This window comes from Quercus robur, chromosome 10, assembly GCF_932294415.1.
Source record: "Quercus robur chromosome 10, dhQueRobu3.1, whole genome shotgun sequence".
NCBI lineage: Eukaryota > Viridiplantae > Streptophyta > Magnoliopsida > Fagales > Fagaceae > Quercus > Quercus robur.
The window spans coordinates 11,019,385-11,091,473 of NC_065543.1; the positions used below are offsets into that span (position 1 = coordinate 11,019,385).

A 72,089-nucleotide genomic window follows, 5' to 3' on the forward strand; every position below is an offset into this window, starting at 1 on the left:
AGGGGAGAGTGATCGGTGGCGATTTGATCAGGCGACGATTTGATCAGGCGGCGTGTGGTTTGATGTTGATCGATGACGAGAGATTGGTGGCGATTGGCAATCGTGGAAGCTAGAGGAATGAGATGAGAGAAAGAGAGAACTGAGAGTCAGAGGGGATAGAGAGAAGAAAAGAGGGTGAGAGAGAGAAAAAAAAACTAAAATATGATATGTAAATGCTACAGTAGCTGTGCATATATACACGGTTACTGTAGCAATTGTGCATAAATGCACAATTTTGCCCCAACTAATGTGGGTGTTTTTTGAACCAAAATGTGTAAAAAGACTATTTTTTCCTATTTTACACAAGTTTACACAACCTGATGTAATTGCTCTTAGAGAAACTATTGAACCATCACTTTGTAATCATACTCTCTAAAATTGAGATGATTGTGTTTACTACTTATGCTGTTGAAGATGCTTGAATAATTGTCACCACTGTGCATAAACCTCAAATTCTATCCTACAAAAAAATATTTAAATTGATTCAACGTCATGAAATGATGTACTAATATTTTAATAATTCATCTAATAATGATGTGCTAACCACATCCACTGACACTAGACAATCTGATGAAGTCATGCAGACCCACTTGCTTTTCTTTATTACCTGTTTTGTCTTTATCAACTTGTTCGTATAATTGTCGGCAAGCAGATGAGAACAAATTCTGAAGTTTTGTCACAAAGGTCTTCTATGTCTTCCTTTTCCTCCACTTTTAACCATTAAGGTTGCGTTTGGATTGGGATGAAAACTTCTGCGTCTGCGTTTACGTTTTGATATATATATATATATTTTTTAATTTTTTTCACGCGTTTTTGAGCGTTTTGAGGGTCGCGGCTACTGTTCATGCACTGTTCAATGAACAGTAGCCACAAACTTTGACTTTTCAAATTTTTTTGGACCAATCACAGCACATCGTGTACTGTTCACGGACCCACAAATTTCACTTTTCAGTAACTTTTTCATTAAAAATGGGTCCCACGATACTATTCACACATTTAAAAATTATTTCGCTACAGTGTTTTTCAGTTTTCAGTTTCAGTTTTCAGTTTTCAGCTGTATCCAAACGGACCCTAAAGCTTTGCAAGAAAGCAATAATAGTTTCCATTCATCCATTTTCTCTCTTTCTCAACCAAAGGCTGCAATGACTTCCGCCACCAAAGAAGTAGCCATAGAGCTTCTTCCTTTGATTCGGGTCTACAAGGACAGCTCAGTGGAACGCCTCAAAGGCACACCGATTGTTCCACCATCACCTGATCAAGATCCAGAAACTGGAGTTTCATCCAAAGACGTAACCATTTCAGAGGACCCTTCCATCTCAGCTCGCCTTTACCTTCCAAAACTCACTTCCCACAACCAAAACCAAAAGTTCCCCATCTTGGTCTTCTTCCATGGTGGTGGCTTTTGCATTGAATCCGTCTTCTCAAGCCTCTACCACTGCTACCTCGGCAACTTAGTCTCCCAAATCAATGTAGCCGTTGTCTCGGTTGAGTACAGACTTGCACCAGAGCACCCTCTTCCAGCTGCTTATGAAGACTGCTGGGCTGCACTTCAATGGGTTGCCTCTCAATCAGCTGGTAACGATAAAGATCCATGGTTAACCAATAGCGGTGACTTTGAAAGAATTTTTATAGGGGGTGATAGTGCTGGTGGCAATATAGTACATAATATAGCAATGAGAGCTGGGGTTGACAGCTTGCCTTGTGGTGTTAAAGTTTTAGGTGCTTATCTTGTCCATCCTTATTTTTGGAGTTCTAAGCCAATTGGCTCAGAGTCTAAGGAAGTACACGAGAAGAGCTTGCCAAGTTTAGTTTGGAACTTCGTGTATCCCTCGGTAACTGGGGGTGTTGACAATCCAATGATCAATCCAGAAGGGCCAGGTGCACCGAACTTGGCTAGGCTTGGGTGTGATTGGTTGCTTGTGTGTTTGGCTGGGAAGGATTTAATAAGGGACAGAGGTGTTTGGTATGTTGATATGGTAAGGAAGAGTGGGTGGAAAGGCGAAATAGAATTGTTTGAAGTGGAGGGTGAAGACCATGTTTTCCATATCTTCAATATTGAGACTGAGAATGCTAAGGCAATGGCCAAACGCATGGCTTCTTTTATCTTCCAGTTAAAAAAAAAAAAAAAAAAAAAAAAAAAGCTTTGGTACATTAGAAGGAATGCTGCTTGGGACTATAACAGCAAGCAATAATAATCATAATGGTAGTACATGCTTCATCATGATGAGTCCCACTTGCCTCCTTCCATTGTTTTAGTTTAACTTATGCTGTTTGATTGTGATCAATAAGGCAAATTTCGTCAATCAAAGATGGCTTGCGGTAAAGTTGGTTTTTTTTTTTTTTTTTTTTTTTTTTTCATGCTTAATTTTGTGACCATGATTTTTGGGATTTATTCAATATATGTCCTTATGTTCCATATATGCATACGCATCTTTATTTTCTATCAAGAGTTCTTGTATACACTTGTTGAGCTCTTTGGGATAATTTCAGAGCTAAGGCAGACCGCTCTCTCTGTTTTGGAGGTGCTATTTTGTATCATGGGGATATATAAAACTCCGCTTACATGGAGGTTGGTCCGCTAAAATCGGTCTCATTCTATCCTAATCTTGATCAGACCTTATATTGGTTTTGCACAATTTTGCTTATCCTCTTCTCTCAACATCATCTCTCTTATAGTGAGAGATTCTTTGGAACCACTACTCCTTAAGGATGCGATGTAACATTCCCCAACAATGGTATGGTTTAATTCCCTCGACTTCCCCTAGCTTATGTTCCATGGAAAACCACACCATCAAGCTATAAGTTGTGGTGACAACTTCATTTGCTTGAGAGTTATCTTGCCTAGAATGACATTATAGTTTAATGGATGGTCCATGCTGGGTCTTGGCTTATTTTCATATTTTTGGCCCAAGCTCTCTTAAGGGGGTTTCCAGTTTACACATAGAGGACAATATATACAAAAATGAAATTAACACACAAGTTGGGTCTTTATTTTTTTGGGAAAAAAGTTAGGTCTTGTTTGGTCTTAACTCATTAAGGCTTATTTTCTTTTTTCTTTTTTTGGCCCAAGCTCTCCCAAGGGAACTTCTAGCGTACACATAGAGGACCGTATATACAAAAACAAAAAGAACACACAAGTGTGAGAGATAAGGTCTAGTTTTGAGCTTTTCTTCCTCTTATCATGGCCATTGAAATGTGTTAAAGCAGAGAGTCTCAAAGGTGCGTTGGATTTCTTTCAACAAGTTGGTGAAGTTGGGTTTTGTAAAACTCCTTGACGTAACCTTGTATTTTTTAAAGTTGCTTGTGTAAGCCCAAGTTCTGTGATAAAATTTGAGTTGAAGACCATTATACCATGTTCTTTATTGTGGATTGCCCGAAGCACAACTTGTAGATATAGATTTAGTGTGCGTTTGGGAAGTGATGTCGAAGCTGGCTTTGGGATCGGATCCATCTTGTAATATCATGTGGTTCAATTTAGTAATGCCAGGTCGTTTGGGGGAACTATACAGTGTAAGATGCACTTTGATGAGAATGTTAATGACTTAAATGGGAGAGATTATTTGGATGAGCCACATGAAGCTCATTGTCACAAAAAAATATATATAAAAAGAAAATTCTTAGTTTATACCATACTAGCAATGTAAATCCTACATTGCAAACTCAACAAATGTGTACAATTGTACATGTTTGTACACATTTGTTGAGTTTAGATGTAAACTTATAATTATCTTTAAAATGTGGAAATACTTTTATTGTTATAATTCCTTATGTACATTTGGCATTGAAAAATCTAGGCGATTTGGTGTGGTGTGATAATGCATGAGCTACAAAGTTACATTTTTTATGAACCTTTTTTTTTAAAGACCATATACAAAGGGTCGGATCAAATTTTTTGTCTAATCCCAAAGTCTAGAGTTCCCAAGGGGTTGTTGAGTGATTGAGAGATTGAAAGAGAAAGAGCAGAAGTTGAGAGAGTCGCAATATCTTTTTGTTAGAAACCAACTAATGATTTTCCAACAATTGTCTCGTATATGATGAAAGAAGTTTCTCTCCAAACTCTTCATATATTTTTATATTATGTGTAAATCTTAAAAACCTAACCGTTGAATTGCATGCTTATTATATCCTTCATGCTTGTAAAATTTCAAGAAGATCAAAGATCAGTTGTTTTGTCATCAAACAAATGTTAAAATTTCAAGTTTTTGTGATATAAAATTGTGTATAAAAAATAAGTTTATTGATTAAATAGTAAATAATATTCGATTTGAACGAAATTTGATATGAATATTAAGAATATAAGTAACATGAAATTTAATGGTTAGACTTTCAAAAACTGGTATTGGTGCACTATGGATAGATTCAAAAATTGTTGTCTTATGATGTTAGATTTGATTTGTATCTAGGAAAGGTTTCATGGTTATTTGGTTTTGATATGGGTTTGGAAGGGTTGAATCAATGAGGGCTGGCTAGAGAAGGTGAGATTAGATCATATAAGAAAATTTTTCATGCATTTCTAGGATGTGTATTGGGTTATTGAAATGGTTTGTAGAAAGAAAAGCAGTGAAAGATTCATAGAGATTTTAGAATTTCATATTAGGGTGAGGAAGGGGGTTATTTGCATACAAGAATGGAGAAATTTATATGGATGAGGCCTTAGAATTTGAATTTTAGGGGGGAGATAGGATCTCAAAGGATGCATAAGAGTGGAGTTTGGACTTTGGACTTTGGACCAACAAGCTAAGATTGGAGGTGTGTGGTTCTCAATTCTTAGGCGCCAGTAGGAGGTATTTGTAAGAACCAGATCATACATTGGGCAGACAAGCATAATAGAAGAAGAATTGTCTCTAATTACCGACGACATTCAAACTTTGCAAAAAAAAAAAAAAAAAAAAAAAAACTTGTGGTATTTTTGTGCCTAGTTAGTTCAGCATGTAAGTTGGGCTGATAAATATATTTAAAAAACGTGTGGGCATGGGTTCCAAATGGAGAAATAGTTGGTCCATCTAATAAGGCACATCAAACTAGCTTGAATTTTAATTAGTCCAAAATGTCAAAGAAAAAAGTGATATTTTCAAAAATGTTGAACTTTACAGAGAAGAACTCTGATATCGGGGAAAACTCTGAAGGTAGGTCCATAGTTGTGGGTAATAATAGCAATAAAGGATTTCTGTAGTTAAAAAATTTGGCTTCTTCCACTGATTTTGATATAGAGAAGGATGGTTTAGGTATAAGGGAAGGGAGGAGGACTAGCATTGAGATTCTTCAGCATCTGTTATGAATATGAAGATTTTTCTTGAAATATTTGGGGTTTGAATGATCTTTATCAATAGTCTGTTTTAAGCATTTATATGTGTAATTCGAAGGGAGATGTGGTATGCTTTTCAAGAAATGAAAAAAAGTTATGACTAAGGAGCATGCTAGGAGTTTTGTTTTTTCTTGGATAAGGTAGAGGCTTTTATATATTGTACTATTTTGTTAAATGATGGTGTTACTTGGGCTGTTCATCTCATGTTGGATGGTGGGTTGTGAAAAAGATTGATGTGGATATTGGTCAATACTCTGTTTCTTGTCTTTTCAACATAGAGAAAGATACCTTTTACCAGACTATTCCATCCTTTCATCTATCAAAAAAAAAAAAAAAAAAAAGTAAGGGAAAGATTCATTTAGGCTTTTATTGGAGTGTATACTTCAAATAAGGATGGGGATTTATGTGCTATGTGGGAAGAATTTAAATATCTAGAATGAATTTTGAAGCTTGTGAGATGAGGAAGTGCCATTTGAACTAAGATTAATTGGCAAAAAATGATTATTTTAAGAAAATTTGAGTTGAAGACCATTATAACTTGTTCTTTATCGTGGCCCAAAGCACAACCTGTAGATAGAGATTTAGTGTGCATTTAGGAAGCGATGTCGAAGTTGGCTTTGGGGTCTAACCCAACTTGTAATATCATGTGGTTCAATTTAGTAATGCCAGGTGGTTTGGGAAGAACTATACAATGTAAGATGCACTTTGATGAGAATGTCAAAGACTTAAATGGGAGAGATTATTGGGATGAGCCACATGAAACTCGTTGTCACAAAAATGTATATATATATATATATAAAAAAGGAAAATTCTTAGTTTATACTATACTAGCAATGTAAATCCTACATTGTAAACTCAACAAATATGTACAATTGTACACGTTTATTGCGGAGGTGATGGTTGTCACTGAGTTGTTGCACTACATTTAATGTGGAGGTGATTGTTGCTTTACTTGTAAGTTTCCTTTCCCTCTCACCTGCATCTGGGACTATGGCTGACTTCGGTTCTTTATTTTTCAACTATGCTAGCTTCCTCCTCGTCTTCCATGGGGCACCCTTTGTGAAGCCTCCTCGAGTGAAGTGTACTCCTCTGGTTTTCCAGTTTGTCGGATACATTGAGTATCTTAGTTGGGTTGGGCCTTGTCTAATAGTGAATTGGGCCAAAGATCTCTTTGGGCCTGTCTTGGCATGGGTACCTCTCTCGGACCCCTCCTCCCCCCCCCCCCCACAATTACTTATATAATAATATTTAAAAAATATAAATTAATAAATCAAATTAACATTTGTTTATAACATACACATTCAAATTTATTGAACTCAAAAGTAATAATACATGACATATGAGCCACAATAATAATTTTTTTTCCATATTATCCATCATCTTGTGTAATCAAATCCATTTAATTCTATGTTATCATGTTCATCTTGTGAAATTATTTCTTCATTGACACTTTTTTACATCATCATTAGCATTTACTATCTCTCTCTTTTTTTTTTTTAATAATATTTTTTTCTTTATATTTATTTTTGGCATTATTGATTGTTAGACTTATAACAATTAGCAAAATTAAAAATAATAATTTATTCATAGTTAGAAAAGAAATTTGCAAATATGAAAGTGAAATGTCAAGTGTGTAGTTCTAAATTTTTAGGAGAAAAAGAAAAAGAAAAAAACTCATGAGCATATTATTTTATTGGGCTCAACGAAGTAATCTAATAATTATGTTAAAAATAAGTCTAATAACTAGTTGGACTCAAATAAATTCATAAATAAAAACAAAACAAAAAAAATATAAATTTTAAACCACAAAAAAAAAAAAATCAATTCTAACCCGCATGTTTATGTGTCATACAATATGTACAATTTTAGGATACCATACGATTCATATGATACACACCTATTTATTGTACGATTTATGAGCATGGAACCTTTTGTATGCGATACGATACGTATTGTGTATTATACTATACTGACAACTATGATCTTAAGTTTAAACTCTATCACCTATTTTAAAAGTAAAAATTCCATATTTCTCATTTTTACCTTTTGTACTCCCTCATACTCCATATGTGAGGAATGTTGTTGACCCCTGTAAACCCCATGTTACACCCATCTTCCTTATACTATGTATGTAACTAATGTTATTGACCCATGTAGACCCCATGTCCCCCAATGGCACTCACACCACAAACATAAGTATTGTTGTTGAATCACATAAACAAAATTAGTTTTTTTTTTTTTGGTGCTAAACTTCAATGTCATTACTCAAAACTAAGAACACGGAGAGCAATCCCCCTTACAAACAAACTCAAGAGAAAGGGGAAGATTGCTTTTATTAAAACAAAACGATTGGAGGGAGTTGAGTGCAAATCTAGCAGCTGCATGTGCTGCAGAATTGTTGTTTCTCCTAATCCATCTAAACTAGCAAGAAACAAAACAAGAAAGTAAACTTTTTATGTTGCTAATAATAGTACTTATGTTCCAGTCAGGGACATGATCAGGTGATGATAGAGCATTGAAGCACACTTGAGCATCCCTTTCAATAATGACAGTCATCCATTATTCTTGAATTGCTAGGTGGATAGCTGGTAGAATAGCAGCTGCTTTTGCCTGAGATGGTGTGCAAAGATGATGTCTAAAGCCCTAAATAAACAGAACTTCATCCAAGTGGTTCCTAGCTACAATAGCTAAAGCTGATTAGGAGTTGTTTAGTGCCCCGTCCACATTGAGTTTGACCCAGCCAATGGGGGGTAGGGTCCATGTCGAAATGGGTTGCACATAAGGAGTAGGAGTCAAGGCCGAGAAGGTTTTGGAGAGCTCCACATTTTGCTTCGCCTTGTGTATGTTAGCTCTACTTTCCTAGAAGTGGGTTAGGTTTCTCGTCCTCCAGATTTCATCAATAATCAGTATCATTTTAAGTGAAATGGTCCATTGGTCTTGAACTGGGAGTGGAGAGCTAGGGGGAGATATGATGAGATTAACAATGTCTTCATTGGAAACAAAGGAGGAGGGATTAATTTTGATACCCCAGCAGATTGAAGCCCAAAGAGCTCTAGCGAATGGACATTCAAAGAAGAGGTGTACACAAGACTTAACTCTAGAGTTACAAATGATGCAAGTAGGATCAAAATGATCAATTCTTCAGCTTAGATTCACCTTCGTAGGAAGTGCGTCTACTCCAATCCTCCATAACAACATTTTTAATCTCTCAGGTAACCTTGCTTTCCAAAGCTTCTTCTAGAGGTTGTTTTGTTGGTTGTTACCGCTAGATGATCTGAAGGAAAAATCATGAACATATTTGATAGAAAACATACCCTTAGAGTTTGGCACCCAAATGAGCCTGTCTTGCTTGGAATTATAAGGAATTGGAATAGCTAAAATAGCTCTAGCTAAATCGGCAGAGAACAAGTCAGCAATCATATTGGAGTTCCAGGTAGAATGTTGATCTATCAGCTCGAAAGCTTTTAGAGGGTGTTGAGTGATTGTGCTCATTCTAGGTTGAGGCTTGAAGCCCTCTAGCCATGGGACCCACTGATCTGTCCAAACATCAATTGTCCTACCATCACCAAGTTGATAGCATGCTCCTTTTTCGACAAGCTTTTTAGGGCGCTCAATTGCTCTCCATGTGGGCAAAACATTTTTAGGTGGGTTAGCTCGAAGCCAATCATTGCTAACTTTGTACTTTGCATGGAGTAAATCCATACACATGCTTCTCTTCCCTGAACATACCATCTAGGCTAGCTTAGCTAGATGGGCTGAGTTTACTTCCTTGGCTTTTTTGAACCCGAGATCGCCTACATTTTTGGGACGACACATATTGTCCCAAGCCTTCCAGGCTACAAATCTCCCTTCTTTTTCCTTTGGTTTCCACCAAAACCTCCTAATTAAGGAGTCAAGCTTATCACAAATCTTCTCTAGAATATTGAAAGCAAAAAGAGTGAAGTTTGGTATGGTTTGGGTGACCGAATTGATGAGGGTGCACCAACCTGCCCAAGAGAGACATTGGCTTCTCAACCCAGTTAGCTTAGCTTCTAGTTTTTCTTGAAGGAATTTGAAATCCTTTGAGGGGGATCTAGATAGGAACAAGGGTGCTCATAAATAGATAGCTTCCTTTTGAGGCTCTTCATTTGGAGATGGTGTTTATGGCTCTTCTACTTGATGAACATGTATCTTTGGAAAAAAAATATTCCAGATTTGCCTCTATATAGGCTTTGGCCTGACCACTCACAATATTTGTCAAGAAACTTTGCTAAGATTTCTGTATCTTTTTTAGTGGCTTTGGAGAAGAGGACAATATCATCAGCGTACATAACATGTGTCATAATAGGACCTCTAACACTTGCTTTGACACCGCTAATGTTACTTGAACAGAGTTCCTTATCCAGCATTCTCGATAGCACCTCCTGCCCCAAAATGAAAAGGTATGACGACAGAGGATCTCCTTGTCTCAAATCCCTACTAGGTTTGAACTATTCAGATTTGCCTCCATTAACTAGAATTTTGAATGATACTAATGAGATGCAAGCTGAAATCCACCTGATAAAGCCACTGTCAAATTCAAAATTGGTGACCACAGATTGGATAAAACTCCAATTAACTCTGTCGTATGCTTTTTGGAGGTCTAACTTAATGGCCATGAAGCCCGTTTTAACCTTTTTGACCTTGAAGCTGTGGAGTAGTTCATGGACAACAACCTGATTTTTTGTGATCCATAAACCAAATTAGTTAATACAATATCGATACCAATTACTAAACCAGTATTAATGCCCCCAGAAATGTAATGGATATAATACCAACTTGTATTGACTGTACTAGGAATTTTTTAGGTATTTTGGTTGGTATAAGAAAAATAATTAAAAAAATGTATTTTTTTATTAAAAAGATGGGTTATAAAATATATGGATGGTTTTATCAATCGCCATGTAGTAGGTAGATGAATTTCCCTCCAAAATAGTTTGGAGGTAAAATTTTTCCGAAATAAAATATCCAAACATGGGTGAGTAGAAACCCCACCTACTTCTCCTCACTCCCTTTTAGTCTCCTCTCTTTTCATCCAACCAAGAGTGTGTGTGATAGAAGAATTTATAGACCTGTCAGCCTAGATGAAATTTCGTTTGTGAATATTGGAAAATTTCATAATAAGATGATCCTAAATTCCAATAAGCAACTTTGAGTTCACAATTCTTATAACAATATCATAATTTTTAGGAATCAACACAAATTCGCTTGAAATCTTTACTTTCTATGTTGTCGCAGGCTTGCAGCATCATAAGAAAAGAAATTAAAATTCATACTTACCTTGACAAAGTAATTGTAACATCCTTCAATTTTGACATAATATTAAAAATTTTCATATTTAATTATTTTCTGTGCACATCATAAAAGAAGAAATTAAAATTAAAATTTTATGAGAGCTTTAAGAAGTCTAACTGCACATTATCAAATTAAAAATATAATATTATCTTACGAAGCCCATTGTTAATTAGTTTGGATAGGATATTAGACTAAAGAATCTATATGGTGGGTGATTAGTTAGTTAAGCCCAATAGAGAAAAGAAAATTTACATGAATTGGGCTATTATTTATCTGGGTCGATATCTTAACGCTTTATCTATCTATGTGCTTCTTAATTTCTTTCTTCCAAATGGTTCAGCCTCCACTCGGTTAGCATGGCACAGAGGTGAAATATAAAAAAGAGAAATACAGGTGAGAATTCAACCATCGCTTCTTTTACTTTATGGTTTGTCACTTTGTCCCACCATTCAACCAATTTTTTCCTTCTATGATCTTACATTCCCACTCTTGACTCATAGCTTCGGAAAATCCAATTAATTGGTTTAATTGAGAGCCAAGAGATTTGTCATTGGTGAGTTTCCAATGCCTTAAAAAAATATATTCTTTTTGATGAAAAAAATACGTTGTTGTCTCTAATGTTAAAACGCTGTGAATCCAAACTATAGTTTGGAATTCTTCGCGCTTAGGAGAGGCAAAAGTATAAACAAAAAAAAAAAAAAAATTGAAATTCTAAATAAACATTCATTTAATAAATCATCAACAGAGAAAAATACACAAAATTATTGTTTTTTAAGCTATTACAGTGCAATTATTTATGAAAATGGAACATTAGATTTTCCTCAACATTAGTAGTTGGTAATGTTGCACCACTAATTTTAGCTTCTAAATCATTTGAAGCTTTTCTTTTGAAAAAAATCAAAATATAGTAGTTGACTTTTTCATAATCTACAAATAAAATATAATTTGAAATTATTATGTCATTATATAGTCAATAATCTACAATCATTACGCACGATAGACAAACACTATACACACAAGCAGTCAACAAATAACCAAGAAACTCAAAAACTAAGAATTGTACCAATGATTTGGCATGCATTTTTGTTTTTGGTTGCTAAAGAAAATTTGGGAAAATTTGGCAATGTTCCACATTTTTTTTCTTATTTTTAAATTAAGAATTTTATTTTTCAATTTAATGTTGAGGTGACATTTTTTAAACATTACTTTTTAGCCACGTTAGCATCTTGTGTGCCCGCTGTCACACATTGTGTGCCATGTAGACATTTTCCGTTAGAGAGTTAACGGTAGAGACCAAATTGATTACAAGTTGAAAGTAATAGATACCAAATTGACTATGACTCTAAAATATAGAGACTAAAATGTTGTTTTCGCCAAAACTGTCAGATCTGTCCGAACATCCCATGCCCATTGTGTTGTTTTACATAGTTTACAGTTGTTAGTCACTAACCTAGAGCCACCTGACCACCATTTATTATAAAAAAATAAATAAATAACTTTGGCCTTATTAAAGATTGAAAGAGAAAGTTCAAAGATGGAGTTAGAGTCTACCTCTTTCCCTTTGACCTTTTTATTTTTTATTTTCAGATGTGGTGGAGTTTCTCAAATTTTCTTCACAATACTGTCAAAACATTTGATTAAATCTAAGTTAATTAACCAACTAACCAAGCCTTAAAGATTCAGATATGAGAGAGGGATAAAATGTTACCAGGTTTAATTTGGGGCCTCTAGGCAGTGTTGATTGCTGCGGTGGACTACTGCTGGTCGGTGTCATCGGGCGTGGTACACTGGTCTACCTTTGCTTATGCTCCACTACTGTTCTGCTATAGTGCCACTGCCCAACTCCTTAGTTCTAAAGTCTTCTGCCGTAAGTTTTTATTATTTTTTCTTTTTTTAGTGGCTTATAAATCCACTTCTTTTTCTCTTTTGTTATGTATGTGTCTTGTCGTAAGTTGTCTTAGAAATTCCCTTCTAGTTAGAACCGGCTAAGAATTTTTATTTTTTATTTATTGGGCTTAATTTTCATTGATGGATTAATATTTTTTTTATAGCTTTTTAAAATATTAATAATATTATTGAGGCGGTAAAGTATAATTTTATTGAAATAGATTGTTAAAAATAATATATTATATATATTAAAAAATTAAAAAAAAAAAAATATGGGAGCACTGCCCCAGGTCCAACCATAGCTCCATCTCTGTTTGCGGTGGTACTCTATCTGAAGATGTGCCTGGATTGTGAGTGGGACAAGACACTTCAGCAGAGGTAGAATTTTTTGCACATGCAGCACGCACATGGTTCACAAGCATATCTCTGAGTCAACTTCAATGAAATCTCTGATGGCTTTTCTACAACTCCACTTGAAGATGAAGTTACTTTTGAAAGGGAAATGGGAAAGAGTTATGTTGGAGCATCATCTTGCGGTTATACTCTACTCTTTACATCTTAGAGAAACTGTTGAAGCATCATTTTGCAATCATACTCTCTAAAACTGAGATGAATTTGTGTTTACTTATGCCGTTGAAGATGCTTGAATAATTGTTACCACTGTGCATAAACCTCAAATTCTATCCTAAACAAATATTTAAATTGATTCAACGTCATGAAATGATGTACTCTTATTTTAATAATTCATCTAACAATGATGTGCTAACCACATCTACTGACACTAGACAATCTGATGAAGTCATGCAGACCCACTTGCTTTTCTTTATTACCTGTTTTATCTTTTTCTGAAGATGTGCCTGGATTGTGTGTGGGACAAGACACTTTTGCAGACGTTGAGGGCTTGGTCTATTATTTTCAACTCACATTTTTATATTTTAAATAATTTTAAATATTTTTTTAAATATTTTTTTATTTATACGAATTTTAAATAATTATAAACAATTTTTTTTTTTTTAACTACTCTATCAAACCGCTTGAATCTTTTGCACATGCAGGACGCACATGGTTCACGAATCACAAGCATATCTCTGAGTCAACTTCAATGAAATTTCTGATGGCCTCTCTACAACTCCACTTGAAGATGAAGTTACTTTTGAAAGGGAAATGGGAAAGAGAGGATTTTATGTTGGAGCATCATCTTGCGGTTATACTCTACTCTTTACATCTTAGAGAAACTGTTGAAGCATCATTTTGTAATCATACTCTCTAAAATTGAGATGATTTTGTGTTTACCTATGCTGTTGAAGATGCTTGAATGATTGTTAACACTGTGCATAAACCTCAAATTCTATCCTACAAATAAATATTTTAATTGATTCAACGTCATGAAATGATGTACTAATATTTTAATAATTCATCTAACAATGATGTGCTAACCACTTCTACTGACACAAGACAATTTGATGAAGTCATGCAGACCCACTTGATTTTCTTTATTACCTGTTTTGTCTTTATGAACTTGTTCGTATAATTGTCCGCAAGCAGATGAGAACAAATTCTGAAGTTTTGTCACAAAGGTCTTCTATGTCTTCCTCTTCCTCCACTTTTAACCATTAAAGCTTTGCAAGCAAGCAATAATAGTTTCCCTTCATCCATTTTCTCTCTTTCTAACCAAAGGCTGCAATGACTTCCGCCACCAAAGAAGTAGCCATAGAGCTTCTTCCTTTGATCCGGGTCTACAAGGACGGCTCAGTGGAACGCCTCGAAGGCACACCGATTGTTCCACCGTCACCTGATCAAGATCCAGAAACTGGAGTTTCATCCAAAGACGTAACCATTTCAGAGGACCCTTCCATCTCAGCTCGTCTTTACCTTCCAAAACTCACTTCCCACAACCAAAACCAAAAGTTCCCCATCTTGGTCTTCTTCCATGGCGGTGGCTTTTGCATTGAATCCGCCTTCTCAAGCCTCTACCACTGCTACCTCGGCAACTTAGTCTCCCAAATCAATGTAGCCGTTGTCTCGGTTGAGTACAGACTTGCACCAGAGCACCCTCTTCCAGCTGCTTATGAAGACTGCTGGGCTGCACTTCAATGGGTTGCCTCTCAATCAGCTGGTAACGATAAAGATCCATGGTTAACCAATAGCGGTGACTTTGAAAGAATTTTTATAGGGGGTGATAGTGCTGGTGGCAATATAGTACATAATATAGCTATGAGAGCTGGGGTTGAGAGCTTGCCTTGTGGTGTTAAAGTTTTAGGTGCTTATCTTGTCCATCCTTATTTTTGGAGTTCTAAGCCAATTGGCTCAGAGTCTAAGGAAGTACACGAGAAGAGCTTGCCAAGTTTAGTTTGGAACTTTGTGTATCCCTCAGTAACTGGTGGTGTTGACAATCCAATGATCAATCCAGAAGGGCCAGGTGCACCGAGCTTGGCTGGGCTTGGGTGTGATCGGTTGCTTGTGTGTGTGGCTGGGAAGGATTTGTTAAGGGATAGAGGTGTTTGGTATGTTGATATGGTGAGGAAGAGTGGGTGGAAAGGCGAAATAGAATTGTTTGAAGTAGAGGGTGAAGACCATGTTTTCCATATCTTCAATATTGAGACTGAGAATGCTAAGGCTATGGCCAAACGCTTGGCTTCTTTTATCTTCAAGTAAAAAAAAAAAAAAGAAACTTTGGTACATTAGAAGGAATGCTGCTTGGGACTATAACAGCAAGCAATAATAATCATAATGGTAGTAGATACTTCATCATGATATGTACCACTTGCTTCCTTTCATTGTTGTAGTTTAACTTATGCTGTTTGATTGTGATCAATGAGGCAAATTTCTTCAATCAAAGATGGCTTGTGGTGAAGTTGGGTTTTTTTTTTTTTTTTTTTTTCATGCTTAATTTGGTGACCATGATTTTTGGGATTTATTCAATATATGTCCTTATTTTCCATATATGCATACACATCTTTATTTTCTATCAAGAGTTCTTGTATACACTTGTTGAGATCTTTGGCATAATTTCAGAGCTAAGGTAGACCGCTCTCTCTATTTTGGAGGTGGTATTTTGTATCATGGGGATATATAAAACTCCGCTTACATGGAGGATGGTCTACTATAATCGGTCTCATTCTATCCTAATCTTGATCAGACCTTATATTAGTTTTGCACAATTTTGCTTATCCTCTTCTCTCACCATCATCTCTCTTATAGTGAAAGATTCTTTGGAACCACTACTCAAGGATGCGATGTAACATTCCCGACAATGGTATGGTTTAATTCCCTCAACTTCCCCTATCTTATGTTCCATGGAGAACCACACCATCAAGCTATAAGTTGCGGTGATAACTTCATTTGCTTGAGAGTTATCTTGCCTAGATTGACATTATAGTTTAATGGATGGTCCATGTTGGGTCTTGGCTTATTTTTTTATTTTTGGCCCAAGCTCTCTTAAGGGAGTTTCCAGCATACACATAGAGGAAAATATATACAAAAATGAAATTAACGCACAAGTTGGGTCTTTTTTTTTTTTTTTTGTTTTGAGAAAAAAGTTAGGTCTTGTTTGGTCTTGACTCATTAAGGCTTATTTTCTTTTTTCTTTTTTTGGCCCAAGCTCTCCCAAGGGAACTTCTAGCGTACACATAGAGGACCATATATACAAAAACAAAAAGAACACACAAGTGTGAGAGATAAGGTCTAGTTTTGAGCTTTTCTTCCTCTTATCATGGCCATTGAAATGTGCTAAAGCAAAGAGTCTCAAAGGTGCGTTGGATTTCTTTCAACAAGTTGGTGAAGTTGGGTTTTGTAAAGCTCCTTGAGGTAACCTTGTATTTTTTAAAGTTGCTTGTGTAAGCCCAAGTTGTGCGATAAAATTTGAGTTGAAGACCATTATAACATGTTCTTTATTGTGGATTGCCCGAAGCACAACCTGTAGATATAGATTTAGTGTGCGTTTGGGAAGTGATGTCGAAGCTGGCTTTGGGGTTGGACCCATCTTGTAATATCATGTGGTTCAACTGAGTAATGCTAGGTGGTTTTGGGGAACTATACAGTGTAAGATGCACTTTGATGAGAATGTCAAAGACTTAAATGGGAGAGATTATTTGGATGTGCCACATGAAGCTCGTTGTCACAAAAAAGTATATATATAAAAAGAAAATTCTTAGTTTATACCGTACTAGCAATATAAATCCTACATTACAAACTCAACAAATGTGTACAATTGTACACGTTTGTTGAGTTTAGTATAATGTAAACTTGTAATTATCTTAAAATGGTGGAAAAACTTCATTGTTATAATTCCTTATGTACATTTGGCACTGAAAAATCTACGCGACTTGGTGTGGTATGATAATGCATGAGCTACAAAGTTACATTTTTTATGAACCTTTTTTTTAAAGACCATATACAAAGGTTTGGATCAAATTTTATGTCTTATCCCAAAGTCTAGAGTTCCCAAGGGGGTTGTTGAGTGATTAAGAGATTGAAGGAGAAAAAACAGAATTTGAGAGAGTCATAATATCTTTTTGTTAGAAACCAACTAATGATTTTCCAACAATTGTCTCATATATGATGAAAGAAGTTTCTCTCCAAACTCTTCATATATTTTCATATTGAGTGTAAATCTTGAAAACATAACCGTTGAATTGCATGCTTATTATATCCTTCATGCTTGCAAAATTTCAAGAAGATTAAAGATCAGTTGTATTGTTATCAAACAAATGTTAAAATTTCAAGTTTTTGTGATATAAAATTATGTATAAAAAATAAGTTTATTGATCGAATAGTAAATAACATTTGATTTGAATGAAATTTGATATGCATATTAAGAATATAAGTAACATGAAATTTAATGGTTAGATTTTCAAAAACTAGTATTGGTGGGCTATGGATAGATTCAAAAACTGTTGTCTTTGCTTATGATGTTAGATTTGATTTGTATCTAGGAAAGGTTTCATGGTTATTTGGTTTTGATATGGGTTTGGAAGGGTTGAAATCAATGAGGACTGTCTAGAGAAGGTGAGATCAGATAATATAAGACATTTTTTCAAGCATTTCTAGGATGTGTATTGGGTTATTGAAATGGTTTGTAGAAAGAAAAGCAGTGAAAGATTCATAGAGATTTTAGAGTTTCATATTAGGGTGAGGGAGGGGGTTATTTGCATACTAGAATGGAGAAATTTATATGGATGAGGCCTTAGAATTTGAATTTTAGGGCTATTTCTTGGGCAAAATTTTGTGGGGACAAAGATAACAAAGTCAATGAATCCTTGTCAAAATCATGGATGAGATCCTTCCAAAGTAGTCACTAATCCTGTTGGAAGATGACTGGAGATTCTTGGCAATAACATTGGGGGTATGTTGTCTTGAGTTGCTGACACTATAGTATTAACTGGTGGCTTTTGCTGACCAGCAGGGTTATCAATGTGGAGGGTTTATGTCAAGCAGGGGAGATAGGATCTCAAAGGATGCATAAGGGTAGAGTTTAGACTTTGGACCAACAAGCTAAGATTAGGGGTGCATGGTACTCACTTCTCATGCACCAGTAGGAGGTATTTGTAAGAACCAGATCATGCATTGGGTAGACAAGCATGATAGAAGAAGAATTGTCTCTATTTGTAGCTATTGGCACAACAAGGTATTGAGTTAAGGAGGGATATCCAGTGGTTAGTTTTTTTGAAAGAAGATAATTATTCCTTAGTGCTAGGTGATGGTCTAGATTCTTCCCCTCCTTTTTCTTTATCGGTATCTTGATGTTGTGAGGAGAGTAGGATCATATGGGTCTTAGTAATCCTTTGATTGTAGAGCAGACAAAAATGGGGGGCTCTTGGTATATTTGGGGAGTGTGGGGTTTAGTGAGGATTATGATGGGCAACCTGATTGCAATTTTGAGGCAACTTTGGTGAATCTTGATGTCAAAAATTTGTTAGTCGTTTAGTGAGGGTCTAATAGTGGAATATTTGGTTGAGAGGGGAGATGGTTCTTTATGATGATGCTCTATACTTGAACCGCATAAGCTATGAACCACTTATTTGAGTTGACCTAGCGACTCAACTTGAAGGAGTCTTGAGAGGTTAAGGGGCTTGGGGTAATTTTTTTGGGGGGGGGGGGGGTGGGCGGAGGAGGGGTGGGGGGTTTGTGGTAAGGAGTTTGGTTGTGAAGAGTTTTGGTAAGTTCGGTGTGAAGAATTTTAGTAAGTGCTTTTGTGTAAGAATCAACGACTTTGAAGAGCTAGTTGTAAAGATCTTTGCTATTCAAGAAAATAAAAGGAAGTGTAACCTCTGAAGGTAGGTCCAGAGTTTTGGGTAATAATAGCAGTAAAGGATTTCTGTAGTTAAAAAATTTGGCCTCTTCCATTGATTTTGATATAGAGAAGGATGGTTTAGGTAGAAGGGAAGGGAGGAGGACTAGCATTGAAATTCTTCAGCCTCTGTTATGAATATGAAATTTTTTCTTGAAATATCTGGGGTTTGAATGATCTTTGACAATGGTCTGTTTTAAGGATTTATATGTGTAATTCAAAGGGAGATGTGGTATGCTTTTCAAGAAATGAAAAAAAGTTATGACTAATTAAGGAGCTTGCTAGGAGTTTTGTTTTTCTTGGATGGGGTAGAGGCTTTTATTTATTGGACTATTTTGTTAAATGATGGTGTTACTTGGTTGTTCATCTCATGTTGGATGGTGGGTTGTGAAAAAGATTGATGTGGATATTGGTCAATACTCTGTTTCTTGTCTTTTCAACATAGAGAAAGATATCTTTTACCAGACTATTCCATCCTTTCATCTATCAAAAAAAAAAAAAAAAAAAAAAAAGTAAGGGAAAGATTCATTTAGGCTTTTATTGGAGTGTATACTTCAAATGAGGATGGGGATTTATGTGCTATGTGGGATGAATTTAAACATCTAGAATGAATTTTGAAGCTTGTGAGATGAGGAAGTGCCATTTGAACTAAGATTAATTGGCAAAAAATGATTATTTTAAGTGATGTAACCTGGTGTTAGGTTGGAGATTTCAATGTTTTTCTATTTCCTTTAGAAAGGTTGCACTGCAATATATTCTGTTGAAGGATGATGGAATTTTTGGAGTTTATTGCAAACTTAAATCTGGTGGATTTTCTTTTAGAGGGTACTGTATATACTTGGTCAAATAACCAAGACCCTCCATTTTTGTCTTAGATCATTTTCTAGCTTTAGTGTGGTGAGGAATTATTTTCTAATGCGGTACAATGCTAACTTCCTTGATCTACACTTGATCATATTCCTATTTTGTTGAATTGTGGAGTGTTAGAGATGGCGGCTTCTCTCCGTTCATGAGGTGTCTATGTTAGAGACTTCTGTTACTGTCTCAACCCATGACTGCAGCTAAATTTAAGTCTCTTATGCCAAGGTCAATTAATAGGTTGGAGGGTGCAGGGAGAGAAGGCCCCAGCAGTTCAGTAAGGGCATATTTGGAATTTCAATGTACTGGGTTGGGGCAGTACTAGCCTTGGTGTTCACTTCGAGCCCATATATGTTCAATAAATTTTCTCTGAATTTCTGAATTTTCATTTGCGGCACTTTTATTGGTATCATTGTTTACTGGATAGATCTTGTGGGGCACCTTATGTAGTTATGGTGGTTGACTTACATAGGGTAACTATATTAAAATAAAAAATTTGTCTTTATTACAGCTTGATATTCTTATATAAACATATTAGATTGATGCATTAGGCACCCCTTTTTTCTTTTGTTTGCCTACACTGGCTAAAAAATCTTGGGTAGCATAAATTACTAATTAATTATCTTGCTAGGATCTTTGCAGTTGGGAGAGTTCCTCATTCTTAAATTTTTGGAGGGTTATGGTAAAAGTATGCGGTTTTGGCATGAAGGGTTGTTTGGGGATACCTTCCTTATAGATTTATTTCCTGACTTTGACAGTTTTTAGACCCCTTAAACAATTGATTAAACCTAGGTAATTAGCCAAGTTGTTACTTAGTCTAATTAAACAAGTCTAGGTTATCACAATAATAAAGATCAAATCATGCAAAGCAGCGGAAAATAAATAAGACAATGATATGATCACCCAGGAAAACCAAACCGGTAAAAAACCTGGGGAGGATTTAACCTAGCTATCCTCAAGGTAAAAAGCAAATCCACTAGAAAGAATCGAAGTTCATACAATAAGACTTACAAGCCCCCACGCTCGACTTCTTATTGCTACCAACCAGTAGAACTTACTGACATGACCACATGCAAGCTCCGAATCTACGGACTCCTTTTTTCTTTGGCCTTTGCAAAACACAAATACCTCCGTTTGTGACTTTGAGATCCCACTCAAAGGTTTAGCAACACAAACTCTCCTGTTTGTGACTCCAAGACCACCCTTGAAGGTTTAGATCATCAATACCTTTGATGACAAGAGAAGGCAACAACTTCTACAATACCGAATCTTGAGATTCTTCAAGGAATAGCACCGGTAGAAAACATAAGAGAGCTTTTTAGGAACAAAACCCTAAATACAAAAGAGGCACACTCTTTTCTCTCTGAAAAGCCACATAAAAACGTGCTTAGGGTTTCCTTTATATACTGGGAGGAGTAGATTAGAAACCCTAATCCTAAATGGGCTTGAACTGCTGTTTGGGCTTAATTAAAATTCTGCAGATACGGCTTTCGATCGGTCGAGCCTGTATGTTCTTGAAATCTTCTTCCTACAGCTTATATGTTCTTGAATCTTGACTTGAATCACTTTGAGCATTGTCTAATAAAACCTATAGACTATAAGATCTATATCTAGACAAGTTTGTATTCATGATTTGCCAATTGTTCTAAATATTTAGAACCTAACAAACTTATTTGTGATTGTTGTGGATAAGGACGTAACTGTACATTCTTGTTTGGAATTATCTTTGCTAGGATCTTTGCGGGTTGGGAGAGTTCTGTACTCTGTTAAATTTTTGGTGGGTGATGGTAAAAGTATGCAGTTTTGGCATAAGGGTTGTTTAGGGATACCATCCTTATAGATTTGTTTCGTTACTTATTTGTGATTATTGTGGATAAGGACGTAACTGTACATTCTTGTTTGGAATTTAAGGAGGATGGAAAGTTTCATTCTTCGAATCTTAGATTTAGTCATGCATTCTACAATTGAGAAGTTGAGTCGGTGGATTTTTTCTTCGTGCCGAACATGGAGGGGCTGATAGGTTGTGTTGGAAGCAAAGGGGTATTGATCAATTAAATATATATTCATATTATGGGCACTAAGAAGCTTCAATGGTGAAATTCCCTTGGAGGAGTATTTGGCATGGTAAAGTTGCTTGAGATGTCGCTCTGTTTTTGTTTGCACAACAACCTTGGCGAAAATTATTACCAAGGATAATTTGATTAAACAGAATTTCATTTTACTGGATTGGTATTGTTACTTGTTTGTGTAATTGTAGTGGAAAGACTACTAATTGCTTGCTTATTCATTCTACAGTAGCCAAGGACTTGTGGTCTTTTCTTTTTATGTTACTCGGGGTTAAATGGGTGACGTCCTGGCAGGTGGTGTTTTTTTTTTTTTTTTTTTGGCAAGGAATGTTTGGAAGAAATAGAAATGCCGCAATTCAGAGCATGCCCTGCCTTGCTTATGTGGAATGTTTGGACAAAGAGAAACAATTGTACCTTTAATGGCATTGAGATGTCTACCTTTCTACATAGTTTGTATGAGTGTTCCAATGCATTTGGCCATGCTTGTTCTCTTTCTATTGTACATTTCCTTCATAATATCCTGATTGTAATTTTTTAGGAGACTCCTTTGTTTCTCTTATATACTTAGGTTTCTCCTCTTTCAAATAAAATTTTCATATTACTTGTTTAAAAAAAAATAATAATAAAAGAATCTTATGGTGTTCTGTGACATTTGTTGGTATTTCAACTTCTTAAGGTAAAAATCCATGCCTGAAATGAAGTTGTTCCCCCAATTAGGAATAAGAATTTGGAGTTCATATTAACGTTGAAGTTTAACAGTTACAACCGTTAAAACATGTTACTCGTTTTGAGTGAAATGCATTAAATGCTAGGCGAAAAACACATTTTGGTCCCTACATTTTAACCCGATTCCCGTTTTAGTCCCTAAGTTTTTTTTTTACCGCTTTTAGTCCCTCTCCAGAAAAACGGTTCCATTTTGGTCCCTACCGTTACTTCATAAATGGACATTGCTGATGTGGCAAACGGCATTGGTAGTCAATAATAAAATAATGTCTATAGCGCCACTGTTAGTTACTCCCGCCCTTACTAGTCACTTGCCACTCACGTGACGGTCCCTAACCAAACAAAACCCTAAATCAGTCAAATGAGATCTAACAGCAAACTTGCTGAAAATCCCTAATCTCTTACCTTACTCGTTGCTCATCACAAAACCGATCAAAGAACCCACAAATCGGCAAGCACAAAAATCCCACAAATTGGCAAGCTTCAGTGTGTTTGTGCTGAGCAGATTGCGAAGGTTGTATTTCTCTCCAACTCTCTCTCTCTCTCTCTTTAGTTATGTTATGAATGCCATTTTAAGTGCTGGGTAATCGTTTTGGGTTTGAATCTCAGTTGTTGGGTTTTGAGAATTTGGGAATTTTGAGATGTTGTGTTTTGTTATTACTCTGGAATTTCAATCTATCTCTGTTTCTCTCTTGTTGTGTCTCACTTTCACTCTCTCTCTTCCTCTCTCCCTTTATAGCTTTTGTAGTGGACATAATACTGACCGTGATAGTGGAATATTGTTTGGCTATTATGTGTTGCTTTTGTTATTTGCGTCTCCCTTTATAGCTTTTGTTTTACTTTTGTTATCAGGGACCACATTACTGACTGTATTTTTGTTGGCAATTGCATTGTTTGTCTGTATTATGTGTCACTATTGTTTATCAAGGACCACTATATTGACCTTTGATAAACCATGGAATCTTTGTGTTGGTATTTGCACTGATTGTCTGTATTGTGTCTTGCTTTTCAAGAAGTGGCTGGGTCCATGTGATCCTTTTGTCGGTATTATATGCTTTTTTATTTGTTTATTAGCCTAACAAAGTATTATTAATATCTGTTTTCATTTTCATTTTGTTTTCTTCCCGTGACTTGCATGTAGGATGAATGAGCTTTTTACTCTACATGTCCACCATGGTGGGCATTTCATATGGAACCCTCAAGCGTATGTGGGAGGGACAGTTGATATAGTGGATAATTGTGACCCAGATAGGTGGTCAAAAGTAGAGATTAAGAGAATATGTAGGGATTTTGGCTACTCTGAAGTAGATAAGCTATGATATAAAATGCCTGGTGTGGACCCAGAGCGGTCAAATTTCCATCAGGTGGTTGATGATGATGCTGCTATGTTCATGACTGACTTGGTGAAGGGATATGGGGAGATTCATGTCTTTGTGGAGCATCCAGTGCATGAACTAGTTGAGTTACCAGTGGAGGATTTTGATCCCTTAGCTGCTGGAGTACCTGGTAATGAAGTAGAAGGTGTAGGTGTAGAGGTTTTTGCTAGTGACAGAGTGCTTCAAAATGATAATGAAGAGTACAAACCTGATTTTTCACAATTTGGAGGCCATGATAATGCTGAATTTGTTAATGTTGACCATGGTGAGCCACATGAGGTAGATGATGAGGAAGTTTGTGCTAGGAGGGCTGGCAAAGCACCAGTTGTTGATGACCAAGTTGAGGAGAGTAGTGAGGGCAGTGAGGGTAGTGAGGGCAGTGAGGGTAGTGAGGATGAGAGGAGTGACTTAGAAGAAGAGCCAGAACTAGAAGTGCAACCAATGAATATTGGTGAAGATAGTCTTGATAGTTGGGACAATCAAGCTGAAAATGCTGAGGTTGAAGCAGGACAAATGGGTGGTGGTGTCATGAATTCTGACTATGAGAGTGAGGAGTTGCTTAGCCTTGATGAATCATCATCAAGCAGTGAGGGTGGTGATGATTCAAGTGATGATGACATCCCTGTTGCTGAGGTTGACAATTCTATTAGGAGCAGCAAATATCCAATCTTTAGGCCAGTAGCCAAAGCTGAGAACCTTAGGTTTGAAAAGGATATGTTGTTCATCTCAGCTAAACAATTTAAAGATGCTATAACTGATTATGCAGTCCATAGTGGGTGGGGTATAAAATTTGTGAAAAATGACTTGGTGAGAGTGAGAGCCCGATGCCAGCCAAGGTGCAATTTTGTTGCCTACCTTGCAAAGGTGCCAAGGGAGAAGAGTTTTAGATTGAAAACACTGAACATGGAACACACATGCAGCAGAAGCTATAGAAATCCAAGGTGCACAACATCATACATTGGGAAGAAGTTAGTGAAGAGGGTTAGGAGATAGCCTGGCATAAAGCTTAAGGATATTCAGGAGGCTGTGCATGAGAAGTATGTGGTTAACATAAGTACAGGCAAGGCAAGTAGGGCTAGAGAGAGAGCTCAAGATGCTGTTAATGGGATCCACACTGCACAGTTCAACCAACTATGGGAGTACTGTGATGAGTTGAGAAGGTGCAGTCCTGGGAGCACAATATTGATGAAGGTGCATACTTATGAGGATGGTGATTTGGTAGCTGAGCATGGATTGGCAACCGGGCTGCCATATTTTGAAAGAATCTACATCTGCCTTGAAGGTTGCAAGAAGGGCTTCTTGGCAGGGTGCATGCCAATCATTGGTCTAGATGCATGCCATCTGAAGACCAAGACAGGTGGTCAGCTGATGTGTGCTGTTGGCAGAGATCCCAATGATGAATACTTCCCATTCGCATATGCAGTAGTAGAGGCTGAAACAAAGGACAGTTGGACCTGGTTTCTTAATTTATTACTTGCTGACATAGGAGATGACAAGCAATGGGTGTTCATATTTGACCAACAGAAGGTATGATGGTAGCTTTATTGCTTGTTGAATTATTTGTAGTTAATGGTAGCTTCATTGCTTGCTGAATTAAATGATTGTGCTTTGCAGGGGTTGGTGAACACCTTTGTTGACAATTGGCCACAGTACGAGCACAGGATCTGCTGCAGACATTTATACCAAAATTTGAGGAAAAATCATCCTGGTGTCATTATTAGAGACATTTTTTGGAAAGCAGCCAAGGCTACCTATCGGCAAGCATTTGAGAGGGCAATGAATGAGCTAAAGGAGGTGGATGAAGATGCATTCAAATGGCTGCAATCTCAGTCAACAACTATTTGGGCTAGGCACATGTTCAAAAGTGATGGCCAGAGTGACACGGTCTTGAACAACATGTGTGAAAGCTTCAACAGCACGATAGTTAAGTTCAGGAGCAAACTTATAATCACCATGGTATGCATAATTCTCCCTTTCATGTGCATTATGATCCATAGACCTATGCAATTCATGAATGATTAATTCTCCCTTTCTCTCTATGTGCTTGCAGCTTGAATGTATTAGGCTATATCTGATGACTAGATTTCAAGCAAACAGAGAAATGATTATGAAGGTGGAATCTGAGTTGTGTCCTAAGATAAGGAAAAGGCTGTACAAGGAGAAGTTGGCATGCAGCAAGTGGATAGCATGTTGGGTTGGTCGTATGAAGTTTGAAGTGAAGAATGGGCTTGAGAGTTTCATTGTGGACTTGAAAGAGAAGAAATGCAGCTGTAGGAAGTGGGACATAGTTGGCATACCATGTTGCCATGCCATTTCTTGCATATTTTTCAACAGAGAAGATGCTGAAAAGTATGTCAATGCTTGCTACAAAAGGACTACCTACATTGATTGCTATGAACCCATTATAGAGCCCATCAATGGTCAGAATATGTGGGGTCCTAGTGGACTGCCACCTGTGCAACCCCCTATCAAGAGGAGACCTCTTGGCATGCCTAGAAAGAAGAGGGCACTGGAGCCTGATGAACCTAGAAGTCACAGAAAAAAAAAGAGGCCTAGGCATCTCAAAACAATGCAAGTTATGTGGGAAATTAGGACACAACAAGAGGAGCTGCAAGGGAGAAGTAGGAGGGAACTCCTCCTTGCCTGGGAGTGCATCCCAAGCCAGTAGGACCACTAGAAGGGTAAGTATACACTTTGACTTAGATATCCTCATTGTTTTGTTTTTCAGTTGGCAAACTATTAATTGTTATTGTGCTTATGCTTGCAGGCAGCTAAGGATGCTTAGCCAACAGTACACAGGGCACAACCAAGCTCTAATGATGATGTGACCGCAAGTGCACCTCCACCCCCCACTGATAACCAGTCCAATCGAAGACCAAAAAAACAGAGGAAGAGAAGTGCAGTCACTACTGAAACCTTGAATGCAACTGGGAATGCAGCAAGATATATGGCAGCAATGAGATCTGCTAAAAGATAGCAAACTGAAGCAGGACCTTTTTTTTGTTGTTGTGCTATATGTTGAAGCACTCTTCATATATTTATGTAACTGCTAGAACAATTGGCATGTGTTTATGGGTTGACCAAGTCCTTTTTTGTATGAATGTGCTTTGTCCCATATTTTGTAATTATTGTGGTACACCAAAAACTACCATTGGTGTTAAATATTTTGTAATTATTCTCCCATTGTTATGATGATTCAGCTTCCATTATTCATATTTGCTTTGCTGGTTTTTAGCTTTGATTTTTAAAATGCTTAAACTCAAATTTGCTGGTTTTTAGATTTGCTGGGCAGTTTGGTGATTATGCAGATTTGGTGAGCATTGGAGTTTAATGTGCAGGGAGTAGCCACTTTAATGTGTAATGATGTATGATGTATGAATAAATGTGTAATGATGTATGAATAAAGAGCTCCTGGTTTGGTAAGTTATGCAGAAACTATACAAGTTTGGTAAATTATGCAGGCTGTTGGTGATGCTAAATATTTTGCAGCCAGCTCCTTTAATACATAAAGAGCTGCCTCTTTTATTTTGCAACCAGTTGCTCTCTAAATTGCAGTATCAATTTGTAGTATCAAATTGCTTTGTCAAATTGCTGTTTCCATTCAAAATTGCAGTGTCAAATTGTTGTGTCAAATTGCTGTGTCAAATTGCTGTGTCAAATTGCTGTTTCCATTCAAAATTGCAGTGTCAAATTGACAGTTGATGCACAGTTAATATCACAAACTGCTTTGGCACAAACACTTAACAATAATGTAATAAATTAGTACGCAAATCATAGATTAATTAAAAAGAACATATTCCATTGCTAAAGTCTTGGATTGCAAAGAGAATTACACCAAAAAATCAGGCCTTTTCCCACTACTACAAACCAACACATTCCAACACAAATTATGGCATTTTTCCACTAATACATACACCAAAATTCAAGCCTTTTGCCACTAATACATACAACAAAATTCAGGCATTTTTCCACTAACACCTACCCACCTAATGACCCATTCCCCCCCACCTATTTAGCCAACTAGAAGAAGCATCAAACAAAGTAGCATCCCACTTATCACCAGAGACAGCCCCAGGCAAATGAGCAGCCTCTTCTCTCTCTTCTTGTAGCCTACAATGGTAGCTTCAAGGGTCAAAATCCGTTGCCTCTGCTCCGGAATCAGCACCTTCCCACGCTCGCAGATTTCATCATCAAGCCACTGAAAAAATTTACACTTGCGTCCAACCTGACACCCAAGGACCAGATAAATGATGTTAAATGAACAACCAAAATCATGAAAAACAGTAACAAATAGTATTAGCAAATACTACCTTACCAGAAACTAAAATAGTATTAGCACAATGTTCTTGTATTAGCACAATTTATATTGTCAGCAACAAGCTGAGTTTTTTTTTTTTTTTTTCCTTAAATTTTTAAAATTTTTATTTATTTAAGAAAAGAAATTCTGGGTTAGACTTAGACTAAAGGGGATTGCAAGATTGAAGCAAGATTGAAACGAAAATGAACCTGAAGTGCTTCCAAAGTTAAAAACCCAGAAATTTAAAAACATTACAAATAGAGATACTACCTTACCCAGTAATTTGGACAACCGTAGAACCTTCTTCCAGGGTTGTCAGATGTCCACGAAACAACCACAACGGGTCTCTCCGAGCAGAAGCATCGGGCTGGGCCCCTTTTCCTCAAGCTTCCACTCGATGACATCGAGCTTGAATCCATGGAAAGCAGTTGATTTGAAGATGGTTTTCGGCTGTGTGGTGAGCGAGGAGCAATTGATTTGAAGGTGTTTTTGAGTTCGTGACTGGTGAGGGACTTCAATCCGTGTGGTGACTGATGAGCGAGGAGCTGAGGAAATTTGGGGATTAGGGATTTCTATTTGGGTGATTTGGGGTTTTGTTTGGTTAAGGACCGTCACGTGAGTGGCAAGTGACTGGTAAGGGCGGGAGTAACTAACAGTGGCATTGTAGACATTATTTTATTATTGACTATCAATGTCGTTTGCCACATCAGCAATGTCCGTTTATGAAGTAACGGTAGGGACCAAAATGGAACCGTTTTTCTGGAGAGGGACTAAAAGCGGTAAAAAAAAAACTTAGGGACTAAAATGGGAATCGGGTCAAAATGTAGGGACCAAAATGTGTTTTTCGCCTTTAATGTTTGCTGTCAATGTTATGCAGATATATAATAATGTTTTTTTAAAGCAAAAAATAAATATACTTACAGCAGTTGAAGTGTTTGTAACCATGTTTGGCAATCTTATAAATATAGCTTGTTTCAAACTTTACAAGGCAAAAGATAATTGAAATCTAAAAATTGGTTGTGAGATGTCTTGTATATTGGATTCGGCTCTATTAATTGTTAGCGTTAGTGTACACCACGTCCAAACACATCATTAAGTCCATTCTACTAATGTACTATCTATGTTATTTAACGATTATCCTTACTTTCGTTTTGTTGCTACTCTCTAGCTATTCTATGTATACAAGCTTCCTGTGTACAATATTGTATAATCTAATATAGAGAATTATATTCTCCATTCCAACAGTTTGTATGATACTTCAATGATTAAATTTATTTTTTTTTAACATCAGAATTTTTGGGATGAATGGTGGTTTATTATAACATTATAACAGGTGGTCTTGAGTTTAAATGGTATCCAAACTTCATCTATTATTTTTAAAAAGTAAAAAATCTCACATTTTGTACTCTCTCACATTATTGCGTCCATTCAATGGAATGAGTCTTTCACATACTATGGGCCTCACATTTTTGTGAGGTGCATAGCTTGTGGAGATACTTCTCATGTGTCCCTGTCTCTCATAGATTGCATTGTTTTTGAATTGTATAATACCCCCCCCCCCCCCCCCCCGGCGGGCCCGCGGCAACCTTCCCATTTTTACACCCTTTTTTTTTTTTTTTTTAATTTTGTTTGTGGTTGTGATCTTATAACAAAGTCATTGCATCACAAGTAAAACTGCACCAATTCTAAATGTTAATGCACATACTATAAAATGAAAAATTAGCAAGTTCTAGATCTTTTGTGAATTGTGTGGAAAAGCAAAATCATATATATGTACATAAATGTTGTGAACTCAAAGTTGCTTGAGTTTTTCCATTATTCATAATCAAAACTTTATATAGATTGACATATCATTTGTATGTTCTTTTACATATATCCAAATAAGAGAGAGTATTAACCCCCCCCCCCCCCCCCAACACTCCAACCTCATCCTTACTCTCTATTAGGTTCTAAAAGTTTAGAACAATTGGCAAATCGTGAACACAAACTTATCTAGATATAGATCTTAGAGTCTATAGGTATTATTAGACAATACTCAAGGTGATTCAAGTCAAAATTCAAGAACATACAAGCTACAGGAAGAAGATCTCATAATCTGTCTGGTTCGATCGATCAAAAGTCGTGTCTGCAGAATTTTAATTAAGCCCAAACAGCAGTTCAAGCCCATTAAAGATTAGGGTTTCAGATCTATTTCTCCCAGTATATAAATGAAACCTTAAGTACGTTTTTATAAGGCTTTTTGGAGAAAGAAGAGAGTGTCTCTTTTGCATTTTAGGGTTTTGTTCCTAAAAAGGTCTCTCATATCTTCTACCGATGTTATTACTTGAAGAATCTCAAGATCCGGTATTGTAGAAGTTCTCTGGTCATCAAGGGTGCTAATGATCTAAATCTTCAAGGGTAGTCTTAGAGTCACAAACAGGAGAGTTTGTGTTGCTAAACCTTTGGGTGGGATCTCAAAGTCACAAACGTGGGTGTTTGTGTTTTGCAAAGCCAAAGAAAGAAGGAGTCCGTGGTCTTGGAGCTTGCACGTGGTCGTGCTAGTAAGTTTTTACTGATGGGTAGCAATAGGATGTTAGTGGTCTAAGTCACTATTGTAAAACTTCGATTCTTTCTAGTGGATTTGCTTTTTACCTTGAGGATAGCTAAGTTAAATCCTCCCCAGGTTTTTTACCGGTTTGGTTTTCTTAGGTTATCATATCGTTGTGTTTTTTATTTTCCGCACTTTACAATGATACGATATATGTGTGTTAACCTAGATCTGATTAATTTGACTAAGTAATCACTTGGCTAATTTACTAGATTAATCTGGTTATGTTTTAAAGGGTCTAAAAATGTACACTCTCTACTCTCTTTTTTCCTTCCATCCACACAAAAGTCTATATGTGGTAGAAGAACTTACAAAAAAAAGTCCTATAGCCACGTTTTTAACGCAACTATAGATCAATTTGGCCTATAGCTGCGTTTTTTTTTTTTTTTTTAGCCGCATTTTCAGCCGTAAACCCGTAATTATAGGTCTAAGGGATCTATAGCTGCGTTTTACAAATATGGCTATAGGCCAAGACCAATGGCCGCGTTTTTGAAACGTGGCTATAGGACATAGGCTATAGGGGATAGCTATAGTCACATTTTAAAAACGTGACTATAACCCTTTTGTTTTTTTTTTCCTGGCCAGATGGCTTGGTCTTGCTCCTTTGTTATTCAGTAGCCTTTTACTTGCTAATTAGTAAGTATTATAAGCTAAAAACATGATCACATAATAACATGATTCTTAGCTACATTTAACAAAGAAAACTAATGTGAAAAATTGAATGCATAAATGCTATTTCACAGATATGACTTATTATTGTCATATATATAGTATCTTATTATTACTCCATAAGTATTAACAGAGATGATGACAGACATGAGGAAAGCATCCTAGTTGAAAAAAGTTATGTTAGCCAAACAGGTTGGAGACTATCTAGCCAACCCAATTCTGTTCTGTCTAAAACTGTGAAGGCCAAATACTTCCCTAATAGTTCCCCATTTAATGGGAAACTAAAACCTTAGGATTTCTAGTTCTGGGAAAGTCTATGCTCAACACAAATTCCCCTCTAAATCTTGCCAAATGGAGGATAGGCATAGGCAAAAGCATTGAGATAAATCATGCTGCCTGGTTCACTCCTAAGATTGATAATACTTAGCTGGAAGAGTTGGGTGTTAAATTAATAGAGTTGGGTCCAACTAAACTTTGGTTGAAAAGTTTGGGGCATATGACACTTTCTTTTGAGGCTGAGGTTCCAATTAAATTCACTTAGGTGAGGCCTCTAGAAGGCCATCAAGCAATCACAGCATGCATGTGACACAGCATCATGAGGTTCTAATTAAATCCTTCCTTGCTGTTGTTATCTGTGAATGAAAATTTTTAAATTAAAATGAAGTTAGGAAGGAACAAAAAAGAATATATTTAAAATATTTTGTACATAAACCTTTTTAGGCCCTTCATTAAGAAATAAAGAATATATACTTTGGTATAAAAAATAAATAAAGAACACACACTGCAATAAATATTTGTACTCAAAAGGTTTGAAATAAATGGCACTACATGTTGAAAAGTGTCAGTTGCAATAGAAAGTCAAAAACTCTACCACCGATGACACTTGATTGTACAACAAGTTGATAGAAGATTTTGAATGCACAATCAATCGAATGAAATTCATTATAGGAGCTTATGTTGGCATAAATTGACATAAATGAAACCTGGAAAAAGCTTGTGAGAAGAAATGTACCATGGCAGGGGTGGCAGCACCAAAGAGGGCTATGAGGGAAAGGACAGAAACTTGGCCAATAAAAGTGGCCATGGCTTCAAACACTAACACGCCATAAACGTATGGATGCTACAAAAAAACAGTAAGATCTTTTAGAAAGTGTAAAATGCATTAACCATTGAGTTAGGTGGGAAAAAATGAAGCATTTTCAATTGTTACCTCCCAACATGAAACCCATGCTTTGAATAATTCACCCGTTACAAGCATTGGTGGAATCAAGAGAGGCAAGCCAACTACGGTTGAGCAAAGCAGCATCTCAGTCTGCACATTTGGAGATTTAAAAGTAACAAATTAAGTGTGAAGGACACAATTAGTTTGTAAAACATACTTAGCAAAATTTGTAGTATTTGTAGCATCACTTAACTAAAAAATTAATTTCCAGAATAAAATAATGCCAGCTAAACTCCAAGCTGCTGTGCTAACACATGTTAGTGGGCCTTTACTTTTAAAACCAACACAATATACACAAGTCGAACACAGTATACAAAGATTGGAGTATCTGATTTTAATTATTTAACAATTTCCACATGCAAATATATCCAAGTTCCAATCTATGCAATTCTCGTGGTGAATCACATCGTTTGTCTATGGTTCTATTAAAAAATTTTGAACTTTTTAAAATTATTAAGTCAGTTTAACAAATCAGTTTAAATTTTTATTTATTTATTATAAACTGACTCAGCAATTTGTAACGTATAACTTTTTTCTCTCATAATACAGAAGCTGCTAGTCAAAGCAGTTACCATAACTTAAAAAAAAAAAAAAAAAAAAAAAAAATGCAGAAAATCTAGGGTCACATGGACATGGGTAGTTAACCATGGTAACAAACAAGAGCCAAGATTGTACAGTAAAATCCATTAATTTATATATAAAAAAATATAAAATCAAATAGTCTATTAAGGAGAATTGACTTGGGGTTCGACATTTGTGGACTAATCCGAAAGGCATATATGGTAGAATATTCCTCATTTTCTTTGAAGGAAAAAACAAAGAAAACCCACAGATTCCCCAGAATTGAAATAGTATTGATAGAAGAGTTGAGATTTTTGTATTAGAAAGGTTTAAGATAACTTCATTTCAAAGTAAAAATATATTTAGACACATCCTAGGCAAGAAGTTGTTCATCCATAATTATTGGCCATTAACGTCATATTTCTTAAAAATCATTAGGAAACAAGAAACCAATCATCATCGTTCTCATTGTTTTGGCATTTACAAAGATAATTAGAAGAAAATGAAATGTTTTGAAAACAAATATTTGGAGAAGCAGAGACAGCACTCAAATCAAGATTCCTTTATTTTGGAATTTGGAAATTGCAAGACTTTAACAACCCAACAAACACAGATACGTGAAGAAGCCAAATGAGGAGTGAGGAGAAGCACAAAGCACAAGGACATATTCTAAGGGGACAAACACAAAAAGGATACTGACTGTGCTCAGGCAAAGAGGTGACAATCTCTTCCCTATTGTCATCAAGTCGTTGATCTGTCATTAGGCTAGAAATTTCCGTGATATCCCAGCTACATGATATACTAGCTCCTTATGCCTCTTCCACCACCACCACCCCCCCCCCCCCCCCCCCTCCTTAATTTCCAATAAATGTCACATGTATAATAATTTGATAGTAAGGAGAGAAATGAGATTTAAACTCCGATATTTCTTTTAGAAATACCAAAAAGTATCAATCAGTTAAGTTATAAGACTTATGGTGAAATTGCACAATTTTAGTGTTTTCTTAACCATTTTGTACTTTTTCATCTATGAGTTAATAACAATATAAGCATGCATGGATTAGGTTGGACTCTATTTTTTTTATCGGAATCTACTTGGTTGAATTGAGAAGTTCCTAACGTAGCTCAATTCATCACATGTGGGGAAATTAACTCCACTAACATGGGTCGAGTTGGATCAGTTTTGTCAGGTTGAATGTGCAACTCTAGATGACATGATCTTTTTTGACACACTAACAAAACATTAAAGACTTAATTGAAGCTTTTAAAAGATTAATGCCTGTTATAGAATATGACACAAAAGTTGAGGACAAAATGTTATTAAACCAAAAAGAATTTATATGCTGGGTGATTAGTTAGTTGGGCTGAACAAAAAAAGAAAATCTTCATGAATTGGCTATTATTTTGTTGGGCTCAAACCTTAACCCACTACCCCTGTGCATAATTCAACTATCCTTCCCTTATGTTTGTCCTACCATTCAATCACTTTTTTCTTTAATGATTTTTCCATTTTTCCATTCCTTTCTCCTTTCTTTTTTTAATCAACTTGCATGCTATATATTATCTTCGGTGGGGTCTGTGGTTAGTCGGTAACCTCTTATTTATAATCTCTTATTTATGTGAGGCTAAACTATACTTTTACTCCTTGAAAAATCTACAAAGTTTAAATTCGGTTTCTGAAAAATTTCTCATGTCAACTTGGTTCCTGTTTTACTCAAAATGTGTCAATGACTTAATGTATATATTCTATTATAACACTACGACCTTTTTGGAGCATCACCGGCAATATATGCTGAGGTGATCTAATAATTAAAAAATTAAAAAAAAAAAAAAAAAAAAAAAAAAAAAAAAAAAAACCTAAACTAACTATTTATAAATGATAATGTTTGAGGACACAATTTTTGTATCACAACTATTGTTACAATCCTAAACACATAGGGTTATGAGTGGTGCAAAAAGAAATGCTAGATACATAAGAAAGTGATAGTTCACCAATTACAATCACACATATTATCTAGTTTTAGCAGATAGTATGCTCCTGAAAGAGCTGATAATGATCATTCTTAGAGTCAGCACTACAGAAACAACCCAAACAAATCCTAGATCTTCTTAACTTCCCATATATTCGATCAATCGTTATTTAGTTTATAAAACTCATGCTTTTAATGAAATCATTATTAAAAAATTTGCATACATGCAAATAATTAATTACAGGCTCAATATAAATTGCCATAACTTGTCCAGTTTGACTAGCAATGAAACTAGAACACAAGAAAAGCTGAAACCAGATAGTTGGAGACTTTTATTTGTAAAGTTCCATGACTCCCATGACAGTAAAGGCTCGACAGATAACTTGAAACCCTGAAAATCCAGCAGCCTTGCTCAAGGCCTCAAACTCTTTCTCAGTTCTTTCCTTCCCTCCAGGTTGAATAAACATAGCATTGTCAAGCATAGAGACATACTTAGAAGCATTACTTGCCTCAGGTTCCTCTGGCAATACAAAGTCCATGATAATCACCTTTCCATCTATTGGCACTGCTTTTTTGCAGTTCTTCAAAAGTTTTATGCATTGTTCATCATTCCAATTATGACATGTACCCTGCAATATTATACATGAAAATTTTCATAAAGCAAATGGTGGTTTTTAATTTTTAATTTTTGACAATTCCATAATTACAAAAATTAATGGGATGGAAGAATTGAACCCTTATATATCATTGAACTAGTTTAAATTGTAAAGCTCTTGACAAGCCGATCTAATATAATCATCAAATAATTAAGTAGTTAATTAACTAACTGACCTTTATCATAATGACGTCACCTTTTGGAACACTTATATACATATCCCCTCCAACATGCTCAATACCTGCACAGATTTTCACCTTGCTCTTTAACAGAAATAAATTCAAGATAAAGAAAAAAATCCGTTTTAATAAGAAAATGAAAAGGACTGTTTTAGAGCTAGATATATCAAGGGCTGTAAAAAAATATTGTATATTTATATTGACTCGATTTTGAAAATGTGTTTACCTCTCAGATACAATCAAATTCAATCTAATACATCTTTTCTGCCACTCCAATTTATAGTCTAAATCTTTCGAGTTGTGTACTGACCACTAGTGAAAATTTAGAAAGTGTAGCATTATATAATTAATGGTAGAATCAGAAATTTCTCTTTGAGTTCCGAATAAAAAATATGATCATTAAGTATTTTTTTTTCTTTATATATTATATATATATATATATATATATTATATTCTTATTAATTATTATCCATAATAGTATAAAATAGTACTATACAATTATTTTAAATGTAAATTAAGTAGTAAGTACTTTACTATCCAATATGTGTATTATAAAAGTTGTCAATATTAAATTTGACAAATTGTTCCAATATTGATATAGATTTGAAAATTTTTATAAACCCATCTTTAATCAACAACAGAGCAAATGCGTAGCATCTTTATTTAAATTAGGACCACGAGTCCGGGATTCACTAGTAACTGGTGTTAGCAATGTCCCACGTTTGGGAATTATGAAAAAGGATTGACACCGAAATGGATCCTACATATCAAATTTTATTGTCTTGTAGTCTAAGGCCCAAAAAGAAGATATTCAAAGATCTATCGTCCGGGCCTGCTATTCTTTTATCGAAGCAAGTGATCAAGTCTATGCTGTTGCTGCTTAGACTTTCTATTCTTTTGCTTTTGTCTTCGTTTTATTATTTATTTTTTTCTCTTTTGGTGCTGCTGTCTATCTCCTAACCCCATTTTCAATTGGTGCTACTCTCTTTTGGTGCTGCTCTCTACTCTTAGTTTAGACTAGACCAGAATTTCTATCTTGTAAAAAAAAAAACCCCATTTTCAATTCCTATCCCAACTAACTCTTGATGTCATTAGCATTTTGAGTAGTACAATTATTCTAAAGTTAGAAATTTTTTTACAAAATATTCCACAAAGAACGTGTTAATGTTAGACTATGGGATGATTTTAGTGATGGGTTCAAATGAAAATCAATAAAAACCTGTCAATTTAATTTCTGTAAACAAAATTGTATTTATAACATTACTCTTTTATGAATGGACACTAATTAGAGTTAGAATTATAATTAAATGATTAAATTCTCATATACCCAGATCATGAGTTTCATCATGTCTAGATCTCCACTCTACCTCATATTTAAAATGTTAAAAATTTCATGTGTTGTACTCTACTAATTAAACTAGCCGCTAACCCGTACTATATATGAGAACCTACCTATTTATGAGGTAGACTAAAATATAAAAAAATTTAAGAAACTATACCATTGCATGATTTTTTCTTGTATGACTTCAATTTGTGTTACAATTTGATGAAGAAGTCATTGCTTGAATGTGCAATGACTTACAAAAAAATTGTTAAACAGTTTCAGATATTGCAAAAAAAAACTCAAAAATTTAGAAATTAAAACTTTTGAAAGACAAAAAAATATTAAAAAATCATATGATTCACTGCTTATAAATGATTGAAACAAAACAAAATATATATGACTAAATAATAGAGAAATATAAGAGAAAGATGGGTTACATTCAAAAGAATAATTTCAATTAATGCAAGCTTTTTTATCTTGTAAAAAATGGCTAAAGAGAGTTTGGTAGTTCATGTACGAAAATTAATTTTTAAAAAATACATGAAAAATCATAATTTTTTTTTAACAAAGTAGAGGAGAAGAAAATAATATAAGAAGAGTTCATACCTCTACTCGGTTTAAAAAAAATATATATATATATATATATATTTGGGTTTGCTTTGCTTTTTTAGTGTTCATAATTAACCTCGCAAATTTAGAGATAAATTATCAATGTTTGAGTTTAAGTTGGACTTGTTAGAAAGATAGAGTTTCACTTCTCGTTAAATTTGAATAAAACAAAGATAATTTAAAAAAAAAATTGATAATGATGAGTTTGAGTTTAAGTTGAACTTGTTAGAGAGATAGAGTTTCACTCATTCTTAAGTTTGGACTAAACAAAAATAATTTTATTTAAATATTATGCTGACGTGGAAAATTGTGAGAGTTTCAGATGTTTCAGTTTTATATATATATATATTTCAAGTCATAAAATGTATGGACTAAAATCCTTATTTTTTTTTTCTCATTATTGCTTTAGATAATTGGTAGATAACTAAATATTGTTCATTATAATTTTTTGAATATCTAATTAATTTAAGTATGTACTTTTAAAAAATAATTATAATTGTAGATAGGTATAAATTTTGATTAGCATTAATTTCGACTCTGAAGGATGATCAGTCAATGCTTGGGAATGTGATCGGAGAAATTCAACACTTGCTTAGAAATTTACAATGGGTAAGGATTGATTGTATTAGGAGAGGGGGGAATCGGGTAGCTCATGTATTAGCTCAATTTGCTAGGAATATTATTGAGGATATGCATTGGATGGAGGATGTTCCTCCAATAGCTAGGGAAGCTCTGTACCAAGATGCTAATTTTTTTGATTAATTGAATGAAATGATTCTATTTCCAAAAAAAATTTTAAGAATTTAATACATATATGCTTAATAATTTTTAATTTTTTTTTTAAATTATACATACTTAAGTTTTATTTGTTAATTTCCACATATTAAAAAAGAAAGGATTTGGGGGTCATGGTTCTGCCACTTATTGTACTACAAGGGCACAATATATATATATATATATATATATATCTTTTTTTTTTTTTTCTTATTATCGTCATTTGTGATAATTTATATATATAAATATATATTTTAAACATCATAAATGGTGGGAGGGGGATTCAAACTTACACATGTAAGTTGGGAACACTATAAAGTGTCAATTGATTTAAAGGTTTAAGACAAACCAACCGTTTAAGAATAGACATGCATATCAATTATTAAGATATTTTGGTACTTGGATAAAATGGTGCCTGTTGAATCACTTGAGGCAAATCAATGTTAGTGCCTTTAATGCTTATACATACGTACATATATATATATATATATATATATATGTTAAACGTCATAAGTGGTGGGAGGGGGATTCAAACTTACGCGTGTAAATTGGGAGCACTATAAAGTGTCAATTGATTTAAAGGTCAAGGACAAACCTACTGTTTAAGATTAGACATGCATATCAATTATTAAGATATTTTAGTACCTGGATAAGACGGTGCATGTTGAATCACTTGAGGCAAATCAAAGTTAATGCCTTTAATGGAAGGGTACTTGGAAATGACCATGTTGAGGCTTGCTCCAGTGCCACCCGCAACATCAACCAACAATGATACACCCTCAAATCCTTCATATTTCTCAAGAATTTTTTTCATGTGTATTCCGGAGAGATCAGCCATTGCCTTGTTAAAAAGGTTGTTCAATGATGCATCAGCTTTCATGTATTGGAAGATGGATTTCCCATGGACTTTTTCAAATAGATTACCTCCTTCAAGAATGGCAGTCTTAAAATTTAGCCTATACCACAATTAATGCCAAAAGAGTCAAGTACCTATTGGTTGGAAAAAGAAGAGTGATATGCAAATGATGTAAGATTAATATGCTTATTTCCTTTATTACTTACTAATTTGAGTACCAACTATCGCACTATTACTATTTGGAAAACACAATTTTACCTATTTGCCATCTTATCACTAGTAAGATATCATGACAAAAGAGGCACTACAGTCGCAGCATTATGATGTATTCTTGAGCCAATACACGTGGTATATACATAGAGATGAAGCCAAGACTTAGAGTTAGGGAACAGCCTATTGATGGCTATGTGTAATAGCTCTAGCCTCTAGCTTTGCTACTACTTAATCAATAGATTTTTTTGTTTTTTGGTATGTTCGTGTCTTTGATGTGTACGTCTGCTGCTGGGTAATGACAAATTGGTTTCTTGTGTTTAATTTGATTAAAATTAGTTGATTGGGCTTAATTTGTTTTTTAGCTTTACTATTGCTAATTTTTGTTACTTGGCTAATTTTTTTGGGCTTGTATACTTTGTTTTCTATTTTAGATCTATAGATGTTTTTGTGGTCTATAAAAAGAGAAAAATGCTAGATCTATAAACTTTTTTTATAAATTGCTAATGTGGTGACTAATCATTAGTAAGTAAAAAATTGGTGTAAGTGATGGGTCCAAAAACAAACCAATAAGAATACCAAAATATATAATAGTAGCAAATTTTTTTTTTTTTTTGATAAAAATAAGTTTCAAAATCTAAAATAAATCAGCTAACAAATCTAAAATGCATATATTTTTTTAAACTATTAATGGAGTGGGTTTGGCTGGGTTACATGGGTTGAATATTTGGCCAACTTGAACCCGATCTCCAAGCTTCACTCAAATATTCAACCCATGACAAACCAACTTGAGGAATCGATCAGATTGGTTTGGATCTCAGAGGGTAATTAGTGGGAGGTGAAAAAATCTAAAATGCCAATTAAACCAAGACACCTAAAATACATAGTATAGGTTATAAACATTTTGGACGGCTTATGTTTATTGGGTTTTCCAGGACCAAAGTTCTAATAGTCAAAACAAAAATAATTCAAAGATGTTCGTATTTTTCAAGTAATTTTGGGTTAGATTTCAACCTAGAGAACAAAAATTCATTGAAGAGTCATCAATGGGTTGGCCCAGCCCATTTTTACTTAGGCCAGGGACACAATGGGCTGGGCATAATGGGCTATCAATGGGATTGTGTTAGTATATTATTTTATTATTTTTTATAAAAAAAGAATTATTTTTTATAAGAGAATAATCAGTCTATTTTTTTTAAAGGAAAGAATCAAAGAATTTAATACTTAATTACAATTTTTTTTTTTTTAACAATCAAATCAATTTAATTTTTTGTTTTCTTGATGGAAACTTATTTAATTTTTTTTAATTAAGGCTTTAAATAGTTTTTTATTTTTATCTTTAATAAAAAAAAAAAAATCAAATTGTTAATTCAAATTTGCTAGACTACTAGAAAAATATATATTTAATAAACTAAGTTTAACACAATTACTTTAAATATTTTAGTGGTTGGGAGAGTTCTCTTAAAAAATTCTTCTACAATATCTCAAGATCAATCCTTCATACATCTCTTATATATTTTTGTTATAAATTCTAAATTATTGGACTGGGCAATGGGTTGGGCCAACGGACTAGGCTACTGGGCTAGCCCATCAGGTGCCCATAGGCATAAAAACTAGCCCACGGCCTAACCAACTAGGCTAATGGGCCGCCTATTAGCCCGATAGGCTGTCGGGTTTCTAGGTCGGGCCGTGGGCCATGGGTTATTTGATGACCCTTTCAACCTAAACATATGAATTGTAGAATATCCAAGAATAGTCACCACTAAAGCCTAGATTTGATGTCAAAGTCAATCTAAATACGATCTAGTACCAAACATATCACTAAATAAGATAATATGACTAATTATCAAAAAAATAAGATAATATATCTAATTATAAAAAAAATAAGATAATGTAACTTTTTTACGTAACTTAATACAGAAATAGTTCATTTTAACGTTTATCATCAAATCACTAAATAAGATTATTTGTTCAGACTATTTATGTGCATAAGTTGGTAATTAGCATTCTTATTATACTTAATTATTTATTCACGTTTCAACATGCATTCAAGACTCTATGGATTAAGTGGGAATATACGTACAAAACCTCTACTGTGGCCCGGTGTAAAGCAAAAGCTGAGATTGAATCCACAGATCCTCCATCTTCATTCTGAACATAGAATTTGCCAGCCGGTGAGACTCCATAGAGTCTCTCAATCCTTCCATCTTCGCAGGTGCGCATAGAGCAAGTAAGAAGTGAGTAGCTAGCAAGTAAACGCAGCATGCGATCGAGCATATATGGTGCATCAGGGTTTTGTGTGGGAAGTTTAGAAGCAATCTCGGAGGGTGACAAGAAAGCATCTGGGCTTGCCTTAGCAATGATCTCGAACAGGTTGAGCTCAATGGCGGCGTTTAGTACCATGGGAAATACGTGAGAGCTAGACTGTAGCAAGGCATAGAGACATGGATCATCATCTTCTTTACTAATGGGGGGTTTACCACACTGGTTTTGTGTGGAACTCATTTTTGCTGTTTCGATTTTTATTGGCCTTGATCGAGCTGTGGCCTTGTGATTCTATGTCGTATGATTATATAGGATCAACTGGTACTGCTAAGTACTAACAAGAGTAGGTATTTAACTGTAGAACTTTAATGGTAAATTTATTGTAGTAAACAGTTTTAATTGAAAATAGTTTGTGTTTAGAGAGAGAGAGAGCTTGACAGATTATAATATTGATAAAGTATTTTGAAGGTAGTACTCGTGCTTCATATGGAAATTGATAAGAGTGCTTTGAGATGAGGGAAATGACAAAAAAACACATAATAAAGAACTGAGTGGATCGGAGTACTAATGTGACTTTCTGTTCATATTTAGACCACTTAATAATTTAAAATTTCCAAGTTGATGATAACACGTGTAGGAATATTTGGTTCTTCCGTCCAAATCAAGTGCGCCTCCAATATTGACAACCTACCTTGACTGTGAAGTGTTTGAAGGGTTAAGGGCGCCGTGAAAAACGCAATCACAGACGCCATACAAAACACGTCTATAACATTGTCAGACGTTGTATCTCCATCAATGCAATTTTTAGCTGAGCGCCTAAATGTGAAATAGATTCTAGATAGTCTAAGTAGTAAAGTGTTGAATGGTTCCTCAAAAAAAAAAAAAAAAATTAGGGTATTGAAAGGATTCACTTTTTTGTTTTATCCTTTTTGGTCCCAATTCCTTTTCTGAAGACAAGTGTACTTGTGTATCTTTGAGAAATTTGCCACAATTATGTAATAAACTATAAGCCGTAAAAATGTGAACTCATCATTTTTTCTCCACAATTCATAACTCGTCAAGTGAATTATTTGTGACAGAAGTTGTAACTTTACTTGTAATATTCCTAGCATTTGTGTGTGTAAAATCAAGAAATTTGTGCATGAAAAAATCTATGATCACCATTCGAGAAAAGCCTTTCATCTTTTAGTTTGTGTTTGAATTCACGTTGTGGGCGTCTGCGTTTCAAATTTCAGTGTTTTCCTTTTTTTTTTCTTTTCACGTGTTTCAAGGAGACAATTATCACTATAGCAGAACTGTCCAGACACTGTAGCAAAACTGTTCACATACTATTCATGGAATCCACAACTACTTTATTCAGAAAAAAAATATTAAATATAAATCCCACAACACTATTCACACATTTAAAAATTATTTTACAACAGTGTTTTTAGTTTTCAGTTTTTAGTTTTAGCAAAAATAAGTTGTATCCAAACAGAGCCTTAATAGACTACAAAAAAGGCTTTTGTCTTCCAATAGACTACACTACAATTACGTGCTTGGCAATCAAGATATTTATGGCACCCAAACCTTATATATATATATATATATATACATGGATTCCAGTTAGTCTAATTAGTAAAGTGTTGAATGGTTCCTCAAAAAAAGGGGAAAAAAAATAATAAGGGTATTGAAAGGATTCACTTTTTTTTTTTTTTTTTTTTTTTTTTCGTCCTTTTCGTTCCCAATCCCTTTTTTGAAGACAAGTAAGTGTACTAGTATATCTTTAAGAAATCTGCTTGCATAAAATAGTAACGTTAAGGCCACATCCTTGCCTCAACCATGTAATAAGTTGTGAGTGGTGGAGATTTGGACCACCACTTTTCCTCTATCATTCACAACTCACCAAGTGGATTATCTGAGACAAAAGTTGTAACTTTGGTTGTGATATTCCTAGCATTTTTGTGTGTAAAATCAAGGAATTTGTGCATGAAAAAGTCTATGATCTCCATTTCAGAAAAGTCTTTCGTCTTCTAGTGGACTACACTACAATCACAGACTTGGCTATCAAGATTTTTATGGCACCCAAAATAATGTGTGTGTATATATGGATTCTTGTTAGTCTAATTAGTAAATTGTTGAATAGTTCCTAAAAAAAAAAAAGAATAGAGGGTATTGAAAGGATTTTTTTTTTTTTTTTTTAATCCTTTTCAGTCTCAATTCCTTTCCAAAGACAAGTAAGTGTACAGTGTATCTTTAAGAAATCTTCCTGCATAAAATAATAACGTTAGGGCCACATCCTTGCCACAACCATGTAATAAGTTGTGAGTGGTGGAGATCTGGACCACCACTTTTCCTCCACCACTCAAAACTCGCCAAGTGGATTATTTGAGACAAAAGTTGTAACTTTGGTTGTGTTATTCCTAGCATTTTTGTGTGTAAAATCAAGGAATTTGTGCATGAAAAAGTCTATGATCACCATTCGAGAAAAGTCTTTCGTCTATTGGTGGACTACACTACAATCACATACTTGGCTATCAAGATTTTTATAGTGCTGAATAGTTCCTAAAAAAAAAAAAAATAGACGGCATTGAAAGGATTCACCTTTTTTTTTTTTTTAATCCTTTTTGGTCTCAATTCCCTTCCAAAGACAAGTAAGTGTACCAGTGTATCTTTAAGAAATCTACATGCGTAAAATAGTAATGTTAGGGTCACAACTTTGTCACGACCATGTAATAAGTTGTGAGTGGAGGAGATGTGGCACCACTTTTCCTCCACCACTTACAACTCGTCAAGTGGATTATTTATGATAGAAGGTATAACTTTAGTTGTGATATTCCTAGCATTTTTGTGTGTAAAATCAAGGAATTTATGCATGAAAAAGTCTATGATCACCATTCGAGAAAAGTATTTCATCTTCTAATGGACTACACTACAATGCTTGGCTATCAAGATATTTATGGCACCCAAAATTTATATATGGATTCCAGTTAGTCTACTTAGTGAAGGTTTTTTTTTTTTTTTTTTTGGGGTCAAATAAGGAATTTAGGGTTCAAGTCTGCCTATACCATAAACCAATTAGTGTTTGAACTCTATAATAAAGAATAATCATCATGAAATAGATACCATAAGTTGATACTATTGTTGTGTGTGTGTGTATAAAAGCAAGGACGGAACCAAAAATTTAGTGAAACAGCATTCATACATTATTTTCTTGATTTAAAATAAACAATAAATTCAATTTTGATATACGATTGCTTTAAAAAATATTAAAAAAATATTTTGTATATTTTTTTAATAATATATTGTGGACATGTGTGCTAGTTCTATTTTTCATAGAATACTTGGTCTTCAATTTTAGTACATTTTTCATACTTAAATTTCTCACATTATATACTCCCTCACATTGATGTAAGCAATGTAAACATCAAACTCGTATTGTTTACCAAGAAAAAAAAAACATAAACCTCCCCTATGTGTTGTATCCAAAGAAGTCAATATCATACAAGCCATTAAACCGGTACCGATACTCCTCCAAAACATACCGGAAAAAATACCAAGTTGTATAGACCTATTTTGGTTGTACTAGCTTTTACCAGCCCATACCATCCGGTATTTGTTGTTTCAGCCGGTACAATAAAAAAACAAAAAAATTGAAAAAAATTATTTAAAAAATATTTTATTTTATCTAATATATTCGTAAATGTACTTAAGCTACTATGTAGGTTTATAAAATATATGGATTTTAAATTTTATGTTGATAAACATAAAATTAATAAATTCATACTTACATAAATAATACAAAAATATATAAATTATGGTAAACCCAAAACGGTGCACTAGTATTAACTAGTACCAAAATATTTCATTATCCTAGCCAAATCAAAATAGCCTTTGGTATGAAATTGACTCCCTTGATTGTATCTTTCATCTCCCTCGCACTGTAGACATTGACATTGTTGTTTGAATTGCATAAAACCCCTTTTTTCAATTATTATTTTCTTTCTTTTTAAGGAGAGCCCTTATTAATTGCTTGTTTGTCATTATGATCGAATAACAAGATCATTGCATCATGATTAAAATTGTAAAACATGAATCATTCTAAATGTTAAAGCACATACTAGGAAAAGAAAAACAGGCAAGTTTGAAATCATTTTGGAGAGATGCAGCCTAGGTGAATTTTTGTTTATATGAACAATAGAAAAATAAATAATTTTGATTTCACAACTGCAATAATATCAAAATTTGTATACTCTATGAAAAAATCAAAACTCCTCGTCTCTCTCCTTGTGCTCTCTTTCAAGAAGAGATTTCTTTTTCATCTATTCATTTTATGCTTGATTCTAAGATTATTCTCCTTCTCTCTGTTTGGGAGGACCCTTAGGCTATAATAATGATGAATCGTGACAGGAAGAAGAGTTAGGACTTAGGGCATGACTAGATCCTAGAACACTTTGAGTACGTTCACAAGAAGTTAGTACACAACTAGACTCTTAAACATTTTGAATCCACGAGGTTGAGAATTGAGATATAGAATTCATAAGAGGAAAAAAAATAGATAAAAAAGATTGAAGTTGCATTGAAAGAAGAATTATTTTTTTTTATTTATTACAATTTTAGAAAACTTCTTAATTTGCAAAGAAAAACTATTTCCAAACAGATCTTAATTAGTGGCAGAGCTAGAAATTTGCATTTTTAGGGGGGAGGGGGGGACATAAAATAAGATTAATAATTTTTTCCTAACCATACTATATGTATATCTCTATACTCTGTGCAATTGTTAAATGAGATGATTAAAGATTGCTAAAAGACTCAAAAGAAAGAAATAATTGTTAAGAGTCTTGTAACTTAACTTGCATCTCAGGATGTTTCTAGCAGATTCATCTAAAAGTTCAAATCTTCCAATTTTTTGTTATAATTATTCAATTTGTCAAAAATAACAAACAATTATTGAATAAGTACAAAACCATATAATAATAAACATTACCTATTCACCCAAAAAAAAAAAAACACTCACCTATATAATCGTTTATTATATTTATATAATTTAATGACAAATTACAAGTTGTAGAATGTTATCAAAAAAAAAAAAAAAATGACAAGTGGTAGAAAAGTCATACATAAATATATAAAAGTATTGATATTCTAAATAGTATTGCACTGTTGGTCTGTTGCAAATAGTAATGCTTTTGCTTTTGAAAACAACCAATACACATGCAGGACATGGACCAAATTGTAATCTCATATTTGTCAAAAAAATCTTCCCTGGACTTCCAAGTCTTTAAGTTTAAACTTCTGGCGAGCTAGGACCAGAGACCGTGGGACAAAGTACTAAAGAAGATAAAAATAAAAAATAAAAAACCAGATCAAGAAATCACACAAACAGAGAGACAAGAGAGAGAGGGGAGGGAATCAGAGAAAAAAGAGAGTCAAAGACTCACCTGTGGTGAGTGACGCTAGGGTTTACCTATCTGCTATCTGTTTAGATGTAGATCCTACTGGAGGTGTTCGACTGTGTGGCCGGTGATTTTTCTAAAATGAAGAAGAGATTTTTCCGCCGTCAAATCCAAAAGTGCAAGGCCCAAAGGATATTCAATGAATATAGAGCAAAAATTAGAATCTTCCTTTTTTATTTTTTGAGTAGGTATAATATTTTCACAACAAAGATTAGTGGTAAATTATTATTAATTCTCATTTGGTTCATTATTAATATTAATTTTTTTTATCTATTTGACTCTTAGGATTTGTTGTGAAATTTTTGTAAAAATATTATGCTTTTAACAATTTTTTTTTTAATATAAAAATCATACCTGAAAATTGGGGGAGCCAGTTCTAGTATTTTCTTAGAAAAATTTAAGTTTTTTGGGATAATTATCATATTATTATATATTTTTTTTTTTTGAAATATTCTTTTGGGGGGGGGGGGGGGGGGGGGGTGGTGGGGGCGGGGGCGTGACCCTCTTCTATCTCAACATGGCTCTGCCACTGAATCCTATGCAAGAATTTGTTCACCCATAATGATCAGAAATATAATTTAATATTTAATAATAATTAGAGGGAAACAAGAAATCAATCATCTTCGTTTTCATCATTTGCCAAGAACAAATTTCATGCTTCCTTGACAAATTCAGTGTAACAACCCACAATTTTAACATGGTAATTATAATTTTTCACATTTACTTTGTTGTGTAAATCATAAGAGAAGCAAAATTAAAATTCCATGAGGGTTTTAAGATGTCTCAATCAGCAAGCATTGACATAAATTATAAAGGGAAATTATTTTATGAAGCCCGTTGTTATTTTTTATTTTTATGACGGAAAGCCCATTGTTACTTAATTACTATATATAAAGGGAATAAGATAGTACTATGGTAGGAAAAAGATGAACCTCTAATTGCACAGATAAAACTCAGTTGAAGCACAGCTAAACAAATTAAATAGAAATAAATATGGGAGTAAACATGGCATTTTACGGATATAATTAGGAGAAAAAGAAATATTTTGAAAACAAATAAATGGAGAAGCAGAGACAGAATGGAGTGTACCTTGTCTACCATGAAAGTCTCTTTCCTTATTGACATACATTTCAAAATCACAGCAAATTTTCATCATAATACTATTCATAAAATAAGCCCACCTTAAATCAAGAATACAATAAATTTGAATTATAAACATTTCCAGTAACATCAGGAGATGTTAGTTAAGCTAAGCTAGCAGTGACCTTTTATTCATGTTAGGCTAAACTATACCTTTATTCCTCGAAAGATTCACAAAATTAAAATTTGGTCCCAGAAATATTTCTCATGTCAATTTGGTCCATGTTTTCCTAAAATGTGTGAATGCCTTAATGTTTAGTCATTCTTATAACACTGACCTTTTATTGAGGAGCATACCACCTGCAATATTCTGAGGTGGTTCAATAAAAATCATAGGAAATACCACATTATCATCAACTCCGCACCACACAAGCAACCCAAACAAATCTACATCTTCTTAACTTCAAATTTTATTCCTTCAAATTTTATTTTATTCATAAAACTCATGCAATATTAATGAAAGCATTACTAAAAAAATTTGCATACAAGCCAATAGTTTACAGCCTCAATATAAAGTGCCATGACTTGTCCAGTTTGACTGGCAAGGAAACTAGAACAAGACGAGCTCAAACCAGATAGTTGGAGACTTATTTGTAAAGTTCCATGACTCCCCAGACAGTACAAGCACGGCATATAACTTGAAAATCCGAAAATCCAGAAGCCTTGCTTAAGGCCTCAAACTCTTTCTCAGCTCTTTCCTTCCCTCCTGGTGGAATAACCATGGCACTATCAAGCATAGAAACAAACTTAGCCCCATTACTTGCGTCAGGTACCTCTGGCATTATTAAGTCCATGATAATCACCTTCCCATTTTGTGCCAGTGCTTTATTGCAGTTCTTCAAGAGTTTTATGCATTGATCATCATTCCAGTTATGGCATGTAGTCTGCAATATTATACATGAAAAATATTGGAATATCCAATCACAGGTTTTAATTCAAGTGTCAAATAATAAGTAGTTAATTAACAGACCTTTATCATAATGGCGTCACCTTTCGGAACACTTACATACATGTCCCCTCCAACATGCTCAATACCTGCATAGATTTAACAGAAATAAATCCGTTCATATAATTAAGAAGGTGAAAAAGCCTGTTCTAAAGCTAGGGGCAGGCCGATACCATTACCAAGGGCTGTAAAAAATTATTGGATATATGCTTTGGATTCTGAAACTGTTTACCTCTAAAATATAATCAAATTCAATGTACGACATATTTTTCTGACATTCCAACTTATAGTCTAGATCTTTCAATTTTCCTTCTTCCAGCCGGTACAAATACATCACCATTAGCTTAAGGAAGTCTAACATTATAGTACAGGAGCAATTATAATTTTCTCATTAATATGGTCATTTGTGATAACTTTGGGGCTTGCTTCCATTAAAATAATTATAAAATAAAGAATAAATAAACTTTGGGGGGTTGCTTAAAGTAGCTAGTTGTATGAATATATCATTCATCATCTTGCCTGCACATTACATAGGCCTACAGCTTATCCAAAAATAAATAAATAAGCTTACAATATTTAAAGGAATCAATTATTAAGATATTTTTGTACCAGGATAAGATGGCGCGTGTTGTATAACTTGAGGCAAATCAAAGTTGATGCCTTTAATGGAAGAGTACTTGGAAATGATCATGTTAAGGCATGCTCCAGTGCCACCACCAACATCAACCAACAATGATACCCCCTCAAAACCTTGGTACATCTCAAGAATTTTTTTCATGTGTATTCTGGAAGTATCAGCCATTGCCTTGTTAAAAGAATCGTTCAATGTTTGATCAGTTTTCATGTATTGGAAGATGGACATCCCGTGGACCTTTCCAAATAGATTACCTCCTCCAAGAATAGCATCTTTAAAATGTAGCCTATAACACAAATACACAATGAATCCTATTAAAATTATAGAGATAGAAAAAAGAACAACGGTTTTTCACTGATTAAATCTTTGTATTTTCTATATGTCTGTACGATATACGACAGGTATGCTAAAGGTGTACCGTTTGTATGTTGTTAGACCGGGGCGGCTCTACTTTATGTAAAGAGGGTTCAATTGATCGAACCCTCAGACTTGATTATATATATATATATATATATATATATATATTAGTTTACTTTATCTTTAAAAATATTTTTACATACCCTAATCACATATCAGTCCTGACTAAAACTAAATAACAACACATCACAGAGCGAGCGAGCTCTTTGATCTGATCTCTAACTTGATTCTCATGAATCTCATCCCATCTTTCTTCTCTATTTGACTATCTTGGCATCTCTCTGAGACTCTAAAAATAAAAAATGAATGTTTGTGATTTGTTAGTATCTCTCTTTTTATTATAAATTTATATTATATGCATGTAAATGTGTGTTTGATATTAATTGTGCACGTTATTTTTATTATTATTTTGTTATAATGTTATTCTTCTAAATTATGATTTGTGTGTGTATAGTATCAAATATGACAGAACTTTATATAATTTAATAATTAGGAAATATAGATGGTTTATTACATGTGTGTGTATTATTATCATGTTATAAACTTTTTGTTATAAAGTTAGTGATTCAAGAAAAAAAATAGTAAAGTTAGTGAGTGTTCAAGTATTTGATTGATTAAGTAAACATCTAATATATTATTTATATATAGATGAATGTGATTGTGTGGGTCAATTTAATACAATGTCAGTGGATTGAGTTTTGCCATTTAGTTTAAAATATTTTATAAAATCAATGACAAATAAATGATGACAACTAAATAAAAATAAAAAATGTTATACAAACTTTACAAAATAAAATGATTATACCAACCCACATTGACAATAAATAATGACAATTGATAATGAATTATCTTGTAATGATTACAAAATATGAAAACTTGTACAAGAAAATTATAAAATTTCATGTATTTACGCATATTTTTTGTGTGTCAATAACTCGAAATATTTAACTTTTATTTTTATTAAACTTTGCTTAATTTAAGTTTTTTAATAAGCAACTAAAAAAATTCCTAAAGTCGTCACTGTTGTTAAATTCAAAAAATAGGATTTAAACTGTGATATGGACGAAATAAATACGGGCATTAAAGAGAGGATCCTGATTTAAAATATGCGATGATTGTGGTTGGAATGGATTGGCTTGGAGGTGAAGCTTAGAAATTTTAATAGATTTCTGCTACTATCATCATTGATAGTTACTTTAGTAAAACTTAGCTGAAATAATATAGTAAGACTTATGAATAGTACAAAAAAGTATTGTAAAATTTATAAATAGTAGTAAAAATAAACTGAATAGTAAAATATACCGCTGGAACCAAACGCACACGAAAGAAGAGACTACAAGAAGGACCCCACCCTAAGAACATCACTCAAACAAGAGGGGTAGCTAACAAAATCAAAGGAACCTACAAATCTGTTATGTAGAGAATACATGGCCAAATTGTAGGCCGCTTTGTTGGCTTCGCTATATATAAACCCAGCAAAAAGAGGGGTTTGGCAAAGATTCAGCCATAAATATTATCTCTAGATTGATACTCCTAATCCTCCAATGAATAAAATTCTAGAGATAATATATATAGTTTCATAAATGGCAAAGAACCTAGATATATATTTGAAGTAATATTTTCTGCTTATCGTCATTATTGGGGTTTGATGGGTAACCTATTTTGTAAATCAAAGATATCATATATTGACATAGAAATAATAGAATAAAATGACATAGACCAAAAAAAAAAAAAAACCTATAATAGCATTATATTTAGTGTTTGTGTTTGTGTCAACAAATCCAACGTAGGGTAAGCATTTAACCCTATGCTAACCCAAATGTTTAGTACTCCTACAGTCAGTACTACAATTAGGATTAGCATTAGCTTACCTGCTTTATAAGTACGTGTACCTATAATACAAGTTTGGGTTTGTTGGACCATAATTCCCTTAAGAAGATGCAACTTATTTTAATTTCGAAATCAATGAAAAAGATAAATTGTACAAAATATATATACGTATAAGATTTTTTATTTATTTACAATTCGATTCGATACGCATTAAATACAACAAGGAGCAAGTGGGAAATCAATCATATGATTAATCATACATACCAAACCTCAAGTATGGCACGTTGGAAAGCAAATAATGAGATCGAACCCACAAATCCTCCATCTTCATTTTGAACATATAACTTGCCAGCTTGTGAGACCCGATAGAGTCTCTCAACACTTCCATCTTCGCAGCTGCGTATAGAACAAGTAAGAAGTGAGTAGCTAGCAAGTAAACGCAGCATGCGATCTAGCATATAAGGAGCATCAGGGTTTTGTGTGGGAAGCTGAGAAGCAATCTCAGAGGGCGACATGTAAGCATCGGGGCTTGCCCGAGCAATGATCTCAAACAGGTTGAGCTCTATGGCGGCGCGTAGTACCATGGGAAATACGTGAGAGCTTGACAGTAGCATGGCATAGAGACATGCATCGTCATCTTCTTTACTAACAGAGGGTGAACCCTGGTTTTGAGTGAAACCCATTTTTATATTGCTGCTTTGATTTTTCCAATGGCTTAGAGGAATTGCAAGCCTGATTTTCTATATTAAACAGGTCAAATACCAAACATTCCTCACTTCTCAGTTCTCCGTTCACTTCTACTGTTGGAGTTTTTCTCTGAGCAACAAATATTAAAATCCCATACATATTAAACTAATTTCTGCTGTTTCTTTTTTTTTTTTTTTTGCTCTCAGTACCAAAATTTCAAAATCCCATAGTACATATTGAATAGCAGAATTGGAATGTATGCATGTGATATTCCTTTGCCGACAAAACAGTGTATTATCTTTTTGTGTTTATTATTATTGTAATTTCTTTATACTTGACCCAGTGACTTTGACTCAGCCTTTTGGCTTTTGTGTTATTTGTCTCTTGAATGGGAGGTGGGTTGGGCTTGCATTATGCAGTTGGGGTAGTAAAGAGTCATTATCTATATATATTAATTGGTAAAGTTTATTATTGAATAGCAGAATTGGAATATATGCATGTGATATTCCGCTGCCGACAAAACAGGAGTCTTTTGGCTTAATATTGTTAAATTCGAAGTTAATTTGTGGTATAGGTACTGTTCCAACTTATTTAGGAATTTGAGGAAAGAGAGTGAATTTCGGCAATACCATTGCCGAAATTCAACAAAAGTAGGAGAGAGAAATTTTTGATTTTCGGCAACACCATCACCGAAATTCCTTCTACACATTTCAAATTTTTTTTTTTTTTTAAGAAATGATATGTGCACACAATTTTTACAATAATTTTACAACATTTTCACAACAAATCACAGGTAATTAGTTATTATTAGTTAAAATTTGAATTTAACACTGAGATTACTTTTTTAATCCAACAATAACAACCTGCCACTTAAAATTTGTTGTAAAAATATTGTAAAAATTGTGTGCACATGTCATTTCTTAAAAAAAAAAAAAAAAAAAGTGAAATGTGGCAATGGCATTGCCGAAATAGGAGGGAAAAATTTTTCCCTCCTATTTCGGCAATGCCATTGTCACATTTCACTTTTTTTTTTTTTTTTTTAAGAAATGACATGTGCACACTATTTTTACAACAAATTTTAAGTGGCAGGTTGTTATTGTTGGATTAAAAAAGTAATCTCAGTGTTAAATTCAAATTTTAACTAATAATAACTAATTACCTGTGATTTGTTGTGAAAATGTTGTAAAATTATTGTAAAAATTGTGTGCACATGTCATTTCTTAAAAAAAAAAAAAAAAAAAAAAAAAAAAGTGAAATGTGGCAATGGCATTGCCGAAATAGGAGGGAAAATTTTTTCCCTCCTATTTCGGCAATGCCATTGCCACATTTCACTTTTTTTTTCTTTTTTCTTTTTTTTTTTTTTTTTTTAAGAAATGACATGTGCACACAATTTTTACAATATTTTTACAACAAATTTTAAGTGGCAGGTTGTTATTGTTGGATTAAAAAAGTAATCTCAGTGTTAAATTCAAATTTTAACTAATAATAACTAATTACCTGTGATTTGTTGTGAAAATGTTGTAAAATTATTGTAAAAATTGTGTGCACATATCATTTCTTAAAAAAAAAAAAAAAATTTGAAATGTGCAGAAGGAATTTCGGTGATGGTGTTGCCGAAAATCAAAAATTTCTCTCTCCTACTTTTGTTGAATTTCGGCAACGGTATTGCCGAAATTCACTCTCTTTCCTCAAATTCCTAAATAAGTTGTAACAGTATCTATACCACAAATTAACTTTGAATTTAACAATATTAAGCCAAAAGACTCGACAAAACAGTGTATTATCTTTTTGTGTTTATTATTATTGTAATTTCTTTATACTTGACCCAGTGACTTTGACTCAGCCTTTTGGTTTTTGTGTTATTTGTCTCTTGAATGGGAGGTGGGTTGGGCTTGCATTATGCAGTTGGGTAGTAAAGGTTCATTATCTATAGATATTAATAGGTAAAGTTTAGAGGGAATTCAACTAGATTCTATAATTGAAATCTAATTTTGTACCATATATCTTAAATTATTTATTTTTAGAGATTTTTATTTCTTAATTTTATAGTCAAATGTGAGACTATATCATAAATATCCATCTAAGTGAGTTATTACGTATAAAAACCAAAGAGTCTAGAATTAATGAAAATAATTTTTCTTTTTAAATGGACAATTTACATTTTCCACTTAACAATATTCTTACAAGACTTTTTAAAGAGTTAAAAAAAAATATAAGAATGAATATCAATAATATTTAAATTATATATGTAAGAATTATACTATGCATCTTAATATATATCTTTTAAGTATATCTACATATATACATGGGATTACAAGCTAGTTTAATCAAGGGTGCATTTATAATTCATGTAAGAACTAATTTTATAAGATAATTTATTATCTCTCTCCCAAGTTAGTTTATCATTTTTTGAATTAATTTTTTTGGGGGGTTTGAAATTAGGTGCCAAATAATGAGCAAAGTACAAACAATTGATGCATTCTTTAAGAAAAAAGATATTAGTTATTCAGAACTTAGGACACTTGTAGAAACAAATGTTGATACATCAATGCCCAATGAGCATCCCTCCAAATGTTCAAGAATTCAACCTGAAGAGATAGATCGTGATCCAGGATCACGTGAGCAAATATATAAATTCTCTATTAATAAACAAGATGAAATTTGACGTGCTTATACAATGCTAATATGTGGGGGGCACGTGAGATGCACTGGTAGTGTGGGAGTTGCTGCAGAGGGGTGTGTGATTTGCTGAGGCAGGGTGCGTGGGTTACTACTGAGAGGGGCAAGTCAAGGCTGCTGATGTGGGACCTCAAGAGGCAGTTATTCAGTTAGGTAGTTACAAGGAAGCCATGTGAGTGGTTAGTAGTTAGTTATGCCATTTACTGATTAATCAATGATTAGTACGTTGTAATGATAGATTAGGGAATTAGTTAGTTACATGAAAGGGAGTATAAAACAGAGATTAAATTGTACTGTGAGGACTATGAATGAATCAGCTGACTCCATTGTTTCTTTGAGTACCTGTTCTTCTATTCCTTTCTAACTCTCTCTCTCTCTCTCTATTGTTCTTGGAGGTTAACTGTCCTCGAATTCAGTTAGATCATTTCAGATTCTTATCAATTGGTATTAGAGCAGGCTTGTCCTGTGATTACAAATTCCACCATGGTGGAAACTCGATCAACCGCAATTCTCAATGAAACCATAGCTTCACTAAAATCCACCACCGATCACCACAACAAAGATATCCAAGAAATTCATAAAATCACCAGTATCCATTCTCGCACCTTGAATGAGATGAGTCAACAATTGGCCACCATTTTACAGAAGTTGAATGGAACTGAGATTGCTGATTACAATCTTGAGAATCCACACAGGTCAGAGGATCATAACTGCCACCAATCTGTCTCAGGATTTTCCAGGCCAGTGAGATTGGATTTTCCCAGATTCAGTGGTGAGGAACCAACCTCTTGGATCTACAAAGCAAACCAGTATTTCAAATACTACAAGATTCTAGAATCAGAGAAGTTAATGATGGCTTCTTTTCATATGGAAGGTGAAGCACTGGTTTGGTTTCAAGAAGGAGAAGAAGCTGGGGTGTTTGGCAATTGGGAGGCCTTGATTCAAGCAATGTTGATCAGATTTGGATCTACGGCCTATGATGATCCAATGGAAGCTCTAACTAGATTGAGGCAAACTTCCACTGTGGCTTTATACAAAGGTGAATTCGAAGGGTTGGCTAATCGGATTAGAGGCTTATCTCCTCAACATAAGCTAAGCTGCTTCTTGAGTGGCTTGAAGGATGAAGTGAGGTTGCCTGTGAGAATGTTGAATCCTCCTACTCTCATCGCAGCATTTGGATTGGCCAAAATCCAAGAAGAGTACTTATTGAGTTGTAGGAGGAGTTATAAGGGGACACATGAGCAAACTAGATCTCCATTGCTTGGTGTACCTAAACCTTCATTGTTGGGAGCTGCTCCAATGGAAAATAGGTCCACCAGAATTCCTGTTAAGAAGATCAGTGCTGCTCAAATGGAGGAAAGGAAAAAGAAAGGACTTTGCTATAATTGTGATGATAAGTGGGCACCTGGGCATAAGTGCAAACAGGCCACTTTGTTCTTGATAGAAGGAGTGGAAGTAACCTCAGATTCTTGTTGCAATGATCAGTATGTTGAGGTTGACAATGGAGTTTGCATGGGAAGAAGACAAGATGAAGAGGCAGAACCAGAGATTACCTTGTATGCCTTGGTGGGCAGCCCTACTCCAGGGACAATGAGGGTTAAGGGTAAGGTTAATTCTGTCTCATTGGTTATCTTGGTAGATTCTGGAAGTACACATAACTTCATTGATGCAGCTGTAGTTTCAATTCTCCATGTGCCTGTGGATGAATCACAAATTCTTGAGGTTAAGGTTGCTAATGGTGATATCATCAAGACTCAAGGCTTGTGCAAAGATATTCATGTATGTTTACAAGGGCAGATTTTTCTGGTTCAGTTACACGTGCTGCCTTTGGGAGGTTGTGAGATGGTTTTCGGCACACAGTGGCTTAGCACTTTAGGAGTTATCAATTGGGATTTCATGAAATTATCAATGGGGTTTAAATATGGAGGTCAACAGGTGCTGTTACATGGTCTTAACACCCCAAAGGGTTTTGAAGTGCAAGATGAGGTTCAATTTTTCAAAGAACCTACAAGAAAGGGGCTAATCCTATAGATTATAGCTGAGAGCACAACTGAGAAGCAGTCTGCCCTGCCACCTGAGATCACATCCTTGTTGCAGGAATTTCATGGTGTATTCTCTACCCCAGGGGATCTGCCACCAGTGAGGGGTCATGAACACCAAATAAACCTTAAGGAGGGCACGCAACCCATTTGTTAAAGGCCATACAGGTATCCCTATTACCAGAAAAATGAAATTGAAAAAATTGTGAAGGATTTATTAGAAGTAGGCTTTATTCAAAACAGTCAAAGTCCCTTTGCCTCACCTATTCTTTTGGTTAGAAAATCTGATGGTTCTTGGCATATGTGTATAGATTATAGAGCATTAAACCAAGCCACTATTAAAGATAAGTACCCTATCCCTGTTATTGATGAATTATTGGATGAATTACATGGAGCTTGCATTTTTTCTAAGCTTGATTTGAGGTCGGGCTACCACCAAATTAGGATGAGGAAGGAGGATATTCCAAAAACAGCCTTTAGGACACACGAAGGACACTATGAATTCCTTGTCATGCCCTTTGGGTTGACAAATGCCCCCTCTACCTTCCAATCCTTAATGAATCAAGTCTTTAAGCCATTCCTTCGGAGGTTTATTCTTGTTTTCTTTGATGATATTCTGGTTTATAGTAAGAACATGCCTGACCATATTGAGCATCTAAGAATTGTTTTGGGAGTGTTGGCTAAGAACCAATTGTATGCTAAGATGTCTAAATGCATGTTTGCTTGCTTGGAAGTAGAATACTTAGGCCATATCATATCTGGAGTTGGTGTTAAGACTGACCCAAAGAAGATTTTGGCTATGCAAGAGTGGCCTGTGCCTAAGGATGTCAAGTCCTTGAGAGGGTTTTTAGGCCTTACCGGTTACTACAGGAAATTTGTAAGGGGTTATGGTCACATTGCAGCCGCATTAACTGCACTTTTGAGGAAAAATTCCTTTTCTTGGAGTGTTGAAGCTGAAGCAGCCTTCCATCAATTGAAGTTAGCCACATCCAGTCCACCTGTTTTGGCATTACCTGATTTCACTAAGACCTTTACTGTGGAATGTGATGCTTCTGGTAGTGGCATTGGGGCTGTTTTGATGCAGGAGCATCAGCCTATTGCATTTCACAGTCAAGTTCTGAAGGGTACTGCTTTGGCACTTTCAACTTATGAAAAAGAATTTCTGGCCTTAATCTCTGCAGTGAAGAAATGGAGACCCTATTTGGTGGGGAGACCTTTTGTCATCAAAACCGATCAACAAAGTCTCAAGTATTTGCTGTATCAGAGGATTGGTACCCCACTTTAACAGAAATGATTGTCTAAGTTGCTGGAATATACATTTGTGGTGGAGTATAAGAAGGGTTCTGAGAATGTAGTGGCGGATGCCTTGTCTAGGAGAGGTGAGGTAACTGTTACTGAAGTTCATAGCGGCCAAGAGGAGCTTGAAGGTACTGCTGCTCTGAATATGTTGAGGGCTAATCAAAATGATGGGGAAGAGGATTGGGAAATGGCTGCATTAGCTCCTGCATCAGTTGCTTTGTATATCATCTCATTTCCTACTCCAACTTGGGTAGCGGAGCTCAAAGCTAGTTATGAAACAGATTCTGCCATTCAAACTATTTTATCTACATTTCAAAAGGATGGCAACCCACCAAAAGGCTTCTCTTTAGTGGATGGCCTGCTGTTTTTCAAGGGCAGAATCTATTTGGGAGCGAATAGTTCTCTTAAGTCTTCTATTTTGCACCATGTTCACAATGGACCTTTGGGTGGACACTCAGGCTATGTGAAGACCTTACACAAGGTTAAACAAGATTTCTATTGACCGGGTATGAAGAAGGACTTGATGCAATACATCAAAGAGTGTGATGTGTGTCAACGGGTGAAGCATGAGAATTGTAGGCCAGCTGGTTTACTCCAACCCTTACCCATCCCTTCCAAGCCATGGTTAGCTGTGAGTATGGATTTCATTGAAGGATTGCCTAAAGCTCAATTAAAGTCTATCATATTGGTGGTTGTGGATAGGTTGACTAAGTATGTTCACTTCATGGCATTAGCACATCCTTACACTGCATCCAAAGTTGCTTCTGTTTATATGCAGTTTGTGTTCAAACTTCATGGAATGCCTGCTTCTGTGGTGAGTGACAGAGATCCAATCTTTACTTCTCGTTTTTGGAAGGAGTTAATGAAGCTTCAAGGAGTAGATTTAGCCATGTCATCAGCTTATCATCCCCAAACAGATGGGCAAACAGAGGTGGTCAACAGAAGTTTAGAGCAATACTTAAGAGCTTTTGCAGCAGCTAAACCCACTACCTGGGTGGATTGGTTACCTTTGGCAGAGTTCTGGTTTAATATCAATTTTCATTCCTCAACCAAGGTAACTCCCTTTGAAGCATTGTATGGCTATCCCCCTCCTAGGCTGTTGGATTACATTCCTAGCACTACTTTAGTAGAAGCTGTTGATGATCATTTGCAAAAAAGGCAGCAGGTTCTGTCCTTACTTAAACAGAATTTGTTGTTGGCTCAAGAGAGAATGAAAGTTCAAGCAAATAAGCATAGGGTAAAGAGGAGTTTTGCGGATGGTGAGTGGGTGTATGTGAAGTTACAACCTTATAGGCAGCGGTCCTTAAAGCCTAATGCTCTTGGTAAGCTCTCTTCAAAATTTTATGGACCCTTCCAGGTGCTGCATAAGGTTGGGGAAGTAGCTTACAAATTGGCTTTACCATTTGACTCCAAAATCCATCCTGTTTTTCATGTCTCATGTCTTAAAGCCAAGTTAGGACAGCAGGTCACTCCTATTTCTCAATTGCCATCTGTCTCACCTGAAGGCATTCTTACGCTTGAACCTGAGGCCATTTTGAAGAGTAGGTCAGTCAGGCTGCGAAGTAGGACCATCACTCAGGTCTTGATCCAATGGCAAGGCTGTACCAGTGATGATGCTAGTTGGGAAGACTTATATTAGCTTCAACTGAAATTCCCTCACCTTGTGGGCAAGGTGCTTTGAGGGGGAAAGTATTGATACAATGCTGATATGTGGGGGGCACGTGAGATGCACTGGTAGTGTGGGAGTTGCTGCAGAGGGGTGTGTGATTTGCTGAGGCAGGGTGCGTGGGTTACTACTGAGAGGGGCAAGTCAAGGCTGCTGATGTGGGACCTCAAGAGGCAGTTATTCAGTTAGGTAGTTACAAGGAAGCCATGTGAGTGGTTAGTAGTTAGTTATGCCATTTATTGATTAATCAATGATTAGTACGTTGTAATGATAGATTAGGGAATTAGTTAGTTACATGAAGGGGAGTATAAAACAAAGATTGAATTGTACTGTGAGGACTATGAATGAATCAGCTAAGTCAATTGTTTCTTTGAGTACCTGTTCTTCTATTCCTTTCTAACTCTCTCTCTCTCTCTATTGTTCTTGGAGGTTAACTGTCCTCGAATTCAGTTAGATCATTTCGGATTCTTATCACGTGCTTATCCCATAGCCGGTCCATATCAACCTAATTAAAAATATAAAGTATCCTTACAAAAGACTAGATAATCATTGTTGTAGTTTTCAAGCTTCATAGTTCATTCAAATTGGTTATAATACATTAATACTCACTACTACAAGTTGCCCTCCAAGTAATAATTCCTTACTACGCCCTGTATTCAACTAACTTCTGTTGATATTTTCGTTGAGCACCATACATGTGAAAAGTAGAATCAGGAAAAAAATGAGAGAAGAGGTCCAAATCTTGTCTTGAACCATAGCCTAAGTGGAAATATCGGACAAGGCAAGGACATACTTTTCCATATATTAATTTATTTGTTTAAATATATAATTAGAGCGATAATTCATTTCTCCATCCTATTTGAAGTGAATCTCTCCAAATAATGGTAGAATCATGAATAATTAATAAAAATTCCCAAAAGTTACAAAAATACTTGGAATCTATACACATCTAATCTCACGTACAAAAAAGGTTGAATAAAAATAAAATTATGATTTTTTTTTTTTAATATTGTTAGGTTCTAAGAGTCTAGAACAATTGGCAAACCATGAACACAAATTTATTTAAATATAAATCGTAAAGTCTATAGGATTTATTAGATAATGTCCAAGATGCTACAAGTCAAAATACAAGAAAAAGAAAGCTGCACATTTAGAAATTTAAAACATGCCAGGTTTGACCGATCGAGACATGAGTTCTGCAGAATTTAATTAAAACCCAATAGTCCATTAAGCCCATTAAGTGATTAGAATTTCAGATATAATTCTCGTAGTAATTAAAGAAAATCCTAAGGCATGTTTTGTTATGACTTTGGAGCTTTTCTTTTGAGATCTAAAAAGTATTGTGTCTTCTCCTTTCAAAGTCAATACCAAAAATTATTCATATACCAGTAGAACTGGTAGATCTAAAGTTGTTGCTACAAGATCAACAATTGCTGATAATCTTAAATCTTTGCAATGGGATCTCAAAGTCACAAACGTAGGTATTTGTGTTCAATAAATTCAAAATAGAAGAGTCCGTGGAGTCAGAGCTGCACATGGTCGTGTTAGTAAATTCTATAAGAGGTAGCTTTAGATTTAGGGTTTAAATCAAATATAAACTTTCATTCTATCATAGTGGATTTGTTTACTTTGAGGATAGCTAGGTTAAGTCATCCATAGGATTTTTATCTTGAAACGGTTGGTTTCACTTGTTTTCTTGGGTTATCATATTGCTATCTTATATATTTTTCCGTACCAAGTAATATGATTGCGTGAGTTTAACCTAAATGAATAATTAACCTAAGTGACTAATTGACTAATTCATTAGGTTAAACTAATTTGATTTATAGAGGTCTAAACAGAACAAACATATATATCTAGTATTTTTAAATAACATAGATGATTCCCAACATTACTATTTTTTTTTTTAAAAGATGCTAAATCTGATGACTTGTGCAAGATTATTATTCTTATTTAAAAGGTTAAATAAAAATAAAATTGTGAAATTTTTTATTATTATTATTATATATATCTAGCATTTTTATAGAACATAGATGATTCCAAACATTACTATTATTTTTTTCAAAGATGCTAAAAGTGATGACTTGTGCAAGATTATTATTATTATTTAACTTTGTTTTATGTAGCAAAATATAGTTTTCTTTTTTTTTTTTTTTTTTTATGAGGTAGCAAAATATAGTTAATGTGTGTTAAACCGCGCAAGGACATTTCCTTTTTATCGTGATCCTGTAAGATCATGACAAGATTCGAGTATCACATTTTGTCAGGATTTTGTTTGTCACGTTTGTGGTGCTCAACCGAAAAGTACATCTGTTATTTGATCTTATCCAATTTCGCTACCTATCTACATACATAGCGAAGGTACTATAGCTTTAAGGCATTCGTCCTTTTTATATATAGACAATATAATATAAAACAAAAATAAACTGGTGTACTTGAGAAGAGAAAATATCCAACTCATTAGATTGACCAAATGCCTTAAATAAGTATGAAAAGTTTTTCAGTAATATTAGAATAAGTCCAAAATTTTGACTAAACCATAACATTATTCATAAGTTTATGGGCTCTTTTTATATTGTTAGGGTTCGGTTAATGTGTGCCCTTATGATACACATTAAAATTTCTATTTTTGAAAATTTTTTCTTGAAAATTAAAAAAACTGTCATTACTTTTTCAATTCTCGAGAAAATTTTTTCCAAAAATAAAAATTAATGTGTGCTCTAAGAACACACATTAATAAAATCCATATAGTTACTAGTTTGTCACGTTTGTGGTGCTCAACCGAAAAGTACATCTATTATTTGATCTTATCCACTTTCGCTACCTATCTATATACATAACGAAGGTACTATAGCTTTAAGGCATTCGTCCTTTTTATATATAGACAATATAATATAAAACAAAAATAAACTGGTGTACTTGAGAAGAGAAAATATCCAACTCATTACATTGACCAAATGCCTTAAAGAAGTATGAAAAGTTTTTCAGTAATATTAGAATAAGTCCAAAATTTTGACTAAACCATAACATTATTCATAAGTTTATGGGCTCTTTTTATATAGTTAGGGTCCGGTTAATGTGTGCCCTTAAGATACACATTAAACTTTCTATTTTTGAAAATATTTTCTTGAAAATTAAAAAAACTGTCATTACTTTTTCAATTTTCGAGAAAATTTTTTTCAAAAATAAAAATTAATGTGTGCTCTAAGAACACACATTAATAAAATCCATATAGTTACTAGTTTGTCACGTTTGTGGTGCTCAACCGAAAAGTACATCTATTATTTGATCTTATCCAATTTCGCTACCTATCTATATACATAACGAAGGTACTATAGCTTTAAGGCATTCGTCCTTTTTATATATATAGACAATATAATATAAAACAAAAATAAACTGGTGTACTTGAGAAGAGAAAATATCCAACTCATTAGATTGACCAAATGCCTTAAATAAGTATGAAAAGTTTTTCAATAATATTAGAATAAGTCCAAAAATTTGACTAAACCAAAACATTATTCATAAGTTTATGGGCTCTTTTTATATAGTTAGGGTCCGGTTAAATTTGACTAAACCAAAACATTATTCATAAGTTTATGGGCTCTTTTTATATAGTTAGGGTCCGGTTAATGTGTGCCCTTAGGGAACACATTAAACTTTCTATTTTTGGAAATATTTTCTTGAAAATTAAAAAAGCTGTCATTACTTTTTCAATTCCTAAGAAAATTTTTTCCAAAAATGAAAATTAATGTGTGCTTTAAGGACAGACATTAGTAAAATCCATATAGTTACTAGTTTGTCACGTTTGTGGTGCTCAACCGAAAAGCACATCTATTATTTGATCTTATCCAATTTCGCTACCTATCTATATACATAGCGAAGGTACTATAGCTTTAAGGCATTCGTCCTTTTTATATATAGACAATATAATATAAAACAAAAATAAACGGGTGTACTTGAGAAGAGAAAATATCCAACTCATTAGATTGACCAAATGCCTTAAATAAGTATGAAAAGTTTTTCAGTAATATTGGAATAAGTCCAAAAACTTGACTAAACCAAAATACTATTCATAAGTTTATGGGCTCTTTTTATATAGTTACTAGTTAGGACAGAACGTGCAAATCATATGCTTGTTATGAAAAAAAAAAAAAAATACTGTAGCAATTAAGGTCAATTCTAAATTTTATTTGTATTACAAAACAAGGGGATTTTAGCATTTTGCCCTTTTTTTTTTTTAAATTTAGCAATATATCCCTATTTTGAAACTATTTAGGTCCATACCCCTGTTTTGAAACTCGATTTTCTTAAAATCGAGTTTCAATGAAAAACTTGATTTGTAGAAAATCGAGTATGGCCCGATCAAACTTAAAAAAAATAAATTGCATAGAACTCGAGTTCATTAAGCTTGAGTTCCATTTAAAACGCCACTATAGGATAATCAAAACGTAGCTATAGGTTTGGCCCGATCAAACTTAACAAAAAAAAAAAAAAAAAAAATGCATGGAGCTCAAGTTCCATTTAAAACGCCACTATGGGACAATCAAAATGTAGCTATAGATGTGGAACTCGAGTTCCATGCAGTTTTTTTTTTTTTTTTTTTTTTTTTTTTTTTTTTTTTTTTAAGTTTGATCGGGCATAACTTGATTTTAAACCAATTGAAACTCGATTTTAGTAAAATCGAGTTCCAAAACAAGGGCATATACCTAAATAGTTTCAAAACAAGGACATATTGCTAAATTTTTTTTTTTAAAAAAAGGGCAAAATGCTAGAATCCCCTACAAAACAAAGATATGAATCATTTGATTTTTAAAATATATAGAGATTTACATTAATTTTAAAAATTTTGATAATTATATTGTAAAAAGTTAATCTCATTCGTTTAAGAATTTTGATAAACCACAAAGTTAGGGTAGCTATTTAACATATAAATATTTATTTAACTATAATAGATTTTTAATACCTATTTTAAAGACAATATATCTATTCTCTAAAAACTTCTAAGAATAATAACGAATATCATCATCTTCCAACAATAAACAACTGAGTTTTGCTAAGAATTTTTTTTTTTTTTTTTTTTTTAAAGATAACAAAAGGCTTATACCATCGAATATCATCATTCTAACTTTCTAACAATTTTTACCATTTAAAACTAAAAATACGTAAAGAAAATTTTTAGGATGTTAAAATTTAGTAAGAGTAATTTAGACATTACACAATAAAATATTTTAAGAATTATAAGCTTTCATTAGAGTTTAACTGAGAGAATAACAATATGACATATTTGCTCTTTTCCAAAATATTAAGGGAAAAATTGCTTGATTTTAAAGTTTAAGGAAGAATTGTAAACTGCTCCAAACATAAAGGATGAAAAAAAAAATTCCTAAGTTTTTGTTTTTGTGTGCAAAACTATATGTTTTTACTTAAAATAGTGTGTAAAGAAAAAAATATACAAAAAGTAAACCCAAGAAAATTGTATGTGGAATAGTGAATTTTGGCTTAACAAAGTTGATTAAATCAACAAAAAATTTCTAAAAACACAACAGAATGACGCAACATTTTCATAATACCTTTATAATTTTGTTATATTTTATTTTAACTTGTAAATAATTGATAACTCAGCAGTTTTGAAAATATTGTGACAACATCAAGATGTCTTAACATTTTTCACACAAAAAAATGTTATGTCCATGACATTTTCACAACAAATTATAAGTAGTAGGTTACTACAAATTGTTATTGGTGGGCAAAAAAGTAGTTTCATTGGTAAATTTAAATTAAAACTAATAACAATTTACCATATTTGATTTGTTATGAAAGTATTGTGAAAATTATTTTGGACAAACCAAAACTAATATAGCAAATATACTACAACTTTATGCATTCACCCAAAAAAAAAAAAAAAAAAGGCCAGCAAAATAGTGAAAGTTAAACAAACCAAAACTACTGTAGCGAAATTACTGTAATTTTTTCCATTCCCTTTTTTTATATATAATATATATAGAAATATACATTGCACTTACAATGTAAATTTATATTGTAAACATATTAAAATTGGTAAATGTTGTACACATTTGCAAAATTTGTACAAAATTTTTTTGCAAATGTATATAATATTTGCTACTTTTTGTGTGTATATAATGTAAGCTTACATTACAAGTAGAAAGTAAACATATAAAGATCCTTTGAAAAAAAAAAAAAAAAAAAAAAAAAAAAAAAAAAAAAACCTCACGCCAAGTTGGTGAACTTGAAGGAAAAAAAAAAAAAAAAAAGGAAAAAGACAAATCACTAAACCAAAAATATTGTTCATAACACTATTCATGAGCCTATTTGCTCTTTTTATATATAGAAAAAAAGAGCACAAATCAATGACTAAAAGAGAAAATAATAAATAAATAAATAAAGCGATGAACGGTACATATATATTGAACAAACCAAAAGTATGGTAACTTTTACACATTCACCCAACAAGTGTCACAACATTTTCACAAAACATTTATTTTCAACTGTGGTTGATCACAGTTTCATATTTTATTATTTTATTTTGACTTATAAGAAATTGACGCCTCAATGATTGTGAAAATATTGTAAAATTTGTTATGTCAATATAACAATATATATATATATATATATATATGCGGGTTCTTATAAATATTTAAAAGAAAAAAAGTAGAAGACTTAAAAAAAAAAAAAAAATGTAGCTACCGTGCCACTTGAACAATCCAAAGTGACACTGTAGTAATTGTTCAAAACTGGGGGTGGAATGACTCACCACACCAAAAGGGGCACTGTAGAGGCATTGCCTCTTTTTATATAGTTAGTAGAAAAAAGAGCACAAATCAATAACTGAAAAAAAAAAAAAAAAAAAAAAAAAAAAAAAAAACCATATTGGACAAACCAAAAATATTGTAGTTTTTACATATTCACCTAACAAGTGTCACAACATTTTCACAAAACATTTATTTTCAATTGTGGTTAGTCACAATTTCATATTTTATTATTTTATTTTGACTTATAAAAAATTGACACTTCAATAATTGTGAAATTTGTTAGGTCAGTATAACAAAATATATATATATATATATATAAAATAAAATAAAAAACAGCAGACTAAAAAAAGGTTGGAGCTCCTGTAGCTACAGTGTCTCTTGATACTGTACCTACTGTTTAAAAAAAAAAGACAGTGGCTCAATCAACCAAAATGATACTATAGAGACATTGCATGTTTTTATATAGCCAATAGAAATAGAAGTTAGTAAATAGAAGTAGATAGACTTGTGTAAGATTACTATTATTATTTAATTTTGTTTGATGTAGCAAAATATAGTTAATGTGTGTTAAACCGCGTAAGGACATTTCCTCTTATTGTGATCCTGTAGCGATAATTCATGACAAGATTGGAGAATCACATTATGTTAGGATTCTGTTCACATTTGTGGATTGTGTGGTGCTCAACGAAACAGGACATCCATTATTGGACCTTTTTCAATTCAGCCGTCTAGTCATATCATTTTTGTTATGTCGAGATTACTATTTTTTCCCCCATTATTGGTTCTCACTTCTCAGAATCTCAGCCAACCAGTCCAACAGAAGTTAGTTGGATGGCAGTTAGGTGCCCAGAGAAAATTTCCAAAATTTGAAGTGAATAAGTTAAAAGTGAGGATTGTTTGGTAATTGAACTGAAAAAATTTACTTGAAATCGAACAACAGGCCATGCCTCAAGCACAGGAAAAAGCAAATTAAGAAGCAATTCAAAAATGAGTTCCACTCAAAACCAGGGAGCACCCTCGTCCATTAATGAAGAAGATGACGATGCATGTCTCTATGCCATGCTACTGTCAAGCTCTCACGTATTTCCCATGGTACTACACGCTGCCATTGAGCTCAACCTGTTTGAGATCATTGCTAAGGCAAGCCCCAATGCTTACATGTCGCCCTCTGAGATTGCTTCTCAGCTTCCTACACAAAGCCCTGATGCTCCTTATATGCTAGATCGCATGCTGCGTTTACTTGCTAGCTACTCACTTCTTACTTGCTCTATGCGAACCTGCGAAGATGGAAGTGTTGAGAGACTTTATCGAGTCTCAACAGCTGGCAAGTTCTATGTTCAGGATGAAGATGGAGGATCTGCGGGTTCAATCTCATTGTTTGCTTTACATAAAGCCACAGTAGAGGTTTGGTACGTATCTATATACAGGGCGGCCCAAGGCATAGGCAAGTTATGCCTAGGCCTAAGGCCCACTAACAAAAATTCCTTTCAGGAAAAAAGTCTCCACTTCCAATAATGAAAGGTCTAAATTTTTATAAAATTATATATATATTAAAGGTTGTTCATTTTTTTTATTAGTGGTGTTAAAGATACTATAAATTTTACTATTGACTTATAAATTGTCATGTTGTTAATTACAAAAAAATGATTTAAGCATTAATTAGTTAAATTTATGAAGTTCATCAATAAGAGTCAATATTACATTATATTTTGAACATTTTATAATGGTTTTAACGCATTTTTCCTTTTCGTTTCTATTAAGACTCTCAAAGTACGAGATCAATAAAACTCTAACCCAATTGAAACCCTAAATTTTTTTTTTTTTTTTTTTTAAGATTGCAAATGTGTTAAATTAATAGTTTAAAACTTTAATTTTTGTAAACTGATATCTTACAAAACCACACACTAAATAATATATATTTCTCTCTCTTAAAAACGAGATATAAAATTAAAAATTAAATTACAACTTTACTTAAGTATGCATCGTCATATATCCAAAATAAAGTATCTTTTTTAATCGAAATATATTTCTATTTTTTTATATTAATATTTATGGTTTAACTATGATATTCAATTCTCTATATGAAATTAACATTAGTTTAGTTGTGGGTTCCAGATAGCTTAACTGATAAATTCTCTGATGGTTGTATAAGAGATTTGTGGCTCAATCTCCACCTATACCAAAAACTGATTGGTGTCTTAGTCTGATGATAAAGAGCTATCATCAGGAGCGGATGTCGTAGGTTGAAACTCTCTCAAAAAAAAAAAAAATAGTTTAGTTGGTATTATTTATCAAATTATGTATTTAATGTATCAAATTAACCATGATTTGATTAATATTAAATAATTTTGTTTGATTAGTATTTACATATTAAAGAACCCGCATAAATTTTTCACCTTATGCCTTAAATTATATTGGGCCGCCCTTGTTTATATATAATGTAATGATCTAATTAAAAATGCTAATCATAATCAACTTACAATTTAGAATCCTTGTAGAGTTTAGTTACAACCCAATATATATTTCCAATGTGAGACTCGGTATATATCCACGTAACATATAGTCAATATCCAATCAACCTGAGATATCACAATTAACTTATTCCTTTACCATATAGGGTGAGTTTTATATCAGGTTTTAGTATTAGTTTTTAGCTTTTAACTTTTATATACGGCTTTTTAAATCTCACTTTTTTCTCACTTTTCTCTACTTTTTTCTCACTTTTTTTAAGGCACAAACGGACACATAGTATTCGTTTGAGAATAACTTATTTAGCTGAAACTAAAATCTTTTTGCTAAAAGTATTGTGGATAAAGTTAAAAGTTAGTTGAAATAGTACAGTAGGATCCATGAGTAGTACCAAAAAGTACAATGAAACTAATGAATAGTAGCAAAAATAAGCTAAATAGTAAAAAAAAAAACTGCATTTTTTTTTAGCCAATGCCAAACACAACCATAGTGTGTTTGGGACTAGTTTATAAACTAGACTTTTGCTTTTTATTTTTTATTTTTTTTTTATAGCTTTTATGTACAGTTTTTTGCTTCTTTTTTTTTTTTTTTAAACTTTTATGTACAGTTTTTTAAAACTTTTTTTTTTTTTTTAATTCTCACTTTTTCAAGTACGATTATATTTTAGCATACTTTAAGTAAAAAGCTAAATAATTTGTTCTCAAATGGACACATGGTAAAACCATGACTAAATTTTTTTTCTCATTTTACAAATTTATGAATTTTTTGTACAAGTGTACTTTTTATATTATCAATAAACTAAAAATAATTATTTGACATCATATGAAATATATTTACAAATTTATACTATCTAAAAGTCTATAAAGCAATATTTGTACAAGTATACATGTAAAAATATAATATTTTATATTTTTAAATAGAGCCACATGTTCATAAGTTTGTTTACAAACATATTATAATAGTCAAGCCTAAATGGAGACTTTAGCTTGTTTTAATTACTAAACTTCATTATTTAAATTTTTTTTTTTTTTTTTTGGCATTCATTGTGTTATAGGCTACATTTTAAGGATGCTATCCTTGGAGGAGGTAATCTTTTTCAAAAAGTCCATGGAATGTCCATCTTCCAATACATGAAAGCTGATCCAACATTGAATAATTTTTTTAACAAGGCAATGGCTGATCTCTCGGGAATACATATGAAAAAAATTCTTGAGAAATACGAAGGATTTGAGGGGATATCATTGTTAGTTGATGTTGGTGGTGGCACTGGAGCAAGCCTCAACATGATCATTTCCAAGTACCCTTCCATTAAAGGCATCAACTTTGATTTGCCTCAGGTGATACAACACGCGCCATCTTATCCAGGTACTAACGTATCTTAATAATCGATAATAGTACTAGAGTGCAAGCAAGATGGTAATGGTAAATGACACGTTCATGCAACTATCTACTTTAAAAAAAATACCCAAATTAAAATTATCACAAGTAACCATATTAAAGAAAGAAAAATTGGGCTTGTACAGGTTGTAAAAAGGAAAATTGAAATATCTTAGATTGAATTTAACTATATACACACACATATATATATATATATATATATTTACAAGAGGTTAACATTTTGAAAATCCAGTCAATGTATCCAATAATTTTTTACACCCTTGATAGCATTCTGCATCATGCTAGCGTTAGAACTGTCCTTTTGCTATATATTCTTATTAGGATGGATTTTGTAAAGAGCAAAGTGAAATTCTATGTAGGTATTGAGCATGTTGGAGGGGATATGTATGTAAGTGTTCCAAAAGGCGACGCCATTATGATAAAGGTCAGTTAATTAACTAATTATTTGACACTTGAAAGCAGATGGGCATGGCATAAAAAACACACACACACACACACAAAAGAAAAGACAAATTAAAGCAAAAAAATATGATTGTTTGCATTTTCAATTTTTTCATGTTCAAAACTGCAGGGTACATGTCATAACTGGAACGATGAACAGTGCATAAAACTTTTGAAGAACTGCAATAATGCACTGCCAGAGATT

General features: G+C 33.8%; 6 protein-coding genes across 6 annotated transcripts in view; 4 read left to right on the plus strand and 2 right to left on the minus strand.

The window, feature by feature from the left end:
• Nucleotides 1-1,112: 1,112 nt before the first annotated feature.
• On the plus strand, nucleotides 1,113-15,398 carry LOC126701663 (tuliposide B-converting enzyme 1, amyloplastic-like). The gene is made up of 3 exons (XM_050399963.1): nucleotides 1,113-2,149; nucleotides 5,103-5,118; nucleotides 14,222-15,398. The coding sequence occupies exons 1-3, from the start codon at nucleotides 1,182-1,184 to the stop codon at nucleotides 15,197-15,199; spliced, it is 1,962 nt and encodes a 653-aa protein (XP_050255920.1). The 5' UTR covers nucleotides 1,113-1,181; the 3' UTR covers nucleotides 15,200-15,398.
• Nucleotides 15,399-23,523: 8,125 nt separating this feature from the next.
• Nucleotides 23,524-27,071, plus strand: LOC126703505 (uncharacterized). The gene is made up of 3 exons (XM_050402462.1): nucleotides 23,524-25,812; nucleotides 25,907-26,537; nucleotides 26,624-27,071. The coding sequence occupies exon 1, from the start codon at nucleotides 23,806-23,808 to the stop codon at nucleotides 24,847-24,849; it is 1,044 nt and encodes a 347-aa protein (XP_050258419.1). The 5' UTR covers nucleotides 23,524-23,805; the 3' UTR covers nucleotides 24,850-25,812; nucleotides 25,907-26,537; nucleotides 26,624-27,071.
• On the plus strand, nucleotides 25,042-27,619 carry LOC126703829 (uncharacterized). The gene is made up of 6 exons (XM_050402898.1): nucleotides 25,042-25,383; nucleotides 25,471-25,812; nucleotides 25,907-26,520; nucleotides 26,624-26,680; nucleotides 27,136-27,169; nucleotides 27,470-27,619. The coding sequence occupies exons 1-6, from the start codon at nucleotides 25,042-25,044 to the stop codon at nucleotides 27,617-27,619; spliced, it is 1,539 nt and encodes a 512-aa protein (XP_050258855.1).
• A 7,653-nt stretch (nucleotides 27,620-35,272) lies between these two features.
• LOC126701802 (isoliquiritigenin 2'-O-methyltransferase-like) lies at nucleotides 35,273-42,510 on the minus strand. Its single transcript, XM_050400175.1, has 4 exons — nucleotides 41,853-42,510; nucleotides 39,349-39,659; nucleotides 35,994-36,058; nucleotides 35,273-35,791 (listed from the first exon to the last, which is right to left on the minus strand). The coding sequence occupies exons 1-4, from the start codon at nucleotides 42,272-42,274 to the stop codon at nucleotides 35,495-35,497; spliced, it is 1,095 nt and encodes a 364-aa protein (XP_050256132.1). The 5' UTR covers nucleotides 42,275-42,510; the 3' UTR covers nucleotides 35,273-35,494.
• A 6,491-nt stretch (nucleotides 42,511-49,001) lies between these two features.
• Nucleotides 49,002-53,327, minus strand: LOC126701803 (caffeic acid 3-O-methyltransferase-like). Its single transcript, XM_050400176.1, has 4 exons — nucleotides 52,701-53,327; nucleotides 50,165-50,475; nucleotides 49,580-49,644; nucleotides 49,002-49,493 (listed from the first exon to the last, which is right to left on the minus strand). The coding sequence occupies exons 1-4, from the start codon at nucleotides 53,117-53,119 to the stop codon at nucleotides 49,197-49,199; spliced, it is 1,092 nt and encodes a 363-aa protein (XP_050256133.1). The 5' UTR covers nucleotides 53,120-53,327; the 3' UTR covers nucleotides 49,002-49,196.
• A 15,133-nt stretch (nucleotides 53,328-68,460) lies between these two features.
• LOC126703087 (caffeic acid 3-O-methyltransferase-like) overlaps nucleotides 68,461-72,089 on the plus strand; it is a 4,082-nt gene continuing 453 nt past the window's right edge. Inside the window, exons 1-4 of the mRNA XM_050401996.1 lie at nucleotides 68,461-68,985; nucleotides 71,100-71,410; nucleotides 71,803-71,867; nucleotides 72,015-72,089. The exon at nucleotides 72,015-72,089 is cut by the window's right edge and continues 453 nt beyond it. Coding sequence (XP_050257953.1) covers nucleotides 68,564-68,985; nucleotides 71,100-71,410; nucleotides 71,803-71,867; nucleotides 72,015-72,089 — 873 coding nt within the window. The 5' untranslated portion in view covers nucleotides 68,461-68,563. The remainder of the gene's footprint in view (nucleotides 68,986-71,099; nucleotides 71,411-71,802; nucleotides 71,868-72,014) is intronic.

Excerpts from the sequence above, each read along its gene's own strand:
- LOC126701663 (XM_050399963.1), top strand. The coding sequence starts at position 1,182 with ATGACTTCCGCCACCAAAGAAGTAGCCATAGAGCTTCTTCCTTTGATT.
- LOC126703505 (XM_050402462.1), top strand. The coding sequence starts at position 23,806 with ATGCCTGGTGTGGACCCAGAGCGGTCAAATTTCCATCAGGTGGTTGAT.
- LOC126703829 (XM_050402898.1), top strand. The coding sequence starts at position 25,042 with ATGAAGGTGCATACTTATGAGGATGGTGATTTGGTAGCTGAGCATGGA. Across the intron at positions 26,521-26,623 it reads TGGGAGTGCATCCCAAGCCA|GCAGCTAAGGATGCTTAGCC; the intron begins GTAGGACCACTA and ends TTATGCTTGCAG. Across the intron at positions 27,170-27,469 it reads TTGGTGATTATGCAGATTTG|TGTCAAATTGTTGTGTCAAA; the intron begins GTGAGCATTGGA and ends TCAAAATTGCAG.
- LOC126701802 (XM_050400175.1), bottom strand. The coding sequence starts at position 42,274 with ATGAGTTCCACACAAAACCAGTGTGGTAAACCCCCCATTAGTAAAGAA. Across the intron at positions 39,660-41,852 it reads CGGGCCACAGTAGAGGTTTT|GCTAAATTTTAAGACTGCCA; the intron begins GTACGTATATTC and ends ATTGTGGTATAG. Across the intron at positions 35,792-35,993 it reads GTGACGTCATTATGATAAAG|GGTACATGTCATAATTGGAA; the intron begins GTCAGTTAGTTA and ends ATAATATTGCAG.
- LOC126701803 (XM_050400176.1), bottom strand. The coding sequence starts at position 53,119 with ATGGGTTTCACTCAAAACCAGGGTTCACCCTCTGTTAGTAAAGAAGAT. Across the intron at positions 50,476-52,700 it reads CGTGCCATACTTGAGGTTTG|GCTACATTTTAAAGATGCTA; the intron begins GTATGTATGATT and ends TTTGTGTTATAG. Across the intron at positions 49,645-50,164 it reads ACACGCGCCATCTTATCCTG|GTATTGAGCATGTTGGAGGG; the intron begins GTACAAAAATAT and ends AAATCTATGCAG.